This window comes from Vicia villosa, linkage group LG2 (assembly GCF_029867415.1).
Source record: "Vicia villosa cultivar HV-30 ecotype Madison, WI linkage group LG2, Vvil1.0, whole genome shotgun sequence".
In the NCBI taxonomy this organism is placed as follows: domain Eukaryota; kingdom Viridiplantae; phylum Streptophyta; class Magnoliopsida; order Fabales; family Fabaceae; genus Vicia; species Vicia villosa.
In genome coordinates this window covers 144360113-144432201 of record NC_081181.1, presented here as the reverse complement: position 1 = coordinate 144432201, position 72089 = coordinate 144360113, and the positions used below count along the sequence as shown (strand labels likewise).

At 39.1% G+C, this 72089-nt stretch overlaps 2 long non-coding RNA genes across 6 annotated transcripts; both read right to left on the bottom strand.

Moving 5' to 3' along the window:
• Window positions 1-4760: 4760 nt before the first annotated feature.
• Window positions 4761-7213, bottom strand: LOC131646969 (uncharacterized). 3 transcript variants are annotated; one of them, XR_009297689.1, is made up of 4 exons: window positions 6741-7213; window positions 6475-6615; window positions 5901-6359; window positions 4761-5065 (listed from the first exon to the last, which is right to left on the bottom strand). It is a non-coding gene; the product is annotated as an uncharacterized LOC131646969 (long non-coding RNA). The 3 variants fall into 3 exon arrangements; XR_009297690.1 differs by lacking the exon at window positions 4761-5065 and adding an exon at window positions 5407-5596 and having other exon boundaries at window positions 6692-7213; XR_009297688.1 differs by lacking the exon at window positions 4761-5065 and adding an exon at window positions 5407-5596.
• Window positions 7214-51227: 44014 nt separating this feature from the next.
• Window positions 51228-54089, bottom strand: LOC131646967 (uncharacterized). 3 transcript variants are annotated; one of them, XR_009297686.1, is made up of 4 exons: window positions 53607-54089; window positions 53341-53481; window positions 52767-53225; window positions 51228-51930 (listed from the first exon to the last, which is right to left on the bottom strand). It is a non-coding gene; the product is annotated as an uncharacterized LOC131646967 (long non-coding RNA). The 3 variants fall into 3 exon arrangements; XR_009297687.1 differs by lacking the exon at window positions 51228-51930 and adding an exon at window positions 52272-52461 and having other exon boundaries at window positions 53558-54089; XR_009297685.1 differs by lacking the exon at window positions 51228-51930 and adding an exon at window positions 52272-52461.
• Between the last annotated feature and the right edge of the window lie 18000 nt (window positions 54090-72089).

Sequence of the window (72089 nt, the reverse complement as noted above, 5' to 3'; positions counted from 1 at the left end):
CACAAAAAATATTTTTAGACTTCTAAAATAATATATTATTTTCTGAAATAAAAATATTTTATTTTTCTTCAAAATTTCAATATTTTGCATAATTAATTAGTATATATTTATATATTTGCTTTTTAATTATTCTAACCAATCAAAAAATCATAAAAAAAATTGTTCTTTATGTTAAATATTGTTTATATACTATAAGCTAATTTTGTACATATTTTGAATAATTTTCTCTTTAAGTTTTAGTTATTTGTATAATTATTTGTATAATTATGTATTAATTAGCTTAATCAATTTCAAATCAATTTCAAAAATTCCAAAAAAATTAGTTTTTTGTTTTAAAATTAATTGACAAATATTTTTTACATATTTTAAACTTAATTTCTAGGTTTAAATCTATTTTCATCTTTTTTCTTCATTTTAATTTAATTAATCATGCATTAATTATAATTAAAATCAATCATAAAAAATCCAAAAAACATGCCTTTTATTTTTCTTGCAATTTAAATTCCTAGATAAATGTATAGGATGTCAAATTCATGTAAATAGGCTAGTTTACGTTTCCTGCACAATCGATGTAATAGCGTAGATTTACTTTCCGCACTTTACATTTCCGCATTTTAATTTCCAGCAAATATAAACTGCGTGTATGTCAAAGATAAAATTGAACCGTTAGATCACTAACTTCAAAGATAAAATATCTGAATACAATCACAATCACGCTTGCACCTCTTAAGGTAATCCCTTCACATTCTTTTCAAAATCAAAGTCAAAATTCTACTATTTTGAGTACAAAATCGAACCTTGCGTTTATATCCGGTGAAAGGATAGATTTTTAAAGGAAATAGGATAAAGACCTTACAACTCAGGGTAGACCTCCTAGTTTGCTTGCTCAAATCAAAACAAACAAATTCTCATACACTGTTGTTTTTCAAAACAAAACTTTCAAAAAAAGACAATACTTTGTATACATCCAAACACAGATCATTACAAAGTTAACGTTCTTTTCAAAACATCTTTCGAAAGATAAACAAACATTTTGTATAAATCCACACACGGATCATTACAAAATTCAAAATTACAAAAGTATTTGAAACCACATATGAGCAATTTCAGAGCAATTGAAAAGTGATCGCAAAACAAGTGAGCTAAGCAAACTTAAGAGCCCATGGATAACCATGGATACAAAGGGTGCTAACACCTTTCCTTTGTATAACCTACCCCCTTACCCAGAATTTCTTAAAGGTCTTTTTTCTGTTTCTTTTATAAACCTTTCCTTAATTGGATAAAATAAAAGGTCGGTGGCGACTCTGTGAATTTTCAAAAATGCGAAAGCATTAAGCAATAAAAAAGAGTCAGTTCACGTATCTCTACAGATCAGAGGCATGGCCCGGGATTAAAAAACGGAGGTCCACAGAACTGGCGACTCTGCTGGGGACATACTTTCAAAAAACAAAATGTTTTCAAAAGGGGTTACCTTAAGAGAATAGGTCGATGTTTTCAATTGTTTGACTTGATTGCTCTATTTTTCAGAGGTTTGTTTGGGTATTTTGCTTGTGTGAAAGATTCTAACCCGAATCTCGAGATACCTTAAGTATATGACAATAGACCAAGGAAACTGTACGGCATGTACCAATACGGTTGATCTGGTAGTCATCGTTAGTGCGATACTTTGGTTTATACTGATGTCCCTTGAAAACGATCAAGGAGTATATTAGGCTTCCGAAATGTCATTAAACACTAATTTGTCTTAGAACCTTTTTAGTTGAACTTGACTTGTGGCCTATTAAGTGGCTAGCTTTGAAATTGATCGAAGTTAGTTATCCTTGAGGAATATTTTGATCGGCCGCTCGAGCGCCGTATTGAGATGTTACTTCCAAGGATCATAGAACCCGAATAATATTCTAGGACAGGTTTTAACCAACTCAACTTCAGTGGGGAGGGTATCACCTATCAGCTCCATGCAAGCCTTTAAACCTAAGGCTATTGTTTGATTTGTTTTTGTGTGCCACATGTTTGCATCATAAGCATATCATTTTTGCACAAAACACTTCAAGGATCAAAGAGTTTACCTTTGTTTTTGCAGGTAATGGCTCCCGCCACCAAAGATTACATCCGAATCAACATCTCAACGGTACCATCTGAACTGAAAGACTTAGTGTCAGAATTCCCCAGGAATGTTCAATTCACTGAAAGGCATGGTCACCTACTCCATTTGGTTACCTCAAAATTTGAAGAAGACATGATACGGGTCCTGTTCCAGTTCTTTGACCCTGAACATCATTGCTTTACCTTTCCTGATTACCAGTTGGTACCCACTTTGGAAGAATTCTCTGAACTAATTGGATTGCCTGTTCGAAATCAATTACCTTTCACTGGTTTAGAAAGGATTCCAAAAACTGAAGTCATTGCTGCTGCTTTACATCTGCGGAAATCAGAAATCGAGTCCAATTGGGAAACAAAGAGTGGAATTAAGGGTTTGCTTGCCAAGTTCTTATTGGAAAAAGCTCGACTACTGCTAGAAAACAAAAGTTATCCAGCTTTTGAGGAGGTTATGGCCCTTTTGATCTATGGGTTGGTTTTATTCCCAAATCCCGACCAGTTCATAAGTGTACACATCATCAACCTTTTCCTAATCCGTAACCCGGTACCAACATTGCTGGGAGACATTCTACATTCTCTACACACTCGTACCATGAAGAAACGAGGAACTCTCATGTGCTGTATACCACTACTGGCTAGGTGGTTTACATTTCATCTTCCCCGATCAGTGTTGAGAAATGAACAAAGAATGCAATGGTCTCGCAGGATTATGTCTTTGTCTCATTCAGATATCCGGTGGAACAACTTTTTTCAAAGAGACATTACTATCATTGATCATTGTGAGAGTACCCTAATGTGCCACTCCTTGGCATCAAAGGAGGCATCACTTACAATCCCTCTTTAGCTCTATGCCAATTCGGATATGCAAGGAGCAACGGTCCTCATGACATGATTATCCATGGCATTGTGTTTGATTACGAGAATGATTCTCATAGACACCGACGAAGGTTCATACATGCATGGGGCAGTGTCTATAGAATAGAAAGCAAAACTCTGGGGCAATGGAATTCTATTCCTATGGAACCCTACCTCAGATGGGTCCGCACTCATGCTCAGAAACTCCTTATGCCATATCCTGCTGTTCTACCTGTGACTATTGAACCAGAGGTCGAAGGATATGAACCTCAAGTTATTCTACACCCGGACATGCCAACTGACCTAGAAGAGTTGCAAAAATCTTGGGTTCAACTCAAAGAGGAAAGAGACACCTTCAAATCATACTGTCAAGACTATGAGAGAAGGATATTGGAGCTCACCGGACAGCTTCAAGAAGAACAGCAGATCAACACATTCCTGGGGGCAAAGAGAAAGCGTCCACGGGAGACCTGAAGGATCATTTATTTTATTTCTGTCTTGTAAGCCCAAATGAGGCAAAGAAAAAAGAAGCAAAAAAAAAGAGAAATAAATTGATTAACTAACGTTTGTTTCTTCTTTAACAAATCTAAACTCTAAGATCCTTGAAACATTGCACACACATTTCACTTCATGCATTGCATATACATTTCATACATTGCATTCATATACATTGCACATACATTTCATACATTGCATACACATGGCATCCAGTCATACACATTGCATAACAGGTTCACATGACGGATTTCTCATCTTCTCGCTGTTTATTTCAGTCAGAAGAGATGGAATCTGAAATGAGCATCAAGAATCTCGAAGCACAGAATGCCCAAGTTCAAGTGGCAATTCTGGAACTGGCAAAGGGGCAACAAGAACTGAAAGCCCTGATAATCAAGAAGAAAAAGAAGCCCAAAGGATCTGTAGGCGTGAGTCACCTGAAAAGGAAGATCAAAATCCCAGTCAAAAAGTTCAAAAAGCCACCGATCCCTGAAACAGTCGGTGATGATGAACCAGAAGACAATCAAAGCAACCAGGGTTCTGCTAAACCCTCTCTCTCTTCAAATGAAGAAAATGATCATTCTGGGGACGAACCGGATGATGAAAAATACCAACAGCTGGAAGACCGTATGAAAGCTATGGAGATACAAAAAATACCTGGCTTAGATTTCAATGATCTGGGGCTCATTGTCATACCCCAAATTTGTCCTACCCCTTTACTTCTAACTGGCTTAGGCTTTACATTCATGTACATACCTTTTCACTAAGGCATTAACATGACATGCATCATTAATCAATAAAACTGGAAAGGGATCGAGGTCGTAGATAGAGCTGAGGTTTCACATGGCTTGAAGTTCATACTTTATGCAGGCTTGTTTCTATTGAGGCTTTCAACTAATAGTGGAGTAAGGTTCATTTTGTTGTGCTTGTGTCAACTGGTGGATTTTCAGGGTTGTTCCTATGATCATCTTATTGTTAGGGGGTCATCTGGTTTATTCTTCAATCCAAAATGGTTCATTTTGAGTACTTGGAATCCAAGCTATTCGTTTGAAACTTCGCCAAAAGGGTGTGTATTCATTCATCTGAAGAAAGGAGGGAAATGCACGATTGAATTCAAAAAGAAAGCAAAATGGAGGGAAGAACATATTCAAAGGCTATTTAAAGAATGAAGAAAATTTCATTACTCCATCACATCATATCAAGTATTGTTACAAAAAATGAACCATTTCATTACATTTCATTACAAAAGCCAAGCCATGTCCATCTATCACCATTCAAATATCCAATTCCAAAATTCATCAGAAAGTGTCCATATCCATTACAAAAATTCAAAAGTCCAATTCACATTGCAAAATCCAAATACAGTACACCATTACAAGAATTTACATATTTTGACCTATAGTTGACTTTAGTCAACTGTTGACTTTTTGGTCACACAGTTGACCAAAGTCAACTCCTACCCTGGACCTATTCCACTTCTGAACTTTAGAGCCTTTGCATTCCACTCCCTTGAAGTTATCACCATGTGCATCACAAACCTCCAAACCGCCAGCCTCTGACCTCATGTTTCATTCACAACAAAAACCATGAGCATCCCTCTTCAATTCATGTAAATATCCTGCAGCAATAGAAGCATATTCAAGAGAAGAAAACATCAAAAACAGCCCTATGCTTCAGTTCCAAATTAACCAAGATTGAACCAAAGAACTCAGAAAATATACAAGCTTCCTGCATACACAGACTACTATTTCTAACTAAACCAATTCATCATCACACAACTACTGTCATTCAAAACAGTCCCAAGAACTAAATCAAAACAGTCCCTATAGTATATATTCATACAATACCAGAATTATACATATTCATTTTGGCAGCATCACCTATAGTACATACAACAATAAATCAGCACTCATATCAGTACAAAATTTCAGAAATATTCATTCAACATTATACCATTTAAACATCACATTTCATTAAGTGTCAGAGCAATCTCTTAGTTCTAACCGAGCTGCATCGGACCGTTTTTGAACAGGCTAACTTCCATTGTAATCACCTACTAACTATTTCCAGTTCACAAACATAAGAAAAAACGAACAGCAGCAACACCCAACATCCATTCACAACACATACCATACACCTTAAAGCAGCCCTGCATTCAATTCAATCACAAAAAACCAGTATTCAATTTCCAGTCCATAACTAACTGTCCAGACTCTGTTAACCCCATAACTGCCATCTAATAAAGCCTCTAACAATTATAACTAACTATTAACAAACTTGCAGATTCACTAACCAATTTTATAACTACCAAAGAAAACTCCAACAGAAAAAATAACCATCCAAACTTCCAAAAATTCAGTCCTTCATCATATCAAAACCATATTCAATTAACAGAAAATCAGAAAACAATTAAAACAGTTTCATTCAGCTATCTACAACAACTATCAACATACCTTCCAAGTCCCACACTCGAGAAATCGAAAAAAGCTCATTGCAAGCTATGATTCAGGCTCCACACCCAAGGATTCACCATTATTCCTCAATCATCGCTCATATATAAATGCTACACACTCTCTTCCAATCCTCACTCTTCATCATCCTTCTCTACACACACCTGGAAGCACAACCACCAATCTTCATCATAGTTTCGCTTGTAAACTTTGAATGAAGATGTGTTAAGCCTAAGTTCCACAACCACACACCATTTCATCTTCATCCTCTTCCACTCTCCTCCACCATTCCTTCATTCATCTCCTCCATAACCATTCTTCATCTTCATCATAATTCTGAACTGCACGCTCTTACCATCAACCCTCTCCACCATTTCTGATCTCAGAACCATCACTCTCTGAATTCATCCCTAACCACCCTCATCTTCAACCTTATTCAATCTTCAATCACCATCACTCTCTCTGTCCATCAGAAATTGATAACAGAAAAGAAAGAATCAGAAAACCACTCACCGGCATAACCGAAAACGTAACAGAAAGTTGGAAGAAAAGGTTCAAGGGAAAAGATTACGCAAACCTGTAACAGAATCGAAGAAAGAACTCTCTCTCCTTCTCTGAAACTTCACCCGTTCAAATCTGGTTCATCCTCTTTTTCTTCAATCTTCATCACAAGAACCGAATCCCTCTGAATTACACCTTCACTTCTTCATCTCCGTATCTGCAAAAACAAAGGGGAAGCTACAATCAACATAACGATCTTCAGCTTCACACTGCATCAAACACGTCACAATCACCTTCATCATCTTCATCGTTTTCAACAATATCAGTGAATCAACCTCATACCTTCGTCGATTCAACAATCACGGTGTATCAATCGTCAATCATCTCCAAGATTCATCTCCAAGATTCACCACCATAATTCACGATTCATCCATTATCAATCGTCAGTCATCTCTCAACAGTGAGGATTCAAAACTCAAAAGAGAAGTGAGAAGGAGATTGAGAGTCAAAAAAACTGAGAAGCTGAGACGAAGAACCGATATTGGGAGAAATGAAGTGTTATCGTTCACGGCGGAGATTGAAAGAGAGGTACCGGAAAGAGATCGAGAAAGCGGAGCGGAGGTTTACGGAGGCCGAGCGTCGATTCGATCGGAGTGAGAGAGAGGTGACGAAATCTTGACTCAGGGAGAAGGAAGGAGGAGCAGTTTAGTGTGAGGAAAGAGGCGAAGTGGTGTGGCAGCGGCGCAACCAACCGGAGTAGAATCAGAGGCGCCGCCGTTCTTCATTCGAGAGGTCGAGGGAGAATTTGAAAAGGTACAAACTAAACCCTAATTCCTCTTTCTATTTTCCATTTTTTTTCTTTTTATTTGATTAAATTTGTTAATTGAAAAACAATTAAAATCTTAATAAAAAATCATGTTAAAAAACTGTAACAAAAAGAGAAATCCCTTGGGCCTATTCGCTTTACTAGCGCACCCCCTTTGGCCCACGCACCTTCTTCTTTCATTGTACAAACAAAATTCTATAACAAAAATCTGTTGGGCTTTTCGCTGCTAACACCTCCTTGGCCCATTGATGCACACATTCTGGCAACAAAATCATAGACAAGAACAATCTGCCTTGGGCCACCCTCTGGGCCCTACGCCCAGCTACTAATCACACCCTCAAATTCAATTTGCACCCCCTGTTTCCTTATTTTTTATGCTTTTAACTAGGCTTTGTCATTTCTTTTAATCAAATAAAAAATACTAATTTTTCCACCATCATTTTAGACTTTGATACACATATTTTGTCATAGAAAATGTTCATAAAAAATTTTAGTTTTTAGGCTTATGGTTTTAATCTCTCTTTTTGCTTGATTTAGAGTTCACCTTTCATATCAAAAAACTCAAAAATAATAGTACTTTTAATTCACTTTTGTGCTATATTTTGACTTGTTCTTTTTCATGCTATTTTCAATATTCTACTTTCCGCTTTATTTTTCGTGTTTCTTTTAAATCCTAACATTAGGTAGAAACCATGATAATAATAAGTAGAATTCCTCATTCATATTAGGCTAGTTCTTTTTCTTTTCAACATTAAAACATCTAAAAATACTTGAATAAACTCCCATTAAAAAATACCAAGAAAACTCATAAAAATTGACTAATAAATACTTTGACTAATAAAAAGGGAATGGAAGCTTGAACATCCCTTGCTTAAGGGAATGTTCGAGTGCTTGGATCTCCCTTGCTTAAGGGTCCATTCAGGCGTAAGTTCCCAACCTCTAAAAAACACAAACCAAAGAGTAACTCGAGTTTCCCTTGCTTAAGGGATTTCCTCGAAACACTCAAACTCTCTCTCTCTCTCTTCTCTCGCTTTCTTAAGGGCATTGTTATCTCCGCTCCATTGCATCCTAGGCTGTCCCTTATGCAAGAGCGCGAGCGTTAACTCCGCCCAACTAAAAAACACAAAAACAAACAGAAAATCTTTAGCCGAACTACGGCGCTCTGATTCTTGAAAAGGATACGTAGGCATCAAGTCGCGGGGCTTGAACGAGCACATTTGTAAATAATTCTTTCTTTTCCCCGTATTTCTTTTGCATGCATTCACATATAGACATAGACATAGATACACCCTTTAGATAGAAACAAACATAGGTGGATACCATCGAGTACGATGGGCGCGAGGGGTGCTAATACCTTCCCCTTGCGTAACCGACTCCCGTACCTTGATTCTCTGGTCGCAAGACCCTGTTCCTTCCTTTGTTAGGTTTTCTGATATTCCTTTCCCTTATGGGATAAATATATTGGTGGCGACTCTGTTCATTTTTCGCGAGCGTGCGACAGCTGGCGACTCTGCTGGGGATGTTGCTAGACCTGTTGCTGGTCCATCCTTAGTGAGTCGATCCTAGCCTGCGTTTGTTTGTTTATTTACTGGGTGTTTACTTGTTTTTATGTCTATACCTTGTATATATGTTTGCATGCTTATTCTTTGCCTGCATGTCATGTTTATTTCTGTTTGCACGTCATGCATATGGATTATATTCTGTGTTCCTTGGGGTCTTCTGTTCTGTTTTGCAGGTGGGGGGTTTGTATGAGGTAAAAGGCCCACTACCCAGGCCAAGTGACACATAGGATTAGCGTGGATGCTCATGTTGACTCCCGTAGCGCTTGATATGGCTGAGATTGGCATGGGGTACCACAACTGGGCGAGGTTCTTTCATGGAACACTGTGTCTGGCACGCTTGTTGCCTCAAACACTTTGTACCCCATGGGAACTGTAGACCCTAATGACCATTAGGGACCACTTGTCCGTGTCTAGACTTCATACCCGTGAGATTGGGGTGGGACAGGAAACCTTGGCTCCTACATACCATTGCTTCTTCATATTTGAGGTCGGACCTTTATTTGGTCTGTTCTCATGGTGCTTGATATTCTGGTATTCAAAAAGGCGTCGAACCTTTGATCCTGTGACACTTGGCCTGTACAGAAGCTTCACATCAGTTATTCAGAGGATTGTGTGGTGGTTACTCAGATCATATGGACCTTGATCCCATGCTTGCATTGCATAACATCATTATTTTATCCACTTCATTTGTGAGGAATTCTAAAGTCTATTTCCAAAAGAGAAGAAGAAAAAAAAGAAAAAGGAGATAGAAAAGAAGGAAAAAAGAAAAGAAAAGATATTCTATAAAAAAGAAAGCTTTGGTTTCAAAATAGGATAAAAGAAAGAATGTGTGAAAAGACTTTAGGATTCCTTGAAAATGAAACATGCATTCATACCATCATGCATTTCATGGCTCTTTCAAAGACTTATGGGACCCTGACCCTTTCTATTCAGATTTCAAGATCAACAACAGATTTGACTTCTCACCGCCACAAGCTCCTAGATCAACTAATGGAACAACTTCGTGGGGTTTTGACTGAGATAAGAACGGAAATAGGGGCTGACATGAATCAGTGTATGGAGGTTATTCAAGCCTTTTCTCTTTGACAAGAAGAATTGAGACAAGTTCCTCAGAGGCCGAATGTCAATGTTAATCTCATCCATGAGAAGGTCTAATGAATCAGAATGTTTGAAGTATTGTTGAGATTCCTATTCTTGGTAAGGAGAATTCACATCATTGAAGTATTCAAGTTTCCGAGTATTGAAATTGACAAATGGTTCCACCTCTTGGAGGAAAGATTGAAAGCCATAAAAAGTCGTGACTCCACTGATTCAGATGTTGTTGGTTTGTGCCTGATGCCTGATATCGAGAAATGCAAGGATCATCCACTCTCACTCCTAATGATGGATATTGAAGCTAAATTGGTAATCATCTCCTGTACATGTGTGGAAGTTGCTTGGGGCTCCCGATCGAGGGATAAGCAAGACGTATTCTTATCTTGAGCTTTGCACCACTTGCATTGCTCGAATCCCTAAAAGCATTACAAATTCCTGGGTGACTTTGTCAGAATCTCCTTCCATGTGGTAATCAAGAGTGTTCTTTACAACGCTTCTCATTCTCAAGGTTCTACTTCATATATCAGTTGCCTTTTCTCAGGATCTCCTTCTCAGTGGCCTTGCTAGTTAACAGAGACAAGAAGAATATGAGAAATAAATTGATGTGAGTCTATTGCCTTGTTCCCATTTGCTTCCCTGTTTGTTGGAACTTCAATCGGTTAAGATTCGAGTATTGGGTCTTCTCCACCACAAGTAGATCTCCTCAATTTAATGACCATACAAGATTCCTTCCATTTATGACGGAGATTACTATTCCAACATCTGTGCTTGGGGCTCCCGCACGAGGGATAAGCAAGACGTACCCTTATCTTGAGCATTGCATCACTCGCATTGCTCGAATCCCTAAAGCAAGGCAAAAGTTTATGACTCATGGGTGACTTCGTTGGAGTTCTCTTTTGGAGTAATCTGAAGTGTTTGGAAGGAACTGCAGAAAGTATTCAAGATCAATAAGTCCAGACGGAGTCAAGTCTCCTCAACAATGGCATTCATTTAGTTTCTTTATTGCATTCTCATTTGTAACATTTCATTGTTTGTTTAAGCATCAATAGCATGTAAAAACTTGTTAATTTCTGAATGAAAATCATAATACATTGTTTATGTTTGTCTTGAAGGAATCCATTCGTTTTCACTCATAAAATGTTTTGGCATTACGATACCAACTTTATTAATTGCTTGCTGAGGCAAAAAGCTGAGGGAGAATGATGAAAAAATAAAAATGCAAAATCTCTAATCGTGTGTTTTTTAATAAAACCCTACTGAGGATGTACAGGCATTATTTCAAATCCCCAAACACCGGAGATATAAGGGAGATAGACCCTCGATAACCCCTTTGAGCCTTGAAGTAGGAGTTTCTTTTCTAAATCATAAAAAACCCTTATATTAACCTTGGGGCAGGGTAGTGTTCATTTAACTTGATCGAGTGTTCAAAACTCACCAAAAGGGTATGCATCCAAGGATACAACAATGGTTATCCTTCAAAAGGTTGAGGAATGTCAAAACCGCAATGATTGTCCTTATTCCATCAAGAGATCAATAGATGACGATACCACAATGGTAATGCTTCATCAAATCAAAGGAGTGAGGCGGTCGCAATCACCTCCAACGAATCAAAGACTAAGCGAGGTCACACGACTTGTTCAAAAAAAAAAGAGCAAAAAAAATGGCGAAAAAATAATGAAAATAAAAGATGAAAAGAAAATGGCAAAAGAAAAAAGATGATGAAATTGCCAAGAACAAAGTCGTGTGATAATGAATCAGAAGAATAAAAGGCGAGTGGCCGCCATGTCCAAAAAACCTCATTGATTCCTCAACCACTCCAAATTCCTTGTGAGGAATGAACACTCATGTCGAGTTAATTGAACGTAGGAATGGAGAACATCACGAAGGGGGTGGGTACAAATAATTTCGAGCCTAAAAATCCTTTGTTTCTAAAAAAACCGTGAACCCGGCCAAATTACAACCCTTAAAAGTCCTAATTGAAGTAGGGTTTATTTTGAAAACGCACTCCAATGAGATAGCGTTTAACTGACTCCCAATGAAGTGAAACCCATATCCATGTTGGTATCGTATGCTTGCTTTATCTTCCATATGCAAAAATCAAGGTTGTGTCAACTAGTGATTCGGTCACAAGAGGTCGCAACCTCAGTTCATAAAAAAGTTTTTACAACTTCAAGACTAACATAGGCTTTGCATTAGAATTATCATTCTTAGAATTAACATTCTTTTGCATGCAAAATATGTGCTTAACATCAAGGAAATTTTCAAGGATGAGAATCAGTGAGTAACTTGACTATGTCAAAGTACGAGAGACTTGAGAACTCTGAGGAGTAAAAGCTAATCATCTCAAATATTGACCATCAAGGGGCAGGTTCTCTAAAGAATTTTGTTGGGCATGAACAATTGATGCGTTCTTTGATTACTCTGGGGGGAAGAGTTTGAAGACTCCGTTGAGCGTGGTAAAGTTGTTTCCATGTTTGTTTGACTTCAAAACAAAGAAAGCTTGGGGGATTCTAGTAAGATGTGCCTAATCAGGGGCAATTAAGTCGAGGTTTGACCTCTCAAATTTAGCATATCTGGGGCAATCATGTCGATAAATCTCTTCAAGCTTTGATCAATCTGGGGTAATCATTGTCGCTACCGCGAAAATTAACAGAGTCGCCACTAACATATTTATCCTGAAAAGGAAAGGAATGCCAGCAAACCACAAAACAAAACAATGGTCTCACGACCAGAGAAAAAGGGTAAGGGAGTCGGTTACGCGAGGGGAAGGTGTGAGCACCCCTCACGCCCATCGTACTCGATGGTATCCACGCATGTGTCTAAATCTATGGGTGTGTAACAAATCTATGCTAATCTGGACTAAAATGAATGCAGAATGTAGGGAAAAGAAAGGATTGTGCTCGCACGGGCCCTACCCCGCTGCCTACGTATCTGTTTTGCAGAATCAGAGCTACCGTAGCTCGGCTAACTAATTTCTGTTTGTTTTGTGTTTTTTAGGTGGACGAGTTACATTCACACTCCGCTGCTCGACCTTTGGAGACTTATGCTGGGAATGGAGCGGAAATAACAAGCTCTTAAGAAAAGAAAATCAAAGAGTGTGGTTTGTGTTTTAAAAGAATGCATGAGGAAGACCTAAGCTAAGGGGGAAAGCTTGCTACCTAATGTTATCATACAAAGGGTATCAGTCTAAACTAAACTAATCAACCTACGAGGGAAAGGGCAAAAGCAAACAAATAGCACACAAACGAGCATCCGCTCGTAAAGCAAACAAAACCAACGGTACTGACCGAATGGTAGAAAAACGGTCCCGCCATAGCCAAGGGGAGCAGCTCAACCCAAGTCAACCAAGCATTAGACCTCGCGAAAATGATCGGGCCATAGACAAGAGGGCGGACCCCTCTCAGCAACCAAGCCTTCACGGATCGGAAAGGAAAACAGTGCGTGCGTACACCGAGCATCAACGTCGAGCGACGCGAGCTATAGGAAAGGCGGGGGTCCGGCTACATGAACCCTTTTCCTGACATACTCGATAACAAGATCTTGTGCAAGTTCGGAAGCGAGCAACGCGTAGCATGCGCATACCAAACGGACTCGATGAGACTAGGCGGGGGTTGATTACGAACCCTTGACCGCATGCCTTCCATGAGGACTTGACGGAGTGCCATATAGGACTTATTACACCGTGACTCCCTGCCGCAAAGCACAAATATAAACACACCAACAAAAACAGAGCCTCTTTCGAGGGCTTGGCCAGATGCATGTCTAGGTCCTACTTCTCATGTTATAGGATGATGCGGGGAGGCGATAAAGTGCGAGAGAAATAAAATGAAACGGGATCAATACCAAACGGATGATGATCCGTAAACTAAAGAGAGGCGAAGCGAAGAAACTAGAATCCCGCAAGCGAGCTAGCAAAGCAAAAGCAAATGGTCAGCACACCGATTAGCCATAAAGCACACAAAGGTCGACATGCGCGTCGAGCATAATCACGATACACCTGCAAGAGTAACAAGCAAACCAAACAAGCAGATATAAAGCAATAAGATCGTGTCTCCAAGTCGAGAACACGATACGAGTCAAACGAGATATAATCGTATTCCGCAAGTGAAGCGGAACACTCAAGCAATGAGTATCGATCGGTGACCGTCCAAAAGCCTTGCACACTAGCACACAAGTTAGAGATAACAAAACATCGCAATCGGAATTGCGTTATTACCTTCTAATCTAAAAGAAAAGGAATAACTAATGCAAACATGAAATGAACAACAAAATGTCAAGGGGAAAACAAAGATGAATAAACCACAATCAATCAATACCAATCATCTCACAAGATAGCACGTTTCACAAGCTTTCCAACGGTATAAAGAACGCGCAAATCGGAGTTACGAGCAAAAAGATATGAAAGATTGAAGTTAGGAAGCAAAGGAAGCAAAAGTAGGTCGACCTACCTTCGACCTAGGTCGACCTAACAGGTCCAGAAACGAAATAAACAGCTCCAGGTCGACCTAAACTCACCCTGGGTCGACCTAACAGTGCCATGGTCAAAAATGAAGGTTTTAGGTCGACCTAAACTCACCCTAGGTCGACCTAGCAGTGCCAGGATCAAAAAATTGAGTTTTCTCGCAAGGAAACATGATGCAATTCTTCATGAATGTTCAGCATACAAGCAAATATCAAACATGCAATGCTATGAGTCAAGAGCAAAGCACATTATTCAGCAAATTGATCGGTCTTTAAGAGCAAAATTAAACATTCCATCGAACAATTAGCATGCAAGCATTGAATCGTAAGCATTGTGATTATATCATCAAGAGCAATTGTTATCAAACCTCAAATGGCATCAATTTAGCGTAGGCATCATGAATTATCATTCCACAATCAATTATCACATGCTAGAAATCAAAATTAAGCATAAATGCTTCACACATTCAAATTATCAAACACTTAGTATGCAATTTCTTGGATCATAAGCAACATGCATGTAGCATCATCAACAACTCAACGGTAAATCTCAAATTCAATCAAATAATCAAGATCAACACAAATCGAAGCTGTCAACAAGCAATTATCATCATCAATTATCATAGATCCATCATCCACAATCAAAAATCTTCATGATCAATGTCAAATTAAGCAACAAATTCAATAATCTAGCAAGGTTTGTAGTGAATTTACCGGATCGAACGAAGAGAATGAGATCGAATGAACACGAACGCGAACACGACGCGAACACGAACGAAATTCAAGAGGTGTGAGGGAGAGAGTGGTGCGTGAGATCCTTTGATAGGGAGAGAGATGCGCGACACTTTAATCGGAGGAGAAGATCTTGATTTGTGCTTTGATCTTCATTTGTTCTTAAGATTTGATTTTGAATTGATGAAGTTTTTGTGGTTTTGATCCAAGCAAATTGAGAGAGAATTGAGAGAAAGTGTTTTTGATCTTTTGGGTGAAATTGAAGTTATGAGAGTCCTCTTTGATTTGTGAAGAGCAAAATGTTTATATATTGTCAACGCGAAATGTCCAAATTGCCCTCGGTGCGTCTTATTTTGGCTCATTTTTAAGGAAACTCGGTTCGGCTCTGAATTTAGGAACGAAACCAATGCCATTATGAAGATGACCAAATTTGTGACTCATTGCCGCGAGAAGCACCTCAATCCGATAAGCGATGAAGAAAATACGCCCGTTTGAATGACGAGAAACGTCGATCCATCTGACGCGACTGTGCGAAATTTTGTGAGTACCGCTCAAAGAACTCGATAAAACCCCATCTTCGGCTCGAAATCTGAACAAGCATGTGTGACGAAGAATCGAAGCTAACAAAATTTCTGAGAAAATGCCGCCGGAATGGACTTCATACGATAAAAATCGAAAAAGTTATGAATTTTTGAACTCGGCGCGACATACCCGAAAACACACTTTTTACTGAAACAACGCGACGATCCTTAAAATTCTGGGAATTTTCTATGCATATTTAGCCTTCGGTCCGAACATATGAAATCTTGGTAATGATGCCACGGAGCTCCAGTTAAATTTTCAACCGAATCCGGCGAGCGGATTAGGAGATATGAATTTTCCGAGGTCCAAAACCCTACATTCAGCACTGTTTTTTCACCGCGGATTCTCAAGTAATTTGCACATTTGACAACCTTCCTCAAAGAATTGGCTCCCGAGCCGAACACGAAAGTTGTAGATATCGTCGAAACAGTGGAGACAACGCGGGAACTTAGCTCGTATCACCTTCCAAATAGTATTTATGAATTTTCTCGTACTTTCACCGTTTAAACCGCTCTTTCACACTTTACCCTCCTAAACCCATGAAAACTCTTTATTATTTTTCTTCCATTTTTGGATGACGAAATAAACGTCATCATTAACTTATAGCTCCAATAAAGAGGGCAAATTTTGGGGTGCAACAGCTGCCCCTATTCAAACTTCTTGAACCTGGCGAGTGAGAAACGAAAGTTTCGAACCGTCGAGGTGGAAGGAGATTGAATACCAGAATGAACTCGAAAATTTGCGCTCTTGATCAATAGAAGATTCCATCTTGTAACAAGAAGGAATGTACCACCCCGCGAGCAGGGGAAAAAACTTCAATTGATCTGGATAATAAATATGCTCCCACTTGTGAAAAAGGAGGAACGGGCACCCACAGGCAGGGGAAAACACTTCAAATGATCTGGGCATCAAGAGAAGGAACATCTCGACTGATCTGGGTATCAGACGTAGCAAATGTCTCCGAACTTGCATCGGGATAGATGTCTTAAGTCGATCTGGGAATCGACGGAGATACGCCGGTTGATCCGGACATCAACGGGTAATAAGTATCTCTGATCTGGGAATCATGATCTGGGAATCTGGGCAGACATCTCTTCTGATGCAATTAAATCATCAGGTAGATATTCCTACTAATCTGGGAATTAGCGGCTAGCTCCTTCGTAAGACCACGGGGATCCGGAGGCGGTTCCTTCAACTGAACTGGTAATCAGGATAGGAACAATATCTCTTCCGAACTGTGTACGCCGGGGAAAGAATGCCTTTAAACTGATCTGGACATGATGCCAGAAAATAAGTAGGACAATCTTCATCTGAAAGACAAAGTCGATCAGGCAAACATCTCCATCTGATCTGATGATATCAGTGGCTTGCTCCTTCGTAAGACCACGGGGATCCGGAGGCGGTTCCTTCAACTAATCTGAATCTGAATATTAGGATAGGAACGGATGTTTCTTCCGAACTGTGTACGCCGGGTAAAGAAAACGTCCTCAACTGATAGTAAGGTATCAGGACTGGGCAAACGAGTTTCTTCTTCTGAACGAACTAAATCGTCAGGGAGTAGATATTTCCAACTGATCTGATGTATCAGAGGGCTTGCTCCTTCGGAAGATCTTGGGAGATCCGGAGGCGGTTCCTTCAACTGAAAGTCTGATTTATCAAGAATGGGAACAAATATCTTCCACCGATCTGGGGGCATCGGGAATAGGAATGTCTTTGAACTGATCTGAGCTGTGCCAGAAAATAAGTAGAACAATCCTCTTCTGATTCGAAATATCAGGATAAGCGCCTGTAATGACTAGGCAAATATTGCTCTCTATGGAGCATTTGAATCTGGATGACTTTCTTGTAGAAAGAGACAACATATATGATATGGTTTATGCATGATGTATGTATGAATGTGTATGGAATAACGTTTTCGAGAAGGAAGACGCTACACGCTTTTGAGAATGCAATGCAAATGATGCATGATTCGAACGTTGCTTAGGGAGACAACGGAGGAGCACTGAATTGCTGAAGAAGTCCTGGAGAGAGTATGGAACTCTGCGGGGAGGACAAGATGGGTGACCAAGGGTCACAAACTGCGAGCTGGCCAAGTTGAATCAGAAATCTGCTGGAGACAATCAAATCTAGATGCGAGCTCTGGTTGGGGAATAAATCTTGCTTGAAGATATGAACATCCCACTTAACTGCTTGGGGAAGACCCATGCAACTTCACTGGAGAAGCAAATTCTCGACACCCTGGGGATGTGAAGGTAAAGACAAGTTATGGAGATAACTCTGGTGAAGAGTAACCAACTTGCTGGTGTAAGACGCATTCCGCTGGGGAAATCCTAGATGAGAACAGATCCTGCTGAGGATGCATATGAATCTCTGCTGAGGAAAGAAACTCAGTGAGGGGAGATGAACACTTCTGCAAAGCAAGCTGCTGAGGATATGAGAAATCCGCTGGGGATAAGGAACTTGACATAAGAACCTTTGTTAAGACAACTCCACTGGGGAATAATATGACTCTCCTGGGGAGAACAGGTCAATTTGTTGGGGAGAGAAAGCCCTCTACTGGGGAAAACGAGGAACTCGGGCAAGGAACCTCATTAAGAGCTAGCTGGGGAATCAGACACCATTCCATCATGATTCAACTGGGGAGAAAGCATTCCGTCGGGAATAAGGCTTCTGGAGCATAGAGAATGCACTGAGATGTGCTTTACTGAGGATATGAGAATCCTGGAGCAAAGAAAGTCCCATCTGAAAGTACTCAGCTGAGGAATGAGAATCTTTCCTTAAGAAACACTCGGCTGGGGAGTGAGAATCTCTCATGATTAAGTCCGCCGATGTGCTGATACGAAGCGCTTGCAAACATGTACCTGCGAGACAAACAAATGCAAATGCCCCAGGATATAGCATGGTATCTTAGCCTGGATAAAGGCTCAAAATTTCAAATATTTCCAAATGGGCCTATGTTTTCTTTATCCAAACTTCATCTTAGACCCATGCACGCCCCAAAAATTATATCTCATTATTTTTATTATTTTTATTGATTATTTTATGGTTTTATTTATTTTAAATCATAAATTAATCATGTAAAATAATAAAAGTAAAAAAAGATATAAATCTCTCTTCAATTTTTGGCCAAGATTCAATCAAATATTTTCTAATTAATGGACCAAATAAGATTTGAGCAAATTGAATCAATATTGGCTTGTTTTAGAAACTTTCATAAATCTAATTTCCAACAAATAACCATTGTTGATTTCACAAGATTTATTCAAAGTTTAATAATCATTAACCATCAAGATATCCAATATTCACTAGAAATTTCGTGCAAGGCTCATTGGGGAAGAAAATATTAGATTGGAACTAATTTAGAAAGATTTGAAAACATATTTTCAAACAAATTTCCAAAACTTGCAACTCAAGATTCAAAGGGATTTTCTCCAATATTATTAACCCTAATCCGTCTACTATAAGTATCAAACAAGTCCAAGGTACAAGGGACGAAAAATCTGCAGAGAAAGAACCCTAGTGCCATTCAAAAAGTTTCAAGAAGGAGCAACTTCGATTTTGAGGATTGAGAGCAATTCAACCCGTTCTGAGCATCGCTACTCACTCCCTGAGGATTATTGAAGGTGTTTGAACAGTCATACGGCATCAGCAACCCCAGAACTATCTCCATTAAGGCCAGGTTTGTCGTGAATTTTCTTGACTCGTATTGCATAATTCATCGCATATAAACATGATTCGGATGCATATTATGATTTGTTATGATGCATAGAGTGATTCTGGATAATTTATTAGATGAATGCGTGACTGTATTGAGGTATGCCATTGGTAGGAGATTAGGGTTTCGTTTTAGGGTTTCTTGTTACAGGAACCTTTAAGCCAAATTGAAGCTATGTTCGTATTCGTGAGGCCCTGACGAATCCATGGGTGACCTCGCGAAGAATTTCTATGTCTGTTTGCTTGCATTCGTAACACACAGGGCTATGGCTACGGAGACTTCCGTCGGTAAAAGCTTGAACCAGGGCTAAAACGACGGTTGGGGGGGAGAAGATGACTGCGTGTCATCATCTGGTTGGCCCAAAAGCGCGCGCGAGGATATTTCAAACTTCAAGAATCTGGCGCATTAAGACACACGTGGTACAATGCTCCTTCGTCATCCAGGCCATCCATTCCATCTCCAGATTGATCCAACGTGCCCAAGGCTGCAGGCGCACCATGAACTTCATGTAGGCGCAACACTGGATCGAAAGTTAAGAATTTCTCAAATTTTTTTTAATTTTAATTACGTAACCTTTTATTTTTTTGTTTTTTATATGGATATATATGTTTTTTAAATTAACTTATTTTATATATAAACTACATATAAAATATATAAAAACTTTATAAAACACATTTTAACACATATTATTTAGTTGTTTTATATATAATTTTATTTGCAAATAAATGAATTTAAATGAATTTAATTATTAAAAAAACCTCCAAAAATTCATATTTATTTTACTTAAACTCCAAAAATTCATATTTATTTTACTTAAACTCCAAAAATTCATAAAAAATTATTTTTGCTCCCGGTTTAACTTGCTGACCCCGATTTAACTAATTAGGTCGCAAGACCAGTAATTAATTAAATCGTTTGCATTTATTTTTAGTTTGTGCCCTAATCAGGGTTTATGATGAGCATGCCCTACACTGACTACCTCTTTTCTGTGCCTTTTCAGGGTTAGCAATATGATTAATCCCGAGCGCGCGCCTTCAACAAACCTCGAAGTTAAGTAATTTAATTCTAATTCAATTTAAATTATATTTAGATTATTTTACTTTTAGGGTTTGCCTTGCCTTCATTCTTTTCTGCCTTTGCCTTTTTTCAGGGTTAATCCCGAGGCTTCCTGCCACCCATATCAGATCAAATTCGAAGCTAAGTGCCCATTTGCTTTATTTATTTTAAACTTCTTTATTCCTTATTTTTAGGTTAGTAGCGTTTGCCTCCGAACCGATAATGCACTTATCCCTCTGTTTATTCTTTCTTTTCCAATTTTCAGGGTTTGTCGAATGCCAAAGCTACGCGTATTGGTAACCCTAAGCCCTAACTCTAATATTTTCTGTTTTAATTGTTTAATTATATCCCCTGGTTTCAATTCCCCTCTCCTCCGCTGGTTACAATTTCCCTCCCCCATTATTACTGTTATTATCTATTGCGTGGTTAGTAATCCTAGGGAGTGCAAGCCTTGAACTGAATTAGAATAACTAATTAAAAGATAAATATCTGAATATAATCACGTGATTGTTGCACACACGCACCCTTTTGGGTAACCTCTCTGTTGCCTGTTGCTTGTTGCCTTTGTTGCCTGTTGCCTTGTTGCCTTTTAAGACTACTAAATAGTCAAAGTCCCTCGATTCCGAGGATACCTAAAGCAAAACAAAATGTTGCCCTAAGTTCATTATCATCAATTCTGCCCCTCGAAGCTGCCTCGGTAAAAACATGATGATTGTCCCAATTGCTAAGGTATCCTCGCATGATGCCTAAAAAGATTAATGACTATTATATCCTTCCCTTAGACTACCTGCCCTTTTTATGGCATGGGACAGTCTTATGGCGAACGATTACTCGATGACCCTTAAACATCCAATTGAAAGACTTCCTGCCCTTTATGGCATGGGTAGATCCTTTCGCCTCGAAAAGCTAAAAGAACGAATTTTCAAACTTAGGGTAGTTGCTACTAATTGCTCGCTCTTTTCAAATTCAAATTAAAAATACTTTTCCAACTCAATTTCAAATACTTTCAAAACAAGGCTACGCTTATTTACAAGCTAAAGTCCTTAAACGAAGTTTTACTTTTTACACACTGCTCTTTTCAAACAAATCAAACAAACAAAGTGAGCTAAGCAATTAAGAGCCCATGGAAAACCATGGATGCAAAGGGTGCTTTTTGAACCTTCCCTTTGTATAACTTACCCCCCGAACCCTATTTTATTTAAAAGGTTTTTCCTGTTCTTTTAGCCTTTCCGATTTAATTTGGATAAAATAAAAGTCGGTGGCGACTCTTGCTTACCGCAACATTTCGATTATAAAAAGTCAGTTCACCGTATTACAGAACTGGCGACTCTGCTGGGGAGAAATTTCGATAAAAGAGGGGTTACCTTAAAAGTTTAGGATTCATTTAAATGTTTTCTATTGTTTGCTTTGTTTGATTTAATTTTGCAGGGCTGTTTTGGGTATTCTGCTGTGTGAAAGATCCTAACCCGGATCTGAGTACCTTAGGTAAATGGCATGAGATCAATGAGACTGCACAGCGTATACTGATGTGGTTGATCTGATGGCCATCGTTAGTGTGACACATTGGTTTGTCCTGGTGTTCCTTGGGATCCGACCTGAGGAAATGCTTGGCTGCCGCGTGGTGTCATTAAGCACTAATTCGCCCTTAGAACCTTAGTCGAACTTGACTTTGGCCTTTTAGAAAGTAGCGAGATGGCTGGCTTTGGTTCCGACTGAAGTTGGTTGATACTCGAAGCTACACTCATATGGACTGGACTTTCAGGACCTTTTCGGTTGGCGATTCGATTGCCGAACTGAGATAAGCGCCTTCGAGAAAGGTCAATGATATGAGCTCCCTAGAACCCGATCTTTATATAGGACAGGTTTGAACCGACTAAACTTCAGGGGGAGGGTACGCACCTCTGGACTACACGCAAGCCTAACCTTAAGGCAGAATTGTGTGACTTGTTTGTGTTTGTTATCTACTTGACATCATGACATCATAAACATCATAAGCATCATAACATCATGACTAACCATTCGAGGACCAAGGAATTCATCTTTGTTCTGTTTTGTAGGTCATGGAGACTAGAAACACCATTCGAGTTAACTTTGTGAAGATACCTTCCGAACTGAAAGAATTGGTATTAGAGATTCCTGGAGGTTCCCGATTCTCTGAAAGACATGGTCTCTTGCCCAGTTTAGTTACTTCAGGTTTTGACGAAGAAATGATGAGTGTACTATTTCAATTCTTCGATCCCGAGCATCATTGTTTTACTTTCCCGGATTATCAGTTGGTACCTACTATGGAAGAGTTTGCTGACATACTTGGACTCCCCATCCGAGATCAGATTCCGTTCACTGGTTTGGAAGAAATTCCAAAATTAGAAGTTATCGCTCCCGCTTTACATCTTAAGAAGTCTGATATTGATGGTCATTGGGAAACCAGAAGTGGAGTCAAGGGATTCCTCGCTAAGTTCTTATTCGGAAAAGCTCGCATGTTTTTGAAGTCCATGAGTTATCAAGCCTTCGAAGACATATTAGCCTTACTCATTTATGGTTTGGTATTATTCCCCAATCCTGATCAGTTCATTGATGTGCACGCCATAAAGATATTTCTGACACGCAATCCAGTTCCTACCTTACTTGGAGATATCCTACACTCTCTTCACACTCGTACTATGAAGAAACGAGGGACTCTTATGTGTTGCATACCTTTGCTATCTAAGTGGTTTATTTCGCACTTGCCTCGTTCAGTAATGAGGAACGACCAAAGGTTGAAATGGCACAAGAGAATAATGTCACTTTCACATTCTGATATCCGTTGGCTGTCTTTATCCAAGGAAAGTTTCACCATGATCGACCGTTGTGGACAATATCCTAATGTGCCTTTACTTGGCATACGAGGGGGTATCACTTATAATCCTTGCTTGGCTTTACGACAATTTGGTTACGCTCGAAGAGATGGTCCTCACCATATGCTTATACAAGGGATTGTGTTTGATTATGAAGATGATACTCAGAATCACCGCCGGAAGTTCATACGAGCTTGGGATATGGTAAATAGAGTTGATAACAAAAGCTTGGGACAAAGAAACTCCATTCCTTTGGGGCCTTATCTTAGATGGGTGCGCGCTCGTGCTCAACGTCTCGTCATGCCTTATCCATATGTCCTACCTGTGATAGTGGAGCCCGATTGCGAGGAAAAAGTTCCTCAAGTTATTGCTCATCCAGACATGCCAACTGACATCGAAGAATTAAAGAGATCTTGGATTCAATTAAAGGAAGAAAGAGACACTTTTGAAGCTCAGTTTCGTGCTAAAGAAAAGAAAGTATTAGAGCTCACAAGGCTACTTCAAGCGGAGCAAGGCATCAACAACTTCATCGGTTCAAAAAGAAAGCGTCCATGGGAGACTTGAAGACTTTTATTTTTATTATTATTTTATTCCTAGTTTATATTTTTCTTTATTGTAGAAGATACAAATAAAACAAATTGCAAAATTCTTTCCCTTAAGTATTATTAATAAAGTTTCTTTTGTTTTGTTTTAAACAAATTTGAATTCCAAGGTCCTCGAAACATTGCATATGCATAAATCATATCATTCATAAACGTCGCATCACAGGTTTCGTAAAATAAATGCCTCATCTTTGTGCTGTTTATTTCAGTAACAAAGATGGATCTCGAACAATCTGTCAAAAATCTTCAGGCTCAGAATAACCAGTTCCAGAAAATAATCTTTCACTTAGCCAAGGGGCAAGAAGAATTAAGGGCACTTCTGTCCGAGAAGGAGAAGGACCAACAAAGGGAGCAAGGTGTGCAAGATAAATGGAAATCCAAACCTAAGCGATCATTCACTCCGTTGCACATGCCGATGTCTCAAGTTCTGCAACAACTGCTCAACCAGAACTTGATAACCTTATTACCTTCATATTCAATCCCTACAAATCCTGCTCCTGGGTATAAGTACCATGCGAGATGTGCTTATCATTCGAATAGCCCTGGCCATGACACAGAGGATTGTGGACCATTGAAGCATAAGATCCAAGACTTAATTGACAACAAGATCATTGACTTCAATTCAACTGGGGGGCCTTACATGGCTAATACCATGTGTAAACAACAAGTCGGGGAAGTTCTGATCTCCACATTAGCATCACAACCACAACATAAGCATAACGCGCCTAAAAGACAATTCACAAAGATCAACATGACTTTGGCCGAAGCGTTGCAACAGATGATGAGGAAAGGGCTAATGACTTTGAGGGGTCCTCCTCGGAATCCTAACATTTTGTCTCATCAGTATAATCCTAATGCAAGATGTGCTTACCACTCCGACAGCATCGGACATGACACTAACGATTGTTGGCTACTGAAGAATAAAATCCAAGACCTCATTGATGATAAGATGATTGATTTCAATTCACCTGAGGAATCTCATGTGGCTAATGCTGGGAACAATCGGAAAGGTCACAATGAACCCAACCAATCTGTAGGGACAATTCTGATCTCTACACCAGTTCCACAACAAAGATGCAAGTCAGGAGCACCTAAGCGTCAGTTCACGAAGATCAACATGTCACTGGCTCAGGCATTACAACATTTGTTGAAAGCAAACTTGATCACTGTGAGGGGTCCTCCTGTAAAGCCCAACACTTCCGCTCCCAGCTATAAGCCCAATGCGAGGTGCGCATACCACTCCAATAGCCCTGGACATGATACAAATGATTGTTGGCCATTGAAGAACAAGATTCAAGACATGATCGATGCTGGTGAAATTGAATTCCCTCATCCCCAGACTCCTATAGTGATCCCTGCTCCCAGGCACAATCACGACAAGAATGATTAATGTCATAGTGGATGAACTTTAGATCATTAGATTTACTTTCATTTGCAATTTCTATTCTGTTTGTTTAAACATTCAAATTATGATAGACATTATTTGTTTTAATAATCAGCATCAGTGCATTGCATATATTTGTCTTGAGTAAATTATTTCGTTATCACTCATTTTAAATTATGTCTTTATTCTGCATATGTTTTTGTGATACTCAACTCCTGCTAAAGTTGTATACCTTTTGAGGGAGGATGACGAAAATGATACCGTAACCTCATACAATATGCTTTTGAACGGACTATGCTGACGATGTACAGGCATTGTTTCAACTCCTAAACAGTGGAGATATAAGGATGGTAATCCCTCGTCAACCCCTTTGAGCCTAAGGAGTAGAAGTTTCTTTTTGTACGAAACACCCGCATTTTTAACCTGGGGCAGGGTAGTTCTCAGTTATTTTGGCTGTGCATTCTATTTTAAGAGAATCACTCTGTACACCTTTCAACAAAGGTTTCAATCACAAGCGTTCATCCGTACACATCAAAGAAGTGTTGGAGATGTCAATCAAAAGCCAATGATGGTTCATCAATCATTAAGCAAGGCAGTCAATATCTTTCAAAAAAAAATGGAAGAAACATATATGCAAAGAAAAGCCTGCTAAGTCAAAAAAGACTTAGGCAAAAATCAAGGCGTCCCGCTGACTGTAAGCTCAAAAGAGACAGTTCAGGCAAAAGTTAGGGATATCAAAAAGATGAAAAAAGAAGTCAATAAATTCTTGAACAAACTCAAAGCTATGACTACCAAAAGGAAGAAGTGATTGCCATCTCAAAAGTTCTCTCTGCTTGTGAACCATCATCATTATCAAAGGTGCAAATCCAAAAGTCTCTTGGAACCTGAATGCGTAAGTTGAATTAACTGAGCTTAGGACTGAAGATCATCACGAAGAGGGGTGGGTACAATCAAATTTTGAGCCTTTATCCTTTGTTTCTTAAACCGTGAACCAAGCCACGTTACAACCCTTGAAAGTCCTAACTGAAGCATGGTTAGTTCGAAAGCATACTGTCACCAAAAAGGTATCCCGACTCCTTAAAGTTTACCAAAATGCTGAGTTGGTATTTCTTTTTTACAAACATCACGTTGTTACAAATATCATGTTTTACAAATATCGCGCTTTTACATCTCTTGTTTTAATGTTTTCAAAAACTCAAGACAAACGTATGCATTGCATCTCATGAATCCATTATTAAACATATTCTGCTACATAATTTCAAATGTTAGCATCAGAAAGAACTTGCACATGGTACAACTAATGACTGAAAGTTATCCCGACAGACAAGATCACTCCGAGAAGCAAGGTCTCCTACGTATACAAGGGGCATGGCACGCTTTGCCCAATCAATCTGGGGCAATCAAGTCAAGATTCGAAGAATCTCTTAAAATGCCAAACAGTCAAAGGCATACACCTCAAGTGGGTTTCAAACTATGTGTCCAAACAATCTGGGGCAATCAAGTCAAGATTCCGAGAATCTCTCAAGGATGCCAAAATAATCAGGGGCACGCATCCAAGAAGATCTGAAGCTACTTCTCAACCAACATAGGACATCATATTGGGCATATGATTACTAGGGGCATGTCTCCTAAAGTGCACATCTTATAAAGTCCTCGCAAGGCGAATCTTTCCAAAGTTCCTGCTAACTGGGGCAAATCTATACAAGTCCAGTTTGACATTTTAAGGGACGTGTCCTAAATCGAGTAGTAGTTACTATAATACTGGGGGCAACTTTCACCCATGTCTCCCCACAAAGCCGGGTTCACAAGATCATATCCCCACAGAGTAATCATTAAGAAGATATCTTCAAACGCTCCCGATAAAGACATGGCTGCCCAACAGAGTTTACATCTTCAACACTGTCGCTCTCCTCTAACATGATTTATCAATATCTTTTACTCCCAATCAGGGTACATCAAGTTACTGATCATCTCCAAGCAGAAATCATAAATTCCCAGCTGAGCATCTTCAAGACAAGATCAGACAGTACAATTACAAGGACATAAAGATCTACTTTCTTAATCAAAGACAACATAAATCATATTCACATATCATATGTCATAAACATGTTCATACACTGCATACATTACCTCATAATGAACTCATACATAACATGCAAAAGCTCTCATTTATTTTGAGGGATTCATTACATAACCCATGCATCATGACATTGCATAAAGATTAACCTTACCTTTTTCAGAATACAGGTACCGACAAATGAACGAAATCTCCAACTTTCCAAGATCTAATTCAGCTACTACGAATGGTACTGACACGATCAACGCTCGAAGATCTAATTCATTTACCACGAACGGTAATGACACGATCACTTTCAAAGTCTAATTCAGCTACTACGAACAGTACTGACACGACAAAAGATCTAATTCTATCATCACGAACGGTGTAGACACGGTCACTGACCTTCTCAGTCTAATTCAGCTACTACGAACGGTACTGACACGACAGAAGATCTAATTCAGATACTACGAACGGTACTGACACGATCAAATTTCAGAGGTCTAAGTCTATCATCACGAACGGTGTGGACACGATCACTGGCCTTCCCAGTCTAATTCAGTCACTACGAACGGTGCTGACACGACAAGAGAATCTAATTCTATCATCACGAACGATGAAGACACGATTATCTCCTCAGGTCTAATTCTATCATCACGAACGATGAAGACACGATCATCTTTCTAAGATCTAATTCAAGTATCACGAACGATACTGACACGATCAATTCCCAAGGATCTAATTCATCTACCACGAACGGTAATGACAAGGTCAACGCGCAAACAACATCTTCTCAAAATTCAACTACCAGGTGGCATCCACAAGCCCATCTCCGACAAAAGCCCCCACTTCAAATAGGGCAAATTTCTTGGTATTCTTATGTTCAATCATCTTCCACCTTCAGATACCGACTGGCGCGCAAACCACTCTACATCTTCAGGGTTAAGATAATTGAACAGGGGCAGCTGTCATACCCCAAAATTTGCCCATGCTATTTTTCATACACAAAACCAAATCAAAAGACAAAGCTCCAAAACACACTCTCCTCTACAAAGGCTCTGAACTAGGGTTTGATTAACTCAATGGAAAATCATTAAATCAATGGCTCAAGATGGTTCCACAGGGTCACTAACATCCCAAAGCATCTCCATATAAAGTTTCAAGTCAAACAGAGCAAGTGTAGGCCCTCAAATCCTGATTAGGTCAACAGTCGACTCTCAAGGGCAAAACAGTCATTTCAAGTCAATATATAGTCAAAACTCAATATATTTGGTCAACAACATCCTCATAACCCTAAAATCATCATTTGATCAAGGGTTGATCATGATGATGCAAGGAAAGATCAGAAAAGTCAAAAGTCAAAAGTTACTATTTTAGGCATAAACTGAAAAAATCAACCAAACTTTGAAAATTCACCAAATATTCATACTTCATCAGAAAAATTCCCACCAAAGCTCATTGTGAAGGGAATTCATTCCTCTATCTAATGGTCTAAGAATCAAAGCCCATAGGTCAATGGTTTAGGAGATATGGCTTCATACATTATAGGTCCTTTTCAAAAGTCAACAAAAAGACATGTTTTTCAAAAGGTCATAAAATAATAATGGAAAAAGATTTTGATATAGGACCAAAAGCATTGGATAAAGGACTCTCTAAGGTTTCCAAAATGTCCTAGAACACCCCCATACCTCAAAAATTGAGGGAGATACACCTTGTCAAAGTCAGGTTATTTTGGAGGGAAAAATGTGAAAAGAAAAGGCTCAAAATTTCAAATATTTCCAAATGGGCCTATGTTTTCTTTATCCAAACTTCATCTTAGACCCATGCACGCCCCAAAAATTATATCTCATTATTTTTATTATTTTTATTGATTATTTTATGGTTTTATTTATTTTAAATCATAAATTAATCATGTAAAATAATAAAAGTAAAAAAAGATATAAATCTCTCTTCAATTTTTGGCCAAGATTCAATCAAATATTTTCTAATTAATGGACCAAATAAGATTTGAGCAAATTGAATCAATATTGGCTTGTTTTAGAAACTTTCATAAATCTAATTTCCAACAAATAACCATTGTTGATTTCACAAGATTTATTCAAAGTTTAATAATCATTAACCATCAAGATATCCAATATTCACTAGAAATTTCGTGCAAGGCTCATTGGGGAAGAAAATATTAGATTGGAACTAATTTAGAAAGATTTGAAAACATATTTTCAAACAAATTTCCAAAACTTGCAACTCAAGATTCAAAGGGATTTTCTCCAATATTATTAACCCTAATCCGTCTACTATAAGTATCAAACAAGTCCAAGGTACAAGGGACGAAAAATCTGCAGAGAAAGAACCCTAGTGCCATTCAAAAAGTTTCAAGAAGGAGCAACTTCGATTTTGAGGATTGAGAGCAATTCAACCCGTTCTGAGCATCGCTACTCACTCCCTGAGGATTATTGAAGGTGTTTGAACAGTCATACGGCATCACCAACCCCAGAACTATCTCCATTAAGGCCAGGTTTGTCGTGAATTTTCTTGACTCGTATTGCATAATTCATCGCATATAAACATGATTCGGATGCATATTATGATTTGTTATGATGCATAGAGTGATTCTGGATAATTTATTAGATGAATGCGTGACTGTATTGAGGTATGCCATTGGTAGGAGATTAGGGTTTCGTTTTAGGGTTTCTTGTTACAGGAACCTTTAAGCCAAATTGAAGCTATGTTCGTATTCGTGAGGCCCTGACGAATCCATGGGTGACCTCGCGAAGAATTTCTATGTCTGTTTGCTTGCATTCGTAACACACAGGGCTATGGCTACGGAGACTTCCGTCGGTAAAAGCTTGAACCAGGGCTAAAACGACGGTTGGGGGGAAGAAGATGACTGCGTGTCATCATCTGGTTGGCCCAAAAGCGCGCGCGAGGATATTTCAAACTTCAAGAATCTGGCGCATTAAGACACACGTGGTACAATGCTCCTTCGTCATCCAGGCCATCCATTCCATCTCCAGATTGATCCAACGTGCCCAAGGCTGCAGGCGCACCATGAACTTCATGTAGGCGCAACACTGGATCGAAAGTTAAGAATTTCTCAAATTTTTTTTAATTTTAATTACGTAACCTTTTATTTTTTTGTTTTTTATATGGATATATATGTTTTTTAAATTAACTTATTTTATATATAAACTACATATAAAATATATAAAAACTTTATAAAACACATTTTAACACATATTATTTAGTTGTTTTATATATAATTTTATTTGCAAATAAATGAATTTAAATGAATTTAATTATTAAAAAAACCTCCAAAAATTCATATTTATTTTACTTAAACTCCAAAAATTCATATTTATTTTACTTAAACTCCAAAAATTCATAAAAAATTATTTTTGCTCCCGGTTTAACTTGCTGACCCCGATTTAACTAATTAGGTCGCAAGACAAGTAATTAATTAAATCGTTTGCATTTATTTTTAGTTTGTGCCCTAATCAGGGTTTATGATGAGCATGCCCTACACTGACTACCTCTTTTCTGTGCCTTTTCAGGGTTAGCAATATGATTAATCCCGAGCGCGCGCCTTCAACAAACCTCGAAGTTAAGTAATTTAATTCTAATTCAATTTAAATTATATTTAGATTATTTTACTTTTAGGGTTTGCCTTGCCTTCATTCTTTTCTGCCTTTGCCTTTTTTCAGGGTTAATCCCGAGGCTTCCTGCCACCCATATCAGATCAAATTCGAAGCTAAGTGCCCATTTGCTTTATTTATTTTAAACTTCTTTATTCCTTATTTTTAGGTTAGTAGCGTTTGCCTCCGAACCGATAATGCACTTATCCCTCTGTTTATTCTTTCTTTTCCAATTTTCAGGGTTTGTCGAATGCCAAAGCTACGCGTATTGGTAACCCTAAGCCCTAACTCTAATATTTTCTGTTTTAATTGTTTAATTATATCCCCTGGTTTCAATTCCCCTCTCCTCCGCTGGTTACAATTTCCCTCCCCCATTATTACTGTTATTATCTATTGCGTGGTTAGTAATCCTAGGGAGTGCAAGCCTTGAACTGAATTAGAATAACTAATTAAAAGATAAATATCTGAATATAATCACGTGATTGTTGCACACACGCACCCTTTTGGGTAACCTCTCTGTTGCCTGTTGCTTGTTGCCTTTGTTGCCTGTTGCCTTGTTGCCTTTTAAGACTACTAAATAGTCAAAGTCCCTCGATTCCGAGGATACCTAAAGCAAAACAAAATGTTGCCCTAAGTTCATTATCATCAATTCTGCCCCTCGAAGCTGCCTCGGTAAAAACATGATGATTGTCCCAATTGCTAAGGTATCCTCGCATGATGCCTAAAAAGATTAATGACTATTATATCCTTCCCTTAGACTACCTGCCCTTTTTATGGCATGGGTGTCATATGGCGAACGATTACTCGATGACCCTTAAACATCCAATTGAAAGACTTCCTGTCCCTACTTCAAATAGGGCAAATTTCTTGGTATTCTAGTGTTCAATCCTCTTCCACCTTCAGATTCCGACTGGCATACAAACCACTCTACATCTTCAGGTTTAAGAAAATTGAACAGGGGCAGCTGTCATACCCCAAAATTTGCCCTCATATATTTACGAACTCCACTTTATTTCGAATAAATGAATTGGCACAGTTGGTAAGAATTTAAGCGTGAAAGCCGCATTAGCGCGAGGTCCCGAGTTCGAACCCCAATTCTAACATTTTTCTTTGCATCTAACTTTAATTTTGATTTTATTTTCATTAAAAGGAAAAATAATAAAAAATAAAAAAAATAATACATTGAATTGTTTTATAGTTTTTTAAACCTTCTTTTACTTCATAATTTTACACGTTTTATCTTAGATTAGTTTTTTGGGCTCTTTGATTATAGTCCATTGTGTTAACCTAATAATGTTACTATATATACTAATATATACTACTATTGTGGGGGGGGAGACGACAACCTGCTAGTGGTTAATCCTTATTTTTTTGATCCCAACTAACAGCTGCTGACCTTTTTTTAACCCTTATTCCCTGTGCATACTCCACAAAAAAAAAAAAAACTCTTCACAAAACGCATCCCACGTACAACAAATAACACTCTGCAATTTCTATACAACTTCCATACAAATGACATTCACCTCCTAATTCTTTTTGAGTGAAAACCATAGCAATCTCTCAGACCCAAGTCAAAGAAACATAAACAATCCCCATCAAGTTTTATTGAAATTCCAACTTGCATCATGAAGCTCATATATTCACACTATCACTCTGTTCCTTAACCACTCTTTGTCTTATAATATGTTTGGCAGGAAAAATTTAATAAAAACAACGTGGATGCTAGGGACTACCACCGCCTCTGAACATTCAATGTGGATGTTCGCCGTCAGCCTCCACGTTCATCGCCTCAGAATGGGCCGCGTCCAGTACCAGGGGAGAGATTCAAAGAAACCGAAAACTCAGGTGCTATGGCAGAAGGCGTTTGAGATCAATTCAAGCACTCACATACACCCAAAACGATTCCTCGTAGGTTTCGGAGGCTAATCGCATTACCTCCATTGATTGAATGGAATCACCACGAAAACGGCACGGTTTGCGCTTTCTTCTTTCAATCATACACTAATCATAAACATGTTTAGTTCACGTATTCATGACTGTAAGGATCTGCATGTTGTTTCGAGATAGTTTAATTGCATTTTAGGTACAGATTGAAGCATAGATCCTGACTAGGGTTTTAAGCTCATAATTTGGGGCTACGCGTTAGGGACCAAATTGATTGAAATTAATCACGTTTTCGTGATCAGGGGAAATTATTTAATCAATATGGATTTTATTTGGTACCTATAGATTGTGATTTGCAGGTTTTTGATGTCGAAAACGGTTATGGCCATGGAGAGGAACCGTGTTTCTTCAGAATTTCAAAGGAAGAAGATGAGTACTGTAGCGCACGATCCTTGTTTTTTTTATTATTATTCAAAGTTTGGTTGTTTTGTTTATTATAAAACTCCGTCCATCATATGACAAAATAATGCGCGCAGCTCAGTGGTTAAAGCAAGGCCTGGTGATCCCAATGGACAGGGGTTCGAGCCCCTGCAGCGACAATATTATTTTGATACATGTCTCACTCAGATCGTGTGCTCACTGCTTGGAGAAAACTACGGTAAGCCCTCAATTCTGGGCACTTGGATCTACATCTGGCCAGATCAGAAGGCCAAAGACATACTCCTCACCATGGGCACTCAATGCTGCACCACACTGGAATATGAGCTAAGTTCATCTTTAAATTTTGCTACTTTTATTTAATTATAAATGTTTTTTCTTATTTCTTTTATTCTTTCTTCTTATCATCTATTATTTTAATTAATTATTTACTTTTATTTTTCAACCTAATATTCTCTTTATATAACAAATTATAATTAATTATTTTATCGAAATTCGAGTTTTCATAATTGTATGTTATTATTATCATTACTATTTAAAATTCAAAATTATTTTCAAATGAATTATTTTATCAACTAAATAATTAGGATTACGTCCGATAATTATTTAATCGACATTTTAATTTCGAACGCTCGATTTTTCTCCCTAACTTAGTTTGTTATTTTACTAACTGGGGTAATTGGTGCCTCGGGTAGGGTTTACGAGTCTCACCTTAGAACGTGCCTGCACTAAAAATTCTTTCTTTGTTCTTTGCCCAGATTTTCAGGATTAATCAAGGTCCTCCGCCTACGTGCTCCACTAATCAAAAGCTAAGTTTTTTTTATTATTCTTTTCTTATTTAAATATTATTTGACCTCTATTTCATTTTGTTTTGCCTTTAATAAGGTTTACCTCGAATAGTCAATACGCTAACCACTATCATTTTTTATTTGATTCCCAGATGGTCAGGGTCAATGCTTCATGCTTCAAGGCGAGTTTCTGCCCATCAACCTTCATCAATCAAAGCTAAGCTAGGATTTGTCAAACCGCCAAAGCTACGAATGTTGGTAAACCTAAAACCCTATTTTTATTATTACTTATGTCAAACCCTATTAAGGGATCCGCTGGTTTCATTGTCCCCCTTCCCCTATTATTATGTAACTGTTTACTGGTTGTATTGATTGGCCTTGAAGGCACTTAAACTGTGATGTTATATTATTACTGCGTGGTTAGTAATATAGGGAGTGACAAGACTAATTAATCAAACGTTAGATCACTAACTATAAGATTAATATTATCTGAACATAACCACATGATTGGTACACACACTCACCTTTAGGGTAACCTCCTCTGTTGCCTTGTTGCCTGTTGCCTCTAAGTGTACTAAATAGTCAAAGTCCCTCGATTCCGAGGATACCTAAAGCAAAACAAAATGTTGCCCTAAGTTCATTATCATCAATTCTGCCCCTCGAAGCTGCCTCGGTAAAAACATGATGATTGTCCCAATTGCTAAGGTATCCTCGCATGATGCCTAAAAAGATTAATGACTATTATATCCTTCCCTTAGACTACCTGCCATCTTTATGGCATGGGACAGTCTTACGGCGAACGATTACTCGATGACCCTTAAACATCCAATTGAAAGACTTCCTGCCCTCTTATGGCAAGGATAGACCCTTTCATTCTGAAAGGCAAAAAGAGACCTATCATCTGAGTTTAAGGTAATTGCCCCTAATTGCCTTGCAATGCTCAAACCTTTTTATTATATTCTTTCTCGTAATTTTTCAAAAGGGCAACGCTTATTCACAAGCTAAAGTCCCTATCTCTTTCATCTACATTTTCTAAACAAACGAGCAAGCAAAGCAATTAAGAGCCCATGGAAAACCATGGATGCATAGGGTGCCTTACACCTTCCCTTTGCATAAATTACCCCCCGAACTTAGATTTCTTTTAAAAGGTTTTTTTCTGTTTCTTTTTGCCTTTCCGAATCTGTTTGGATAAAATAAAAGTCGGTGGCGACTCTTGCTTAACCGCGATATTTCGATCGATAAAAAGTCAGTTCACCGTATTACAGAACTGGCGACTCTGCTGGGGATGCTTTCGATTAAAAGAGGGGTTACCTTAAAGCTAGGATCACTTTAAATTGTTTGATTTGTTTGATTTATACTTCAAAGGCTGTTTTGGGTATTCTGCTGAGTGAAAGATCCTACACCCGGATCTAGTGTACCTTAGGTATGTGGCATGAGACCAGGGAGGCTGTACGACATGTATCGTTATGGTTGAACTGGTGGCCACCGTTAGTGCGACGCTTTGGTTTGTCTTGATGGCCCTTGAATATGATCGAGGAGACATTTGGCTACCGCATGGTGTCACAAGCACTAATTCGCCCTTAGAACCTTAGTTGAACTTGACTTTGGCCTATAGGAAGTAGCGAGAGGGCTGGCTTTGGATTCCTGACTGAAGTCGGTTGATACTCGATGCTACACTCATTGAGATTGGACTCAAGGGATGCTCTTGGCTGGCCGATTGTGCGCTATGTTGAGACAATGCCCACGAGAAAGATCAGGGATATGAGCACCATAGAACCCGATCTTTATCTAGGACAGGTTGAACCAACTAAACTTCGGTGGGGAGGGTAGTTACCTACGAACTTCATGCAAGCCTCTAAACCTAAGGGCACTTGTGTGACTTGTTTGTGTTTGCTACTAACCTTTGTTTCCTTGCAGATTTTGTTAAAGGACTTGTTTGCCCTTACTGTCTCACGCTTTGCCTGATGCATTGCATTCGCATAACATCATGAAATCATGACATCATAACATGATTTAATTAACCCTTTCAAGGATCTTAGGAATTTAGGGCGCACAATTTCAGGTGCTCTTATCAAGGACTGAATTCCTATCAAGGGGCAGGAGGATTTATTTTCCTCTGCCACATACCTTCCAATTCGGAGACTCAACACCTATCAAGGGGCAAGAGGACTCATTTTCCTCTAGCCGTGTACCTTCAAATTCAAAAGTATCCCTAATCAGAGGCGATGACCCACTCGATATGGTGAGCTTGATTCTCAAAGAAGAACGTTCAACGACAAAAGTCAGAATTCTTCAAACAAAGACGCGACCAAACTATTTTCTAATGTTGCTAACTAAATTCCTAAAGATCCTTGAAGAGATTGCATTTGCATTCATAACATTGCATAAAACTAACTTTTCATTTCAGGTCGACCAACCGGTCATGAAACTATCATCAACAAAATTAAATGCATCCTAAAAGTATGGCTCTTTCAGACATGGTCTAATATACGACTCGTTCTGACATCCTTTATCAGATATGGTCTAATGTATGGCTCGTTCTGATTGTTCTCCTTCAGATATGGTTTAATGAATAACTCGTTCTGATTTCCTACTTCCAGATATGGTCTAATGTACGACTCGTTCTCGTATCCTTCATCAGATATGGTCCAATGTATGGCTCGTTCTGATTGTTCTCCTTCAGATATGGTTTAATGAATAACTCGTTCTGATTTCCCACTTCCAGATATGGTCTAATGTACGATCCGTTCTAGCATTCCTCTTCAGATATGGTTTTATGAATAACTCGTTCTGATGTCCTACGTCAGATATATTCCGGAAGCTCAAACCCCGGATACTCTGAATCTCTACACCAGTTCCACAACAACAAAGAAAGCCAGACGTACCCAAGCGTCAATTCACCAAGATCAATATGTCATTGGCTCAAGCATTACAACATCTATTGAAGATCAAATTGATTACTCTGATGGACCCTCCTAAGAATGCTAACACCTCCACTCCTGGCTATAAACTCAATACAAGGTGCGCGTACTATTCCAACATTCCTGGACATTACACAAACAATTCCTGGACATTACACAAACGATTGCTGGACATTGAAGAATAAGATTCAAGATATGATTAATGACGGAGATATCAAATTCAACCCTCCTGAAAATCCTATGGTGATCACCGCTCCTATGCCTAGTCATGACAAGACTGATTGACGTCTAGACGGACGAACTTTTGGATCATTAGATCTACTTTTATTTGCATGTTTCTTTTCTATTTGCTTAAACATTCGAATTATGATAGACATTATTTGCCTTAATAATCATCATCAGTGCATTGCATATGCTTGTCTTGAATTCATTATTTCGCTATCACTCATTTTAAATTACGTATTTACTTTGCATATGTTTGGTGTTTATTCAACTCCTGCTAAGCTGTAAGCCTTTTAAGGGAGGATGACGAAAACGATACCGCAACCTCATACAGTATGCTTTTGAACGGACTATGCTGATGATGTACAGGCATTGTTTCAATTCCTAAACAGTGGAGATATAAGGATGTTAATCCCTCGTCAACCCTTTTGAGCCTAAGAAGTAGAAGTTTCTTTCTTGTACTAATTAAAACTTTGATCATAACCTGGGGCAGGGTAGTTCTCAGTTAATTTGGTTGTGCATTCTATTTCAAGAGAATCATTCAGCACACATTTCAACAAGGTTCAATAACAAGCGTTCATCCGCACACATCAAAGAAGTGTTGGAGATGTCAATCAAAAACCAATGAGGGTTCTTCAATCATTAAACAAGGCGGTCAATATCTTTCAAAAAGAAAAAATGATGAAAAAACACATATACAAAGAAAAGCCTGCTAAGTCAAAAAATCAAAAAGATGACTTAGGCAAAAATCAAGGCATCCCGCTGACTGTAAGCTCAAAATAGACAGTTCAGGCAAAAGTTAGGGATATCAAAAAAATGAAAAAATAGAAGTCAATAAAATCCTGAACAACACAATGTTGTGACTACCAAAAGGAAGAAGTGACTGCCATCTCAAAAAATTCTCTTTACTTGTGAACCATCATCATTATCAAAGGTGCAAATCCAAAAGTCTCTTGGAATCTGAATGCACAAGTTGAATTAATTGAGCTTAGGACTGAAGATCATCACGAAGAGGGTGGGTACAATCAAATTTTGAGCCATTATCCTTTGTTTCTTAAATCGTGAACCAAGCCACGTTACAACCCTCGAAAGTCCTAATTAAAGCATGGTTAGTTCGAAAGCATACTGTCACAACAAAGGTATCCTGACTCCCTAAGGTTTACCACAAATGCTGAGTTGGTATTTCATATTTTTACAAACACCACGTTTTTACAAATATCGCACTTTTACATGTTTAAATGTTTTTCAAAAACTCAAGACAGACGTATGCATTGCATCTCATGAATTCATTATTAAACATATTCTGCTACATAATTTCAAATGTTAGCAGCAGAAAGAATTTGCATAGGGTACAACTAATGACTGAAAGTTATCCCGACAGACAAGATTACTCCAAGAAGCTATGTCTCCTACGTACACAAGGGGCATGACACGTTTTTCCCAATCAATCTGAGGCAATCAGGTCAAGATTCCAAGAATCTCTCAAAGGCCAAACAGTCACGAGACATACATCCCAAATGGGTTTCAAACTATTTTTCGATCAATCTGGGGCAATCAAGTCAAGATTCCGAGAATCTCTCAAGGATGCCAAAACAATCGGGAGCATCATCTTAGGTTAATGATTATTAAGGGCATGTCGCTCGTAGCACACATCTCATAAAATCCTCGCGAGGTGAATCTTTTCAAAGTTCCTGCTAGCAGGGGCAAATCTATGCAAGTCCAGTTAGACATCTTGATCAATACTCAGTGGTGTGTCCTAATCAAATCCAGGAATGGTAGTTACTATAATACTGGGGGAAACTTTCAAGACACCCATGTCTCCTCACAGAGCCGGGTTCACAAGATCATATCCCCACAGAGCAATCACTAAGAAGATGTCTTCCAACAACAAAGGCATGGCTCCTCAACACGGTTTACATCCCTATTTTCTCTTTATCTCCAATCAGGGAATATCAAGTTACCGATCATCCCCAAGCAGAAATCATAGATCCCAAGCTGAGCATCTTTCAAGACGAAATCAAACATCAAAATCACAGAGACCTGGAGATTTATTCTCTCGACTAAGACAACATAAATCATATTCGCATACCACATGACACAAACATATTCATACATCGCATACATCACTGCATAACAAATCCATAACATACAAAGTTTCTCATTTATTTTGAGATACTCATTACATAAACACATGCATCATGACATAAGAAAACTAACCTCTACTTTTCAGGATACTACTACCTCTATTTTCAAGTATTAAGTCGACACCTTTAACGGTTCCTTAATATATCAAGAGTTAAGTCGACACCTTTGACGGTTCCTTAACAACACACTTCAGATATAAGTCGATACCTTTGACGGTTCCTTATACAATCTATCTACATATCTGAGTCGATACCTTTGACGGTGCCTCAATGATATGCTTCAGAGTTAAGTCGATACCTTTGACGGTTCCTTAACAATACACATCAAGAGTTAAGTCGACACCTTTGACGGTTCCTTAACGACACACTTCAGATATAAGTCGACACCTTTGACGGTTCCTTATACAACCTATTCGCATATCTGAGTCGATACCTTTGACGGTGCCTCAACAATATGCTTCAAATTTAAGTCGATACCTTTGACGGTGCCTTAAATAACCCAACACAGATTTGAGTCGATACCTTTGACGGTTCCTCAACATTCAAACAAAAAAAGAATACAGCAAAAACAGAAATTTCACAACAATCCATACTCCAACAACTACCAGATGGCATCTACAAGCCCATCTCCGACAAAAGTCCCTACTTCAAATAGGGCAAATTTCTTGGTATTCTAGTGTTCAATCCTCTTCCACCTTCAGATTCCGACTGGCATACAAACCACTCTACATCTTCAGGTTTAAGAAAATTGAACAGGGGCAGCTGTCATACCCCAAAATTTGCCCTCATATATTTACGAACTCCACTTTATTTCGAATAAATGAATTGGCACAGTTGGTAAGAATTTAAGCGTGAAAGCCGCATTAGCGCGAGGTCCCGAGTTCGAACCCCAATTCTAACATTTTTCTTTGCATCTAACTTTAATTTTGATTTTATTTTCATTAAAAGGAAAAATAATAAAAAATAAAAAAAATAATACATTGAATTGTTTTATAGTTTTTTAAACCTTCTTTTACTTCATAATTTTACACGTTTTATCTTAGATTAGTTTTTTGGGCTCTTTGATTATAGTCCATTGTGTTAACCTAATAATGTTACTATATATACTAATATATACTACTATTGTGGGGGGGAGACGACAACCTGCTAGTGGTTAATCCTTATTTTTTTGATCCCAACTAACAGCTGCTGACCTTTTTTTAACCCTTATTCCCTGTGCATACTCCACAAAAAAAAAAAAAACTCTTCACAAAACGCATCCCACGTACAACAAATAACACTCTGCAATTTCTATACAACTTCCATACAAATGAAATTCACCTCCTAATTCTTTTTGAGTGAAAACCATAGCAATCTCTCAGACCCAAGTCAAAGAAACATAAACAATCCCCATCAAGTTTTATTGAAATTCCAACTTGCATCATGAAGCTCATATATTCACACTATCACTCTGTTCCTTAACCACTCTTTGTCTTATAATATGTTTGGCAGGAAAAATTTAATAAAAACAACGTGGATGCTAGGGACTACCACCGCCTCTGAACATTCAATGTGGATGTTCGCCGTCAGCCTCCACGTTCATCGCCTCAGAATGGGCCGCGTCCAGTACCAGGGGAGAGATTCAAAGAAACCGAAAACTCAGGTGCTATGGCAGAAGGCGTTTGAGATCAATTCAAGCACTCACATACACCCAAAACGATTCCTCGTAGGTTTCTGAGGCTAATCGCATTACCTCCATTGATTGAATGGAATCACCACGAAAACGGCACGGTTTGCGCTTTCTTCTTTCAATCATACACTAATCATAAACATGTTTAGTTCACGTATTCATGACTGTAAGGATCTGCATGTTGTTTCGAGATAGTTTAATTGCATTTTAGGTACAGATTGAAGCATAGATCCTGACTAGGGTTTTAAGCTCATAATTTGGGGCTACGCGTTAGGGACCAAATTGATTGAAATTAATCACGTTTTCGTGATCAGGGGAAATTATTTAATCAATCTGGATTTTATTTGGTACCTATAGATTGTGATTTGCAGGTTTTTGATGTCGAAAACGGTTATGGCCATGGAGAGGAACCGTGTTTCTTCAGAATTTCAAAGGAAGAAGATGAGTACTGTAGCGCACGATCCTTGTTTTTTTTATTATTATTCAAAGTTTGGTTGTTTTGTTTATTATAAAACTCCGTCCATCATATGACAAAATAATGCGCGCAGCTCAGTGGTTAAAGCAAGGCCTGGTGATCCCAATGGACAGGGGTTCGAGCCCCTGCAGCGACAATATTATTTTGATACATGTCTCACTCAGATCGTGTGCTCACTGCTTGGAGAAAACTACGGTAAGCCCTCAATTCTGGGCACTTGGATCTACATCTGGCCAGATCAGAAGGCCAAAGACATACTCCTCACCATGGGCACTCAATGCTGCACCACACTGGAATATGAGCTAAGTTCATCTTTAAATTTTGCTACTTTTATTTAATTATAAATGTTTTTTCTTATTTCTTTTATTCTTTCTTCTTATCATCTATTATTTTAATTAATTATTTACTTTTATTTTTCAACCTAATATTCTCTTTATATAACAAATTATAATTAATTATTTTATCGAAATTCGAGTTTTCATAATTGTATGTTATTATTATCATTACTATTTAAAATTCAAAATTATTTTCAAATGAATTATTTTATCAACTAAATAATTAGGATTACGTCCGATAATTATTTAATCGACATTTTAATTTCGAACGCTCGATTTTTCTCCCTAACTTAGTTTGTTATTTTACTAACTGGGGTAATTGGTGCCTCGGGTAGGGTTTACGAGTCTCACCTTAGAACGTGCCTGCACTAAAAATTCTTTCTTTGTTCTTTGCCCAGATTTTCAGGATTAATCAAGGTCCTCCGCCTACGTGCTCCACTAATCAAAAGCTAAGTTTTTTTTATTATTCTTTTCTTATTTAAATATTATTTGACCTCTATTTCATTTTGTTTTGCCTTTAATAAGGTTTACCTCGAATAGTCAATACGCTAACCACTATCATTTTTTATTTGATTCCCAGATGGTCAGGGTCAATGCTTCATGCTTCAAGGCGAGTTTCTGCCCATCAACCTTCATCAATCAAAGCTAAGCTAGGATTTGTCAAACCGCCAAAGCTACGAATGTTGGTAAACCTAAAACCCTATTTTTATTATTACTTATGTCAAACCCTATTAAGGGATCCGCTGGTTTCATTGTCCCCCTTCCCCTATTATTATGTAACTGTTTACTGGTTGTATTGATTGGCCTTGAAGGCACTTAAACTGTGATGTTATATTATTACTGCGTGGTTAGTAATATAGGGAGTGACAAGACTAATTAATCAAACGTTAGATCACTAACTATAAGATTAATATTATCTGAACATAACCACATGATTGGTACACACACTCACCTTTAGGGTAACCTCCTCTGTTGCCTTGTTGCCTGTTGCCTCTAAGTGTACTAAATAGTCAAAGTCCCTCGATTCCGAGGATACCTAAAGCAAAACAAAATGTTGCCCTAAGTTCATTATCATCAATTCTGCCCCTCGAAGCTGCCTCGGTAAAAACATGATGATTGTCCCAATTGCTAAGGTATCCTCGCATGATGCCTAAAAAGATTAATGACTATTATATCCTTCCCTTAGACTACCTGCCATCTTTATGGCATGGGACAGTCTTACGGCGAACGATTACTCGATGACCCTTAAACATCCAATTGAAAGACTTCCTGCCCTCTTATGGCAAGGATAGACCCTTTCATTCTGAAAGGCAAAAAGAGACCTATCATCTGAGTTTAAGGTAATTGCCCCTAATTGCCTTGCAATGCTCAAACCTTTTTATTATATTCTTTCTCGTAATTTTTCAAAAGGGCAACGCTTATTCACAAGCTAAAGTCCCTATCTCTTTCATCTACATTTTCTAAACAAACGAGCAAGCAAAGCAATTAAGAGCCCATGGAAAACCATGGATGCAAAGGGTGCCTTACACCTTCCCTTTGCATAAATTACCCCCCGAACTTAGATTTCTTTTAAAAGGTTTTTTTCTGTTTCTTTTTGCCTTTCCGAATCTGTTTGGATAAAATAAAAGTCGGTGGCGACTCTTGCTTAACCGCGATATTTCGATCGATAAAAAGTCAGTTCACCGTATTACAATGGGACAGTCTTATGGCGAACGATTACTCGATGACCCTTAAACATCCAATTGAAAGACTTCCTGCCCTTTATGGCATGGGTAGATCCTTTCGCCTCGAAAAGCTAAAAGAACGAATTTTCAAACTTAGGGTAGTTGCTACTAATTGCTCGCTCTTTTCAAATTCAAATTAAAAATACTTTTCCAACTCAATTTCAAATACTTTCAAAACAAGGCTACGCTTATTTACAAGCTAAAGTCCTTAAACGAAGTTTTACTTTTTACACACTGCTCTTTTCAAACAAATCAAACAAACAAAGTGAGCTAAGCAATTAAGAGCCCATGGAAAACCATGGATGCAAAGGGTGCTTTTTGAACCTTCCCTTTGTATAACTTACCCCCCGAACCCTATTTTATTTAAAAGGTTTTTCCTGTTCTTTTAGCCTTTCCGATTTAATTTGGATAAAATAAAAGTCGGTGGCGACTCTTGCTTACCGCAACATTTCGATTATAAAAAGTCAGTTCACCGTATTACACTCAAGATAGACAATGTCTTGCTTATCCCTCGTTCGGGAGCCCCAAGCAACTTCAGAGACTTGTAGATACTAACATCATAACCAGGTGCCTCGAGATAGAATTCACACATAGTTTCATCGTCATCAGGCAAAGAATATGTAGACATCCCCACAGTACGGAGCTTAACCAGTTGCAAATAAAACAAGCATGAAAGCAAATGAGCATAAGACACGTCTTCATAGATAACCCCAACCGAGCTTTCCTCTTGGTCACCCCACAAAGTTGTTTCATGACTGATCTTTGAGCACACAATAAGAACAAATCAAATCTCTGAGTCTGGTGAGAGTACCAAGTCTGAATAAGAGATCCTTGGTCCTGAATACCTGTTATGCATGAGATGTATGAGATGCATGATATGAATGCAATGCCATGTTCATTCAATTTCCAAGGAATCCTCGTGTTTTAATTTTTGGCAAGCAAGAGATGGAAAAGCTCGGAACGAGACTTAAAGATATGATTCCTTGGAAATGAAAGGAACATGTATGCTAGTTATTTTTTGTACATTATTTTTTTGAAAGTAAACATGCAATGATGCAAAGCGGTGGGAACCACAATACTGGATATATCTGATGATGCCGAGAAATCACACGGCACAAGTTCAAAGGTTCGGCATAGTTTCGGACCACCACACAAACTACAAGTCACCAACGGAACAATTTACCATCGGAACCAGAACATATAGTCACCAACACACTGGAATAGAATACAGACTATCACTCGAACAAGAACCATAGTACCCCACGAACAAGAACCAATAGTATACTCGAACGAGAACAGCGGTAACCCACGAACAAGAACAGCGGTAGCCCACGAACAAGAACAGCGGTCACCAACAATGTACCTGTTAAATGATCATTGATTCCCGCCCCACTCACGGGTAAAATCTAGGCCAAGGTAAGGTCATGAAACGCAGTATACGGTCCGCCCGAAGGTAAGCATCATCACAGCGCGGAAGCGGGTGACGATAATACCTCCGTTTGAAACCACTACTCTGCTCGTGGTCACATAATCCATCCCGAGACGTACACCTCGAGACAAACCATGCTCCCACTCTATCCTAGGGTTCCTATGGTTCACACATAGCCTGGGTATTGGGCCTTTTACCTCTTGAAACACCCACCCAACAGACAGAGATCCCGACAGTCCAGAATATGATGCAGAAAAGTAAAAGCGCACATAGAATGCAATGCAAACAGATAAATATGCAAAGCAGTAAAAACACCCAAAGATAAACACACAAGCGCTAGGATCGACTCGCTGAGTCCGGACCAGCAACAGGTCAAGACGTCCCCAGCAGAGTCGCCAGCTGTCGCTACCCGCGAAAATTAACAGAGTCGCCACTAACATATTTATCCTGAAAAGGAAAGGAATGCCAGCAAACCACAAAACAAAACAACGGTCTCACAACCAGAGAAAAAGGGTAAGGGAGTCGGTTACGCGAGGGGAAGGTGTGAGCACCCCTCACGCCCATCGTACTCGATGGTATCCACGCATGTGTCTAAATCTATGGGTGTGTAACAAATCTATGCTAATCTGGACTAAAATGAATGCAGAATGTAGGGAAAAGAAAGGATTGTGCTCGCACGGGCCCTACCCCGCTGCCTACGTATCTGTTTTGCAGAATCAGAGCTACCGTAGCTCGGCTAACTAATTTCTGTTTGTTTTGTGTTTTTTAGGTGAACGAGTTACATTCACACTCCGCTGCTCGACCTTTGGAGACTTATGCTGGGAATGGAGCGGAAATAACAAGCTCTTAAGAAAAGAAAATCAAAGAGTGTGGTTTGTGTTTTAAAAGAATGCATGAGGAAGACCTAAGCTAAGGGGGAAAGCTTGCTACCTAATGTTATCATACAAAGGGTATCAGTCTAAACTAAACTAATCAACCTACGAGGGAAAGGGCAAAAGCAAACAAATAGCACACAAACGAGCATCCGCTCGGAAAGCAAACAAAACCAACGGTACTGACCGAATGGTAGAAAAACGGTCCCGCCATAGCCAAGGGGAGCAGCTCAACCCAAGTCAACCAAGCATTAGACCTCGCGAAAATGATCGGGCCATAGACAAGAGGGCGGACCCCTCTCAGCAACCAAGCCTTCACGGATCGGAAAGGAAAACAGTGCGTGCGTACACCGAGCATCAACGTCGAGCGACGCGAGCTATAGGAAAGGCGGGGGTCCGGCTACATGAACCCTTTTCCTGACATACTCGATAACAAGATCTTGTGCAAGTTCGGAAGCGAGCAACGCGTAGCATGCGCATACCAAACGGACTCGATGAGACTAGGCGGGGGTTGATTACGAACCCTTGACCGCATGCCTTCCATGAGGACTTAACGGAGTGCCATATAGGACTTATTACACCGTGACTCCCTGCCGCAAAGCACAAATATAAACACACCAACAAAAACAGAGCCTCTTTAGAGGGCTTGGCCAGATGCATGTCTAGGTCCTACTTCTCATGTTATAGGATGATGCGGGGAGGCGATAAAGTGCGAGAGAAATAAAATGAAACGGGATCAATACCAAACGGATGATGATCCGTAAACTAAAGAGAGGCGAAGCGAAGAAACTAGAATCCCGCAAGCGAGCTAGCAAAGCAAAAGCAAATGGTCAGCACACCGATTAGCCATAAAGCACACAAAGGTCGACACGCGCGTCGAGCATAATCACGATACACCTGCAAGAGTAACAAGCAAACCAAACAAGCAGATATAAAGCAATAAGATCGTGTCTCCAAGTCGAGAACACGATACGAGTCAAACGAGATATAATCGTATTCCGCAAGTGAAGCGGAACACTCAAGCAATGAGTATCGATCGGTGACCGTCCAAAAGCCTTGCACACTAGCACACAAGTTAGAGATAACAAAACATCGCAATCGGAATTGCGTTATTACCTTCTAATCTAAAAGAAAAGGAATAACTAATGCAAACATGAAATGAACAACAAAATGTCAAGGGGAAAACAAAGATGAATAAACCACAATCAATCAATACCAATCATCTCACAAGATAGCACGTTTCACAAGCTTTCCAACGGTATAAAGAACGCGCAAATCGGAGTTACGAGCAAAAAGATATGAAAGATTGAAGTTAGGAAGCAAAGGAAGCAAAAGTAGGTCGACCTACCTTCGACCTAGGTCGACCTAACAGGTCCAGAAACGAAATAAACAGCTCCAGGTCGACCTAAACTCACCCTGGGTCGACCTAACAGTGCCATGGTCAAAAATGAAGGTTTTAGGTCGACCTAAACTCACCCTAGGTCGACCTAGCAGTGCCAGGATCAAAAAATTGAGTTTTCTCGCAAGGAAACATGATGCAATTCTTCATGAATGTTCAGCATACAAGCAAATATCAAACATGCAATGCTATGAGTCAAGAGCAAAGCACATTATTCAGCAAATTGATCGGTCTTTAAGAGCAAAATTAAACATTCCATCGAACAATTAGCATGCAAGCATTGAATCGTAAGCATTGTGATTATATCATCAAGAGCAATTGTTATCAAACCTCAAATGGCATCAATTTAGCGTAGGCATCATGAATTATCATTCCACAATCAATTATCACATGCTAGAAATCAAAATTAAGCATAAATGCTTCACACATTCAAATTATCAAACACTTAGTATGCAATTTCTTGGATCATAAGCAACATGCATGTAGCATCATCAACAACTCAACGGTAAATCTCAAATTCAATCAAATAATCAAGATCAACACAAATCGAAGCTGTCAACAAGCAATTATCATCATCAATTATCATAGATCCATCATCCACAATCAAAAATCTTCATGATCAATGTCGAATTAAGCAACAAATTCAATAATCTAGCAAGGTTTGTAGTGAATTTACCGGATCGAACGAAGAGAATGAGATCGAATGAACACGAACGCGAACACGACGCGAACACGAACGAAATTCAAGAGGTGTGAGGGAGAGAGTGGTGCGTGAGATCCTTTGATAGGGAGAGAGATGCGCGACACTTTAATCGGAGGAGAAGATCTTGATTTGTGCTTTGATCTTCATTTGTTCTTAAGATTTGATTTTGAATTGATGAAGTTTTTGTGAGTTTTTGTGGTTTTGATCCAAGCAAATTGAGAGAGAATTGAGAGAAAGTGTTTTTGATCTTTTGGGTGAAATTAAAGTTATGAGAGTCCTCTTTGATTTGTGAAGAGCAAAATGTTTATATATTGTCAACGCGAAATGTCCAAATTGCCCTCGGTGCGTCTTATTTTGGCTCATTTTTAAGGAAACTCGGTTCGGCTCTGAATTTAGGAACGAAACCAATGCCATTATGAAGATGACCAAATTTGTGACTCATTGCCGCGAGAAGCACCTCAATCCGATAAGCGATGAAGAAAATACGCCCGTTTGAATGACGAGAAACGTCGATCCATCTGACGCGACTGTGCGAAATTTTGTGAGTACCGCTCAAAGAACTCGATAAAACCCCATCTTCGGCTCGAAATCTGAACAAGCATGTGTGACGAAGAATCGAAGCTAACAAAATTTCTGAGAAAATGCCGCCGGAATGGACTTCATACGATAAAAATCGAAAAAGTTATGAATTTTTGAACTCGGCGCGACATACCCGAAAACACACTTTTTACTGAAACAACGCGACGATCCTTAAAATTCTGGGAATTTTCTATGCATATTTAGCCTTCGGTCCGAACATATGAAATCTTGGTAATGATGCCACGGAGCTCCAGTTAAATTTTCAACCGAATCCGTCGAGCGGATTAGGAGATATGAATTTTCCGAGGTCCGAAACCCTACATTCAGCACTGTTTTTTCACCGCGGATTCTCAAGTAATTTGCACATTTGACAACCTTCCTCAAAGAATTGGCTCCCGAGCCGAACACAAAAGTTGTAGATATCGTCGAAACAGTGGAGACAACGCGGGAACTTAGCTCGTATCACCTTCCAAATAGTATTTATGAATTTTCTCGTACTTTCACCGTTTAAACCGCTCTTTCACACTTTACCCTCCTAAACCCATGAAAACTCTTTATTATTTTTCTTCCATTTTTGGATGACGAAATAAACGTCATCATTAACTTATAGCTCCAATAAAGAGGGCAAATTTTGGGGTGCAACAATCATGTCGAGGAATCTCTCTTGAGTTCAACCAGTCTGGGGCAGTTACGTCGAGATTCGACAAAATCTCTCCAAGGATCCTTTGGGGCAAATTCCTCCATAAGTCACGAAGCTTGGGGCACAATTCCGAGTTTTTTGTCGCTCCATGACCATAGGAGTTTATTTCTCCTAGAAATTTGGTCTCTCCCCAAGCACAGGAGTTTATTTCTCCTGAGAGTTGTTCCATTTCTCCAACCTAGTGCCCTTATTCGGATAATCCCCAACATGGTGAATTGAGGGAATCTCCTCAAGCTGAAAATCCTCCAAGTAGTGGCACATGGTGAGAAGTCAGAAATTATTCTTCAAATCAAAGAAGGTACATCTTACAAATCAAAGTCCAATATCTATCGGCACCTCCACATGGTCCTTAACACTAAGGGGATTCTCCCTGGTGTTTACCTCATCAATGCCTTTATTTGGCATCCTGCATATAGTGTTCACTGCATATAACATTGCATCCTCAAAAGCGTAGCATATCCAATCAAATGGAGCATTACGCCATAGAAAATTTCAAACACGCATACAAAGCATAAGCCAGATAATACAAATCAACACTCAATCAAGACGATGATACATCCCCACAGAAAAAGTTGTCCTTACAAACTCTATCTGATATCTGCTACTACACCACAAACCTCCTCAAACCATGGTGCCAATACCTGGTATTCTCAATCCCCCAAGAGAAATCTTATCTTCTCTCTCCTGTCTTTCTTCGTCAGAATCGTTGTCTCCGAGGTTATTTCCCGTGTGCTGCGTGCAAATTAGAGTGCGAATGAGGGTGGGCATTCAACCCATCTCATTTTTCAATCATTTGAATAACCATACTTGGTGTGTGGCAATTCGAACGATTGCCACTCTTGAAGAGTTACACCCCGCCTTTGGCCTGAGGGATTAATGTAATTCTTATGCTTCGCAAGCATCAACATCTTCGTGATTATGTCTTTCGATCGAGTCTAGTCGTCACTAGTCTCCATGGTCCCTTCCCTCGTATGGGAAAACTTTTCGGATCCAACCCCCGTGTTGTGAATCCATTGCCTTCCGACCTTCAACCCATTTCAAAACCCAGTTCCCGTCCTGGTAATCATTTTCCAAATCCAGTTCCCGTCCTGGTAATCATTTTCCAAAATCCAGTTCCCGTCCTGGTAATCATTTTCCAAATCCAGTTCCCGTCCTGGTAATCATTTTTCAAAGCCCAATTCCCGCCTTGGCAAACCTTTTTCAAAGCCCAATTCTCGCCTTGGCAAAGCCCAATTCTCGCCTTGGCAAACTTTTTCAAAGTCCAGTTCTCGCCCTGGCAAACTTTTTCAAAGTCCAGTTCTCGCCCTGGCAAACTTTTTCAAAGTCCAGTTCTCGCCCTGGCAAACTTTTTCAAAGTCCAGTTCTCGCCTTGGCAAACTTTTTCAAAGTCCAGTTCTCGCCCTGGCAAACTTTTTCAAAGTCCAGTCCTCGCCCTGGCAAATCATTTCTTTCATTTTTTTGATCCTAGGTGAAGTCAGTTCTCGCCTGACAACCACCATTCATCCATAATCTCTCACCGTAAAACCAATTCCCAATCCCCAACAAGTCATTATTCTCTTTCCCCATTCAACCAAAGCATCCATAAATCATTCCACCAGAAAAACAAAAATTCTCTCTCCCCAGCAGATATCAAAACAAAACAAAACAAAAATAAAGAATAAAGATCACACCATCTTTTCAGGACAAATTTCTGGTCTTGGTATTTAATCTTCTTCTACCTCGAATGTTCGAAAGGCTCGCGCCAATCTCACCTTCAGGTTTAAGATGATTAAATAGGGGCAGCTGTCATACCCCAAATTTGTCCTACCCCTTTACTTCTAACTGGCTTAGGCTTTACATTCATGTACATACCTTTTCACTAAGGCATTAACATGACATGCATCATTAATCAATAAAACTGGCAAGGGATCGAGGTCGTAGATAGAGCTGAGGTTTCACATGGCTTGAAGTTCATACTTTATGCAGGCTTGTTTCTATTGAGGCTTTCAACTAATAGTGGAGTAAGGTTCATTTTGTTGTGCTTGTGTCAACTGGTGGATTTTCAGGGTTGTTCCTATGATCATCTTATTGTTAGGGGGTCATCTGGTTTATTCTTCAATCCAAAATGGTTCATTTTGAGTACTTGGAATCCAAGCTATTCGTTTGAAACTTCGCCAAAAGGGTGTGTATTCATTCATCTGAAGAAAGGAGGGAAATGCACGATTGAATTCAAAAAGAAAGCAAAATGGAGGGAAGAACATATTCAAAGGCTATTTAAAGAATGAAGAAAATTTCATTACTCCATCACATCATATCAAGTATTGTTACAAAAAATGAACCATTTCATTACATTTCATTACAAAAGCCAAGCCATGTCCATCTATCACCATTCAAATATCCAATTCCAAAATTCATCACAAAGTGTCCATATCCATTACAAAAATTCAAAAGTCCAATTCACATTGCAAAATCCAAATACAGTACACCATTACAAGAATTTACATATTTTGACCTATAGTTGACTTTAGTCAACTGTTGACTTTTTGGTCACACAGTTGACCAAAGTCAACTCCTACCCTGGACCTATTCCACTTCTGAACTTTAGAGCCTTTGCATTCCACTCCCTTGAAGTCATCACCATGTGCATCACAAACCTCCAAACCGCCAGCCTCTGACCTCATGTTTCATTCACAACAAAAACCATGAGCATCCCTCTTCAATTCATGTAAATATCCTGCAACAATAGAAGCATATTCAAGAGAAGAAAACATCAAAAACAGCCCTATGCTTCAGTTCCAAATTAACCAAGATTGAACCAAAGAACTCAGAAAATATACAAGCTTCCTGCATACACAGACTACTATTTCTAACTAAACCAATTCATCATCACACAACTACTGTCATTCAAAACAGTCCCAAGAACTAAATCAAAACAGTCCCTATAGTATATATTCATACAATACCAGAATTATACATATTCATTTTGGCAGCATCACCTATAGTACATACAACAATAAATCAGCACTCATATCAGTACAAAATTTCAGAAATATTCATTCAACATTATACCATTTAAACATCACATTTCATTAAGTGTCAGAGCAATCTCTTAGTTCTAACCGAGCTGCATCGGACCGTTTTTGAACAGGCTAACTTCCATTGTAATCACCTACTAACTATTTCCAGTTCACAAACATAAGAAAAAACGAACAGCAGCAACACCCAACATCCATTCACAACACATACCATACACCTTAAAGCAGCCCTGCATTCAATTCAATCACAAAAAACCAGTATTCAATTTCCAGTCCATAACTAACTGTCCAGACTCTGTTAACCCCATAACTGCCATCTAATAAAGCCTCTAACAATTATAACTAACTATTAACAAACTTGCAGCATTCACTAACCAATTTTATAACTACCAAAGAAAACTCCAACAGAAAAAATAACCATCCAAACTTCCAAAAATTCAGTCCTTCATCATATCAAAACCATATTCAATTAACAGAAAATCAGAAAACAATTAAAACAGTTTCATTCAGCTATCTACAACAACTATCAACATACCTTCCAAGTCCCACACTCGAGAAATCGAAAAAAGCTCATTGCAAGCTATGATTCAGGCTCCACACCCAAGGATTCACCATTATTCCTCAATCATCGCTCATATATAAATGCTACACACTCTCTTCCAATCCTCACTCTTCATCATCCTTCTCTACACACACCTGGAAGCACAACCACCAATCTTCATCATAGTTTCGCTTGTAAACTTTGAATGAAGATGTGTTAAGCCTAAGTTCCACAACCACACACCATTTCATCTTCATCCTCTTCCACTCTCCTCCACCATTCCTTCATTCATCTCCTCCATAACCATTCTTCATCTTCATCATAATTCTGAACTGCACGCTCTTACCATCAACCCTCTCCACCATTTCTGATCTCAGAACCATCACTCTCTGAATTCATCCCTAACCACCCTCATCTTCAACCTTATTCAATCTTCAATCACCATCACTCTCTCTGTCCATCAGAAATTGATAACAGAAAAGAAAGAATCAGAAAACCACTCACCGGCATAACCGAAAACGTAACAGAAAGTTGGAAGAAAAGGTTCAAGGGAAAAGATTACGCAAACCTGTAACAGAATCGAAGAAAGAACTCTCTCTCCTTCTCTGAAACTTCACCCGTTCAAATCTGGTTCATCCTCTTTTTCTTCAATCTTCATCACAAGAACCGAATCCCTCTGAATTACACCTTCACTTCTTCATCTCCGTATCTGCAAAAACAAAGGGGAAGCTACAATCAACATAACGATCTTCAGCTTCACACTGCATCAAACACGTCACAATCACCTTCATCATCTTCATCGTTTTCAACAATATCAGTGAATCAACCTCATACCTTCGTCGATTCAACAATCACGGTGTATCAATCGTCAATCATCTCCAAGATTCATCTCCAAGATTCACCACCATAATTCACGATTCATCCATTATCAATCGTCAGTCATCTCTCAACAGTGAGGATTCAAAACTCAAAAGAGAAGTGAGAAGGAGATTGAGAGTCAAAAAAACTGAGAAGCTGAGACGAAGAACCGATATTGGGAGAAATGAAGTGTTATCGTTCACGGCGGAGATTGAAAGAGAGGTACCGGAAAGAGATCGAGAAAGCGGAGCGGAGGTTTACGGAGGCCGAGCGTCGATTCGATCGGAGGGAGAGAGAGGTGACGAAAGCTTGACTCAGGGAGAAGGAAGGAGGAGCGGTTTAGTGTGAGGAAAGAGGCGAAGTGGTGTGGCAGCGGCGCAACCAACCGGAGTAGAATCAGAGGCGCCGCCGTTCTTCATTCGAGAGGTCGAGGGAGAATTCGAAAAGGTACAAACTAAACCCTAATTCCTCTTTCTATTTTCCATTTTTTCTTTTTATTTGATTAAATTTGTTAATTGAAAAACAATTAAAATCTTAATAAAAAATCATGTTAAAAAACTGTAACAAAAAGAGAAATCCCTTGGGCCTATTCGCTTTACTAGCGCACCCCCTTTGGCCCACGCACCTTCTTCTTTCATTGTACAAACAAAATTCTATAACAAAAATCTGTTGGGCTTTTCGCTGCTAACACCTCCTTGGCCCATTGATGCACACATTCTGGCAACAAAATCATAGACAAGAACAATCTGCCTTGGGCCACCCTCTGGGCCCTACGCCCAGCTACTAATCACACCCTCAAATTCAATTTGCACCCCCTGTTTCCTTATTTTTTATGCTTTTAACTAGGCTTTGTCATTTCTTTTAATCAAATAAAAAATACTAATTTTTCCACCATCATTTTAGACTTTGATACACATATTTTGTCATAGAAAATGTTCATAAAAAATTTTAGTTTTTAGGCTTATGGTTTTAATCTCTCTTTTTGCTTGATTTAGAGTTCACCTTTCATATCAAAAAACTCAAAAATAATAGTACTTTTAATTCACTTTTGTGCTATATTTTGACTTGTTCTTTTTCATGCTATTTTCAATATTCTACTTTCCGCTTTATTTTTCGTGTTTCTTTTAAATCCTAACATTAGGTAGAAACCATGATAATAATAAGTAGAATTCCTCATTCATATTAGGCTAGTTTTCTTAGGCTAGTTCTTTTTCTTTTCAACATTAAAACATCTAAAAATACTTGAATAAACTCCCATTAAAAAATACCAAGAAAACTCATAAAAATTGACTAATAAATACTTTGACTAATAAAAAGGGAATGGAAGCTTGAACATCCCTTGCTTAAGGGAATGTTCGAGTGCTTGGATCTCCCTTGCTTAAGGGTCCATTCAGGCGTAAGTTCCCAACCTCTAAAAAACACAAACCAAAGAGTAACTCGAGTTTCCCTTGCTTAAGGGATTTCCTCGAAACACTCAAACTCTCTCTCTCTCTCTCTTCTCTCGCTTTCTTAAGGGCATTGTTATCTCCGCTCAATTGCATCCTAGGCTGTCCCTTATGCAAGAGCGCGAGCGTTAACTCCGCCCAACTAAAAAACACAAAAACAAACAGAAAATCTTTAGCCGAACTACGGCGCTCTGATTCCTGAAAAGGATACGTAGGCATCAAGTCGCGGGGCTTGAACGAGCACATTTGTAAATAATTCCTTCTTTTCCCCGTATTTCTTTTGCATGCATTCACATATAGACATAGACATAGATACACCCTTTAGATAGAAACAAACATAGGTGGATACCATCGAGTACGATGGGCGCGAGGGGTGCTAATACCTTCCCCTTGCGTAACCGACTCCCGTACCTTGATTCTCTGGTCGCAAGACCCTGTTCCTTCCTTTGTTAGGTTTTCTGATATTCCTTTCCCTTATGGGATAAATATATTGGTGGCGACTCTGTTCATTTTTCGCGAGCGTGCGACACTCATCTCGGATGTTGTTATCCCTCCAAAATTCAAAGTTCCTGTCTTTGCAAAATATGATGGAGTTTCTTGCCCGAAACTACATCTGAGATCCTATGTGAGGAAGATACAACCTCATACAACAGATAACAAATTGTGGATTCACTTCTTCCAAGAAAGTCTGTCGGGTACACAACTCGAATGGTACTACCAGCTGGAAAATACCAAGGTTCATACTTGGGAAGATTTAGCTGCTGCTTTTTACAAACAGTACCAATACAATGCTGATATTGCGCCAACCCGTACTCAACTAAGGGGCATGTCTATGGGGCCAAAAGAAAGTTTCAAAGGATATGCACAAAAGTGGAGAGATATGGCTGGAGGGGTTCAACCACCCTTATCTGATCGCGAACTAGTTGACATGTTCATGGGCACTTTAACTGGCCCTTTCTATAGCCATTTGTTGGGAAGCTCATCATCAGGTTTCACTGACCTGATATTGACCGGAGAACGTGTCGAAAGTGGCATTCAAAATGGAAAAATTCAAATAGGTTCCTCCTCTGGTACTACAAAAAGGCCCATCAGCGGGAGGAATGAGGTCAATGCAACGCAAATTCAGAAAAGTCGCAAAAGTGAGCAGCATCAATCTGTAGGGGCGGTTCTGATCTCCACATCTGCACCTCAAAAAGATCAACATCCAAAATATACGCATCGACCAGATGCACCAAGAAGAAATTTCACTAGAATCAACATGCCAATCTCTCAGGCATTGCAGCACTTGCTAAAAGCAGATCTGATCACCTTAAGAGGTCCTCCAAAGAATGTCAACACTTCCTCTCCGAATTATCGCCCTGATGCGACATGTGCCTATCACTCAAACTGTCCAGGACATGACGCAGATCACTGCTGGGCCCTGAAAAATAAAATACAAGATATGATAGATGCTGGGGAAATTGAGTTCGATCCTCCAGAAACTCCAAATGTCATTACTGCACCTATGCCAAAGCATGACAAAACTGTCAACGCTATCCTGGACACTGTTTACATCTATGATGTGAACGAATTATCAACTCCACTCTGCGAAGTCAAAGGAAAGCTAATCCGAGCTGGTTACTTTCCAGGGTGTGACCCCGACTGCTTTTATTGCTCATGCCTGCCCAATGGTTGTGAAAATCTAAGAATGGGAATTCAAAAATGGATGGATCGCCGTATCATTATGTTTGAGAGGCTCCCTTCTATGGACGTGTTGTGCGAAGTCTTTGCAAACAGGATGAGAATAGAAGATGCCTCAGTGATTTCCAGCTTACCATTCAAAATCTCTGCCAAGGCTCCATTCAAAATTTCTGCTACACTCAAAGTGGCATCAGTAGTCATTGCTAGTCCAACTCCATTTCCATACTCCTCAGACAAAGCTGTCCCATGGGGATATGACACTAATGTTTATGTTCATGGAATTAAGCAGAGTACCTCGACTGAAGAGGCCGCAAAGTTAACTACTCCAACTGTGGGTAATATTGTGGGTACCAGCAAGGTCACGAGAAGTGGAAGAATCTTTTCACCAGAAATTTCTCCAAATGTTGCTGCTGGTCCAGTCCGAGTCCCAGTTCCTAATCAAAATGTCAACGCTCGAGGCAAAGAGCCACAAGTTGAACAAGTTCAAACCCCGGTGGAGATCACTGCTAAGGATCCGTCAAAGCAAGAAATGGAGGAAATATTGAAAATCATCTGCAAGAGTGATTACAATATTATTGAGCAACTGAGGCACACTGCTTCAAAAATCTCAATGCTATCTCTGCTAAAATATTCAGAAGCTCATGCCAAAGCTCTGATGAAGTTCCTGAAAGCTGCGCATGTGCCTCAAGAGATCTCAGTCGACCAATTTGAGAATTGTGTTGCCAATCTAACCGTGAGCAATGGTCTCGGTTTCTCTGATGTGGATCTAACCCCTGCTGGAAAAAATCACAACAAAGCCTTACATATCTCCATTGAATGTAATGGCACCACTCTACCTCATGTGCTAGTAGATAACGGTTCTTCTTTGAACGTGTTACCAAAAACAGTACTAGAAAAGCTTGACTTCGAAGGAATTGTGTTACAACCAAGTGATGTTGTGGTAAGAGCCTTTGACGGGTCAACCAGAACGGTATACGGAAAAGCGAATCTCCCAATCAGAGTGGGTTCTCAAATATTCGATTCCATCTTTTACGTAATGGAAATTCACCCAGCCTACTCCTGTTTACTTGGACGCCCTTGGATACATGGGGCAAACGCTGTAACTTCTACCCTGCATTAGAAGTTAAAATATCCAGTAAAAGGAAAGATTGTCACAGTCTATGGCGAAGAGGAATATGTGGTTAGTCACCTAAGCAATTCCAAATATGTCGAGTTGGAGGACGAATTCATCGAAACTCCATGCCAATCATTTGAGGTGGTCTCTCCAGATGTCTCTACCACCAAGCATATTCCTGCTACTCCAACTACAACTATGGCTTCTCTCAAGGATGCCAAAGCCATGATTGAACAGGGTGATTGCACAGTATGGGGACAGCTTCCCGATATACCCTACAAGTCTGACAAGCTAGGTCTGGGCTATGATAGTGAAAATCAAAAGAATGATCAAAGTCCTCGTTCTGAAGGATTGATGTCACACTTTGTCAGCCAAGAAGTAAACGCTATTGAAGATGAAGGAGTGTTCATGAACCATATCCTTCAGCCATATCCAGATGAGATTCCACCCATTTCCATGGGAATGTGGGATGCTGTGGGAGAACCAAACGGCGGGTATAACTATCAGTATGCCGCACCTCAGAATTCTTATATTGCTATGGAAGACCTTACCCCGACTGGATGGGGTGATCAAATTGGAAATGACGAAAGTTTCACAAGTCCCGTCACTGAGCAATATCAAAATCCACCCAAAGAAGTATGGGACACGCTAGGAGAACCCAGCGGCAAATATGACTATATGGTGAAATATTCCGCTCCTCCAAGCTCACAAATTGCTATGAAGGACATTGTCCCAACTGGATGGGATGAACATTACAATGACAATTTCGCTTTGGAAGAAGCCAGGGAAATACCAAATAACGAGGGTTGCTTTCTGTCATCATACACTCCTCATCAGGATGCACAAGTCTCTATTCAAAACATCATCCCGACTGCATGGGACGGCCTTATCGAGCATCTCGCTCAGCCAACAGAGATATCTCAGCCTGGGCTCTCGTATCCAGCAGAGTATATCCCTTATCCCGAAGGATCACCGGCTCATTTTCCCACTAATGAAATCAATGCTGTGGAAGATGAAGAAGACAACTACAATTGGAACAGCTGGGTACCCCCTGCTCACAACAGTGGATTGAACAACTGTAAAGCTGAGGATGTGATCTCCTTTGTCCAGGAGTAAATGCCATTTCCTGTTTTCTTTGTGCAAAGATAAAAATGGTTCCTGAACAATCGAACCATGAGCTTGAAAGCCGTGTGCCTTAGCACACTGGTCCTTCTATAAGGGCTTATCATATCATGATCATATGCATTCAATAAAATCATGGGACGCTTGCATATTTAAATTTTGTGATCCTTTTTTCCTTCTTTCTTCGCTTTCAAATAGCTATGTTTTTTTCACACACACTCACATAATTAACATGCAGATTCACATACACTCTGGATCCAGTCAACAACGATTCTGCTATTGCCCGTCATGACTTTGAAAATCCGATCTACCAAACTGAGGACGAAAGTGAGGAAGATTGTGAAGTGCCAAGAGAACTTGCAAGGCTGCTAGAACAAGAAGACAAGGCCATACAGCCTCACGAGGAGCCAATTGAGGTCATCAACTTGGGCAGCAACGAAGAAAAGAAAGAAGTCAAAATAGGGGCTGATCTAGAACACAGCCTTAAACAAAAACTGATTCAAATGCTGCGAGACTACGTCGAGATATTCGCCTGGTCCTATGAGGATATGCCAGGCCTTGACACGGACATTGTAGTTCATCGCCTGCCAATCAAAGAAGGTAGCACTCCAGTCAAACAGAAACTACGAAGGAGTAGGCCTGATATGTCAAAAAAGATCAAAGACGAGGTTGAAAAACAGTTCAATGCCGGATTCCTAAAAGTTGTAAGTTATCCTCCTTGGATAGCTAACATCGTGCCTGTACCTAAAAAAGACGGGAAAGTCAGAATGTGCGTGGACTACAGAGATCTGAACCGGGCAAGCCCCAAAGATGATTTCCCTCTACCACACATCGATGTACTGGTTGACAATACCGCACAATGCAAGGTATTCTCCTTTATGGACGGATTCTCAGGGTACAATCAAATCAAGATGGCACCCGAAGACATGGAAAAAACAACCTTCACAACACCCTGGGGAACCTTTTGTTACAAAGTAATGCCCTTTGGTCTGAAAAACGCAGGAGCAACCTATCAACGTGCAATGGTAGCGCTATTTCATGATATGATTCATCAAGAAATAGAGGTGTATGTCGATGACATGATTGCAAAATCCAACATCGAGGAAGAACATTTGGGTCATTTACACAAGTTGTTTGACAGACTCATGAAATACAAGTTGCGACTGAACCCAAATAAGTGTACCTTTGGAGTAAGATCCGGCAAACTCTTAGGTTTCATCGTCAGCAGCAAAGGTATCGAGGTTGATCCCGCCAAGGTTAAAGCCATTCAAGAAATGCCTATACCTCGTACTGAGAAACAAGTCAGAGGATTCTTGGGACGTCTAAATTACATCGCCCGATTCATTGCCCACATGACTACTACTTGTGTGCCGATCTTCAAACTGTTGAAGAAAGATCAAGTGGAAAGGTGGAATGACAAATGCCAGTTAGCCTTTGACAAAATCAAAGAATATCTCCAAAAACCTCCAATCTTGTTGCCACCTGTGGAAGGCAGACCTCTGATAATGTACCTAACTGTGTTAGAATACTCAATGGGGTGTCTACTAGGACAACACGACGAATCCGGCCGAAAGGAGCACGCAATCTACTATCTTAGCAAAAAGTTTACCGATTGTGAAACAAGATACTCACTACTCGAAAAAACTTGTTGTGCCTTAGCTTGGGCAGCTCGCCGGCTAAGACAGTACATGCTGAATCACACCACTTTCCTAATCTCCAAGATGGATCCCATCAAATACGTGTTCGAAAAACCTGCTCTCTCTGGAAGAATAGCGAGATGGCAAATGATCTTAACAGAATATGACATTCAATACACTTCACAAAAAGCAATCAAAGGAAGTGTGGTAGCTGATCATCTGGCTCATCAAGCAGTGGATGATTATCAAGCATTGAACTTTGACTTCCCAGACGAAGACATTATGCTAGTCAATGACTACAAACAACCAGGACCAGAAGAAGGACCCGAGCCAGGATCCCGGTGGACTATGGTTTTTGACGGAGCTTCTAATGCACTTGGCAATGGCATCGGAGCTGTGATCATTTCCCCTGCAGGAGGTTATACACCATTCACTGCCAGGTTATGCTTCAATTGCACTAACAATATAGCCGAATACGAAGCATGTATTCTGGGTCTTAAAGCTGCAATCGATCTAAGAATCAAATTCCTGGAAGTCTATGGAGACTCGGCCTTGGTAATCTACCAAGTCAAAGGGGAATGGGACACGAAGCACCCGAATCTAATTCCTTACAAAGAATATGTGCTGAGTTTGATTCCTTACTTCGAAGAAATCACTTTCGAACACATCCCACGCGAGGAAAATCAACTAGCTGATGCTTTAGCTACCATGTCATCCATGTTCAAAGTCAGGTGGGACAACGAGGCGCCTATGATCACCATTTACAGGTGTGGACCTCCGATTTTTTTTAATACCGGGCCATACCTCTGATCTGTAGAGATACGTGAACTGACTCTTTTTTGTCGCTTAATGCTTTCGCATTTTTGAAAATATCACAGAGTCGCCACCGACCTTTTATTTTATCCAATTAAGGAAAGGTTTATAAAAGACACAGAAAAAAGACCTTTAAGAAATTCTGGGTAAGGGGGTAGGTTATACAAAGGGAAGGTGTTAGCACCCTTTGTATCCATGGTTATCCATGGGCTCTTAAGTTTGCTTAGCTCACTTGTTTTTCGATCACTTTTCAATTGCTCTGAAATTGCTCATATGTGGTTTCAAATACCTTTGTAAATTGAATTTTGTAATGATCCGTGTGTGGATGTATACAAAATGCTTGTTTATCTTTCGAAAGATGTTTTGAAAAGAACGTTAACTTTGTAATAACCCGTGTTTGGATGTATACAAAGTATTGTCTTTTTGAAAGTTTTGAAAAATCAACAGTGTATGAGAATTTTGTTTGTTTTGATTTGAGCAAGCAAACTAGGAGGTCTACCCTGAGTTGTAAGGTCTTTATCCTATTTCCTTTAAAAATCTATCCTTTCACCGGATATAAAAGCAAGGTTCTATTTTGTACTCAAAACAGTGGAATTTTGACTTTGACTTTGAAAGATTGAAAAGGGATTTCCTGAAGAGGTGCAAGTGTGATTGTGATTGGATTCAGATATTTATCTTTGAAGTTAGTGATCTAACGGTTCAATTTTATCTTTGACATACACGCAGTTTATATGTGCTGGAAATTAAAGTGCGGAAATGTAAAGTGCGGAAAGTAAATCTACGCTATTACATCGATTGTGCAGGAAATGTAAACTAGCCTATTTACATGAGTTTGACATCCTATACATTTATCTAGGAATTTAAATTGCAAGAAACATAAAAGGCATGTTTTTGGAATTTTTATGATTGGTTTTAATTATAATTAATGCATGATTAATTAAATTAAAATGAAGAAAAAAGATGAAAATAGATTTAAACCTAGAAATTAAGTTTAAAATATGTACAAAATATTTGTTAATTAATTTTAAAACAAAACTAATTTTTTTTGAATTTTTTAAATTGATTTGAAATTGATTTAAGTTAATTAAAACATAATTATGCAAATAATTATACAAATAATTAAAACTTAAAGATAAAATTATTCAAAATATGTACAAAATTAGTTTATAATATATAAACAATATTTAACATGAAGAACAATTTTTTTTATGATTTTTTGATTGGTTAGAATAATTAAAAAGCAAATATATAAATATATACTAATTAATTATGCAAAATATTGAAATTATGAAGAAAAATAAAATATTTTTATTTCAGAAAATAATATATTATTTTAGAAGTCTAAAAATATTTTTTGTGTATTTTTTGGATTTTTAAAACTATTTTTAATTAATTTAACAAAGAAATTAAAATAAAATAGAAAATAAAATAGAAAATAAAAGGATACTGATCCTGTGTGGTTTGATTGAGGGAGTATGATGTGCACGCGTGATCTGGAGCGTTGGATGAGTCATAAATGAGATCAGATGGTCCAGATGGTGAGGGAACATCACTTATGACACGCCTGCAAAGCACTGAAACCAAGGGTTATATTCAAAAAAACGCGCGCGTCAGAACCAATAGGGGGGTGACACGTCTTCGTCTTCAACCTTCAGACAAGACTTTTAATAGCGCTTTCTTACCAAAAGCGCTGTAATTGGTTACTTACTAAACCTGCAAAATAGCGAATAGGGTCAAACGTGCACATAAACTTGGCGCGACCTATCAGTTCAATTCGTTTGGTCCATGCGAATTCAATGGTACTAATTAGAACTTCTAATTTTGCCTAATTTGGAAAGCCCTAATTTTGAAGCTATGAACCCTAAAATGGTGATTTCGTTTGTACGTGTCCAAACTTCAATTAAGTTTCCAGAAATGATCTACACCTCAAACCAAACTCAATAGTATGTCTACATCTTGTTAAACATGTGTGAATAACCAGATACGAATTGATTTTAGTTTGAACAAATTTTGACCTGTGTAGCTCGATTCAGTGAGCTTCAAGGCTTGTAATTGATTGGGATAGTTTCAGTGATGTTCAAGGAACGTGTTTGAGTGTTTAGTTTGAATGGAAAGTGACTTAAATTTGGAATTCGAATTTCAAAATTCTTTGAATATTTTGAGAGATTACAAGTGTGTTACAAACAAGAGTTTTGCTCTCTATTTCTGTCTCTATTATTACTGAAGTGCTATAGCCTATTTATAAGCATTAGAGTGCTTAGAAACTAAGCCAAAAGCATTGATGAGTTTTTTTTGGAATCTTGACTTTTTCAACATTGGTAGCTTTGCCTTTAAGCCACCATGGCTTGATTTTCTTCTTCTCCTCTGCTGTACTTTGCTTTGGGACAGAATTGAATGAGTCATGCTTGGGATACAAGCTATTCTTTATCCATTTCATTTTCTTTTTAATTTTAATCTTAAAATAAGATAAAATTATGCCAAAAATGGATAAAAAATTATGTGGGCTTAGTCTTGGTCGTGGGAGGCCCATATCATCATGGAAATGATGTTTGAATGCTGAAAACTTGGCCCCATTTGGAAAAAATGCCATTTTGAACAATGTTGATTTCATGTATTTTCCCAAAATTTAGCCAACTTCAACAAGGTGTAAATCCTTCAATTTTTGTCATATGAAGGAGATCTTGCACTTTTTAGAAACCTCAAAGAGTCCTCTAACCAATGTCTTTGGTCTCATGTCAAAATGATTTTTGAAGCTCCTTGTGTGTCCTTTTGAAAAAAGTGTCTTTTTGTTGACTTTGAAAATGACCTGTAATGTCTTTGATCATATTTTTCAAATGGTGAATCCAATGACCATGGGATCAATGGAATTTGAAAGATAATTGAATTTCCTTCAAAACAAGCTTTGGTTTGAATTTTTTGGATGAAGGATGAGAGAGTTATGATCAGTCAAAGTTGAGTTGACTTTTCAGGCAAAAACCCTAATTTTGAATCTTAGGGTTTTGTTGATTTTTGATCTTTCCTTGATGAATTATGATCATCCAATGATCAAATGATGAATCCTTTGACAAAATATGGACTTTGACAAAAAATTTCATTTTTGACTGTCTGTTGACTTTTTTGGTCAAACGGGTCGTCTGTTGACTGTTTGAGCTGCCGACGGTGCGTCTGAGTGAATTGAAGTTTGAAAATTTGTATGATGGTACTTTGAGATATATGGATGTGTATTAAATCCATTTGAGCTCTCAAAACTTGTTGCTCCTGTAAAAACAAGAAAAACCCTGATTAGGGACTGTTTGTGTAGGAGACAGTTAAGCGTACCTGATTTTTGTGCAATGTTGAGTCTCTGCTAATCGCGTGATATTCAGAAGACTTCTAGAACAAAAATCTTGGAATTTTGATTTGTGAAAGATTGATTTGATTGATGGTACAAAACACTGAGAATTGTACTGCCAGCAGTTTGGCTGTCAACTGACTGTTCAGGTATTGACGTAGCAGTTAGAGTGAAAAATCAACAGTCAAAGTTAATTTTCTTTTTTGTTTTTTTTTTGTTTTTGTTTTATGTGAAAAATGAAAGTTTATTTACATGACTTGTTAGAAAAACACAGACATAATAAATAACTAATATTTACGGTATGCGGGCAAAATTACCGATAATAACCCTGAAAATCATTTAATGCACAGAAATAGGAATATTTGACTGGCAGAAAACACACAAAATATTATCTTAGTAATTAAGCAATATTATGACAAATAGTACAACATTTAATACTGACAGTACAAATATCACATACTATATTGAACAGTACGACGAATAAACGGTACATTTAAGAAATAAGAAATACGGCAAATTTTAAGAATGACGATTGATAACCCATGCTATGAACAATAACATGTAGATGATTGGGAGCATAACCATTGCAGGTCCACACTCCTCAGGACTATGCAGGCAGAAGAAAGTCATGATCACCGTAGCAATGGTGATGACTGTAAGAAACAGTGTCTCTATCCACTTTGCCATTCTTGTCAGGGAAGAAGAGAAAGGATGGATTATGAAGATAGGAATTTGAAAGATGAATTGGAATTTGATGTGAGATTTTATGAAAGAAAATGAGAGGTATTTATAGAATGGAAAGAAGGAAAGAGACGTTGGGGAATGATGTGATTCCGTACAAAAGGAAAATTTGAGTGGAAGTAAGATTTGAAAGAAAGTGTATGATAGTGTTGGAAAAAGGAGAGATTTGATTTTTTGAAAAAAAGAGATTTGAAAAGATTTTTGCAAATAATGGAATATAGTACAAAAATTAGTGGGAAACAAAAGATAATAATAATCTATTTGTTACCAGTACAGTCTGAGTTTCCTGATTCTGCGCCTGCAAAAAGATTTAACTCTGTACCAATTGTGTCAGTACTATTTATCTGTAAATAAATAAATAGCATGTGTGAAGTAATAAACAGTATTTGGTGTTTGCGTAAGAATAAATTCAACTGCAAGCCAAATTACTGTATAAGAAAAGTTCTAAAAACTAAGTATTTCATATGTCAGGATATTTGTTGAAATAAAAATCCATGATTATATGAGACCCTTAATTTTCAGATTGGAGTTTCTTTGAAAAATATGTGGGCAAATTTTGGGGTATAACAGTTGCCCCTATTCAATCTTCTTAAACCTGAAGAGATTGTATGAAATCTGAAGGTAGAAGATGATTGAATATTTAGATGCCCTGAAAATTTGCACTTACCTTGATCAGAAGAGATGTTGGAAGTTGCATTTGAATGTCGTCTGCGAAATGTTGTTGGCAGATTGAAACATTACCTGAGATGGGCTTTCAGATGCCACCTGGTAAATAGGTTGAGGGTTTGTTCATCAGAATGAATCCATTGATTATATCTTGATGAAGGATTTGAAAGTCTTTGTGTTGACTGTTTCGGAACCGTCCAAGGTTACCGCTTTAAATCTTGGAAGATAATCGTTACGGAACTTGTCCAAAGTTTTTTTAGATTTTGGAAGTTGATCATTGTGGAACCGTCTGAGGTATCGCTTTAGATCTGCAACGTTAGATCGTTTTGGAACCGTCTGAGGTATCGCTTTAGATCCGCAATGTTAGATCGTTTTGGAACCGTCTGAGGTATCGCTTTAGATCCGCAATGTTAGATCGTTTTGGAACCGTCTGAGGTATCGCTTTAGATCCGCAATGTTAGATCGTTTTGGAACCGTCTGAGGTATCGCTTTAGATCTGTGATGCTTGTTTTTGAGTTGGTAAGTGATCAGAATGAATCTTCGGCTTGATTATATCTGAGAGAACCGTTCATGGAATTCAGGTGAACACGGCATGTGATTGAGAACATCTTTGTTGAAGATATCTACCTACCTGAAAAATCAAGTTAGTGATATGCAATGTTTATGATGCATGTAAATGTGAGATATTCCCGGAGAAATATGCATGTTATGCTGTGTAAGAATATGCGCATGATGCATGATGTATGATGTATGATGTATGAATATGATGTATGAATGTGAATATGTGAATGTGAATATGTGAATGTGAATATGTGAATGTGATGTCAAGCTTCTAATTGGAAAAATAAATTCCCACTAGTCAGCTGGACATGAATGTATTGTGATCGTTGATGATCTTTTGTCTTGCTTGAGTACCCTCGTCTGGGGAAATTCTTTGAGAACCCGGGTATCCCGTTGAAGGATCTTTGACTACTGCTTGGGGAATCAAAGGTAGCTGGAAGTTCTGATGCCCTTTCAAATGGGAATGAGGAAGATGCATAATCCTCCGATGCACTATCTGACCAAGTCCGGGCGCGGGGATCACACCTTCTGAAGATAGTAATCTGGAACAAACCTGCTGGGGAATAAGACTTCTTTTGAAGAGAAAATCTTTTTGAGGAATTTGCTGAGAAATGCGTTTCTCTTGGTGATTTCCTTCTGATGGAATGATGTCCAGATGATCGGGACATTTCCTGAATGCCATTCCTGTTTTTCCTGGTAAACATCAATCATATTCAAATGCATATGTTCATTCAAAATTATCATTGGGACGCTTACGTATTTAAAACAGAAAAAGTGAAAAGAGCTGCATTGGAAAGAGCCATGATAGGCGGGTTAGCACAGGGAGACAACAATCCTAGAAGTAGGAAACTGTCAGAAAGTTTTGAAAAATATTTATGAAGATAAATAGCTATGTGAAAATGATCCAGTCAAGTTTCAACTCTGCTATTGCCAATCTGTCTTCGAGCATCTCATCCCTCACTTGTTGGAAGAAAGTGATTAGACTGATCGGTGTCTTTGAGGTGTTGAATCTTGATGGTGAGTAGGCAGCTGAACGGAACACAGTTGTATGCTTCATTCCCTAACTTTTGCCTAGGCCGCCCTTTCAGGTTTTCAGCCTACCGGGATTTTTTGTCTAGTCTCTAATTTTTGCCTGGATCGCCCTTTCGGGTTTTCAATCCACCGAGACGCTCATTTTTGCCTAAGTTGCCCTTTCAGGTTTTCAACTTAGCGAGCTGTTTTTTTTCTTTTTCTTTTTAAGAGAAGTATTTTTTGACTATGTCAGCATTCACAGGGTGTGGGAAATCCTCGCCATCCATGGTGGTAAGCAACATGGCGCCGCCGGAGAATATTTTCTTGATTATGAATGGTCCCTCGTAGGTGGGAGTCCATTTGCCTCTGGGATCACCTTGTGGTAAGATGATGCGTTTGACAACCAAGCCACCAGTTTGGTATGCTTGACTTTTGACTTTTTTGTTGAAGGCTTTGATCATGCGCTTTTGATATAGCTGACCATGACAAATAGCTGCGAGCCTTTTCTCATCAATCAAGTTTATCTGGTCCAACCGTGTTTGAATCCAATCATCTTCGTCTAGATTGGCTTCTTTCATAATCCTTAGGGAAGGAATCTGAATTTCAATTGGAAGAACTGCCTCCATACCATAGACTAAGGAAAATGGAGTTGCCCCTGTTGAAGTACGCGCAGATGTGCGATAACCATGAAGAGCAAAAGGTAACATCTCATGCCAGTCTTTGTAGGTTACTGTCATTTTTTTGTATGATTTTCTTGATGTTCTTGTTGGCAGCTTCCACCGCGCCGTTCATCTTTGGTCGATATGGAGAGGAATTATGATGTTTGATCTTGAACTGTGTGCAAAGTTCAGTAATCATTCTGTTGTTTAGATTTGTGCCATTGTCCGTGATAATCCGTTCAGGGATGCCATACCGACAAATGAGATTGTATTTGATGAACCGGGCTACCACATTTTTGGTGACAGAAGCAAATGAAGCTGCTTCTACCCACTTTGTGAAGTAGTCAATAGCGACCAGGATAAAGCGATGTCCGTTGGAGGCAGTAGGTTTGATTTCTCCAATCATCAATACCCCATATTGCAAAAGGCCAAGGAGCCGTCAGGACGCTTAATGGAACTGGAGGTACATGTACTTTGTCAGCATATATCTGGCATTTGTGACATGTTCGGGAGTGATGATGGCAGTCTGCTTCCATGGTAGACCAGTAATAACCTGCTCTAAGGATCTTTTTAGCCATTGTATGTCCACTGGAATGAGTACCGAAGGCACCATTGTGTATTTCTTCCATGATCTGTTCTGCTTCCTTCTTGTTTACACAGCGAAGTAAAGTCGAGTCATAGTTGCGTTTGTATAGGGTTCCATTGCTTAGAAAGAATTTGGCAGCAAATCTCCTTAGAAACTTTCTGTCATTAATGGATGCCCCTTCAGGGTACTCCTGAGTTTCGAGATATCTTTTTACCTCATGGAACCATGGTTTTTCCTCGGTTCCTTCGGTATTGATCTCATTGCAATAGGATGGTTCATCTTGCCTATAGATGGTGATCATAGGCGCCTCGTTGTCCCACCTGACTTTGAACATGGATGACATGGTAGCTAAAGCATCAGCTAGTTGATTTTCCTCGCGTGGGATGTGTTCGAAAGTGATTTCTTCGAAGTAAAGAATCAAACTCAGCACATATTCTTTGTAAGGAATTAGATTCGGGTGCTTCGTGTCCCATTCCCCTTTGACTTGGTAGATTACCAAGGCCGAGTCTCCGTAGACTTCCAGGAATTTGATTCTTAGATCGATTGCAGCTTTGAGACCCAGAATACATGCTTCGTATTCGGCTATATTGTTAGTGCAATTGAAGCATAACCTGGCAGTGAATGGTGTATGACCTCCTGCGGGGGAAATGATCACAGCTCCGATGCCATTTCCAAGTGCATTAGAAGCTCCGTCAAAAACCATAGTCCACCGGGATCCTGGCCCGGGTCCTTCTTCTGGTCCTGGTTTTTTGTAGTCATTGACTAGCATAATGTCTTCGTCTGGGAAGTCAAAGTTCAATGCTTAATAATCATCCACTGCTTGATGAGCCAGATGATCAGCCACCACACTTCCTTTGATTGCTTTTTGTGAAGTGTATTGAATGTCATATTCTGTTAAGATCATTTGCCATCTCGCTATTCTTCCAGAGAGAGCAGGTTTTTCGAACACGTATTTGATGGGATCCATCTTGGAGATTAGGAAAGTGGTGTGATTTAGCATGTACTGTCTTAGTCGGCGAGCTGCCCAAGCTAAGGCACAACAAGTTTTTTCGAGTAGTGAGTATCTTGTTTCACAATCGGTAAACTTTTTGCTAAGATAGTAGATTGCGTGCTCCTTTCGGCCGGATTCGTCATGTTGTCCCAGCACACACCCCATTGAGTCTTCTAACACAGTTAGGTACATTATCAGAGGTCTGCCTTCCACAGGTGGCAACAAGATTGGAGGTTTTTGGAGATATTCTTTGATTTTGTCAAAGGCTAACTGGCATTTGTCATTCCACCTTTCCACTTGATCTTTCTTCAACAGTTTGAAGATTGGCACACAAGTAGTAGTCATGTGGGCAATGAATCGGGCGATGTAATTCAGACGTCCCAAGAATCCTCTGACTTGTTTCTCGGTACGAGGTATAGGCATTTCTTGAATGGCTTTAACCTTGGCGGGATCAACCTCAATACCTTTGCTGCTGACTATGAAACCTAAGAGTTTGCCGGATCTTACTCCAAAGGTACACTTATTTGGGTTCAGTCGCAACTTGTATTTTTTGAGTCTGTCAAACAACTTGTGTAAATGACCCAAATGTTCTTCCTCGGTGTTGGATTTTGCAATCATGTCATCGACATACACCTCTATTTCTTGATGAATCATATCATGAAATAGTGCTACCATTGCACGTTGATAGGTGGCTCCTGCGTTTTTCAGACCAAAGGGCATTACTTTGTAACAAAAGGTTCCCCAGGGTGTTGTGAAGGTTGTCTTTTCCATGTCTTCGGGTGCCATTTTGATTTGATTGTACCCTGAGAATCCGTCCATAAAGGAGAATACCTTGCATTGTGCGGTATTGTCAACCAGTACATCGATGTGTGGTAAAGGGAAATCATCTTTGGGGCTTGCCCGGTTTAGATCTCTGTAGTCCACGCACATTCTGACTTTCCCGTCTTTTTTAGGTACAGGGACGATGTTAGCTATCCAAGGAGGATAACTTACAACTTTTAGGAATCCGGCATTGAATTGTTTTTCAACCTCGTCTTTGATCTTTTTTGACATATCAGGCCTACTTCTTCGTAGTTTCTGTTTGACTGGAGTGCTACCTTCTTTGATTGGTAGGCGATGAACTACGATGTCCGTGTCAAGGCCTGGCATATCCTCATAGGACCAGGCGAATATCTCGACGTAGTCTCGCAGCATTTGAATCAGTCTTTGCTTGACGCTGTGTTCTAATCAGCCCCTATTTTGACTTCTTTCTTTTCTTCGTTGCTGCCCAAGTTGATGACCTCAATTGGCTCCTCGTGAGGCTGTATGGCCTTTGTGGTGGTCGTTTTCTTTACCTCCCCGTTTCACTTGGGAGGACGGCACGCTAAACCCTTCACGCGAAATTTGGAAGGAGAATGCGCCCGTGGTGGGATGAATTTTATTTCAGTTCTTCCTACGATATCACACGAACTTTCTTATTTGTCCTACGAGTAGGAAAGGGGAAAAAAGATCTCAACTAAACCCTAGGAGTTTGCTAAGTGTGGGGATTTCACCTAGACTAGAAATTCTGGAGTCCGGGAGGTCGGTTATACATAGGGAAGTGTTTAAACACCCTACATATCTGTAGTACTCTACAGGAACCTTCTCTGTGTCATTGTGTTTGTGTTTATTGCTAATGATTGGGAAAGTTTCTCCTTTGTATTAGGAGAAGGAATTGAATTGATTAAAGAAGACAGACAGACAGACAGACTGACTATTTTTGGTATTTTATTAGCTCGCTGAGATTCCTTGTGAACCTCATGCCTACATATCCCTAGTGGAAGTCAGAGCTTAATGTAGTTCGGGGAACTAACTAGGGAAATTAATTATTTTTGGTGCCTTGTTTGAAGCTCAAGGTTGAAGCTTGGAATTAAATCTCTGTTTACAGTAAAGAGACATGAAATTATCTCTACAGAGAGGTATTAGTACTATTCTACCACAAACATTTAAGGAGTGACAGAATAACTGAATTCGTTTCATTCAAGAGGGGGACCTTACTTGTGTATGTGCAAGTATACCAGTCAAATGCCTCTTAAATGAAAGAAAGATGCTCATCCAAATTAGGGAAAGTTACCACATGTCTG